General features: G+C 46.8%; 2 protein-coding genes across 4 annotated transcripts; one reads left to right on the forward strand and one right to left on the reverse strand.

Moving 5' to 3' along the window:
• The first annotated feature begins 9,837 nt into the window (after positions 1–9,837).
• LOC125095290 (sterol 26-hydroxylase, mitochondrial) lies at positions 9,838–46,708 on the forward strand. Its single transcript, XM_047721548.1, has 10 exons — positions 9,838–10,021; positions 10,171–10,608; positions 40,325–40,515; positions 43,819–44,018; positions 44,135–44,332; positions 44,716–44,888; positions 45,462–45,628; positions 45,785–45,866; positions 45,947–46,159; positions 46,313–46,708. The coding sequence occupies exons 2-10, from the start codon at positions 10,345–10,347 to the stop codon at positions 46,430–46,432; spliced, it is 1,608 nt and encodes a 535-aa protein (XP_047577504.1). The 5' UTR covers positions 9,838–10,021; positions 10,171–10,344; the 3' UTR covers positions 46,433–46,708.
• Positions 46,709–49,305: 2,597 nt separating this feature from the next.
• PRKAG3 (protein kinase AMP-activated non-catalytic subunit gamma 3) lies at positions 49,306–58,073 on the reverse strand. Of its 3 annotated transcripts, none has more exons than XM_047722659.1 (14): positions 58,021–58,073; positions 57,628–57,667; positions 57,018–57,173; positions 56,305–56,717; positions 55,113–55,194; positions 54,550–54,608; positions 54,384–54,429; positions 54,100–54,154; positions 53,795–53,921; positions 53,495–53,660; positions 53,175–53,212; positions 52,859–53,005; positions 52,274–52,507; positions 49,309–51,702 (listed from the first exon to the last, which is right to left on the reverse strand). In XM_047722659.1, exons 1-13 carry the CDS (start codon positions 58,039–58,041, stop codon positions 52,391–52,393), a joined length of 1,467 nt encoding a protein of 488 aa, XP_047578615.1. In that variant the 5' UTR covers positions 58,042–58,073; the 3' UTR covers positions 49,309–51,702; positions 52,274–52,390. The 3 variants fall into 3 exon arrangements, with proteins under 3 accessions (XP_047578617.1, XP_047578615.1, XP_047578616.1); XM_047722660.1 differs by having other exon boundaries at positions 49,404–51,702; positions 57,018–57,192; positions 58,021–58,069; XM_047722661.1 differs by lacking the exons at positions 54,550–54,608; positions 55,113–55,194 and having other exon boundaries at positions 49,306–51,702.
• Between the last annotated feature and the right edge of the window lie 12,367 nt (positions 58,074–70,440).

Here is a 70,440-nt window from a genome sequence, read left to right on the forward strand (position 1 = left end):
TGCCCACTTGTGATCTCTCTCTGTCAAATAAATAAAATCTTTAAAAAAAAAAAAAAGAAAGAAAGAAAAGACCTGTATCAGCTTCCTGGAAGAGAAGCCCCCGAGATTCCCTCATGCCCCCTGAGATATGTAGGCAGGGGGCCTGAGACAACCTCAAGGTTCTCCTGGCCCTGAGTTCAGGAAGAGCCAGATGCTCCCAGGAGACCATGAAGGACGTGGAAGTAGGAGAGAGGTGTGTGTGTGTGTGTGTGTGTGCATGCACATGTGTGTTGGGTGGGGAAAGAGCGAGTGGGAGCCACATCTAGGAGCCCTTTGGTCAGGAATAGGGGCCAGGTTTGTGGCCAGGCAGAAATGAGAGTATTTTAGGAAATGGCAGCAGGAGCCAAGAGCAGCTGAAGACCAAGTCGGGATCCTCACAGGCACTGGGCACAATGTCATTCCTTAAAATTAGACCCAGCCGCAGGGTACATACTGCAATTCTGACATGAACTCCTGACGTTAACCCAGACTGTACAGGTTAAGGTACTCATCCCCAGTGAGACAGTCCTCACTTCTGATGCCACCTGTTAGTTTGGGGGTCCCCAAGCCACCTATGCTTCTGACCAATGGGCTACCATTCAGGGGTTCCCACAACTTTATGAGGTCTGATAATTCACCAGGATGATTCACAGAACTTGGGAAAGATCAATACATAAAATTAGAGTTTTACTGGGGGACCTGGGTGGCCGACTCTTGATTTTGGTTCAAGTCACAATCTCAGGGTCCTGGAATTGACCACCGGGTTGGGCTCCACGCTCAACAGGGAATCTGCTTGAGGATTCTCTCTTTCCCTCTCCTTCTGTCCCTCCCTCCCCTCAACCACAACTCTCTCCCCAGGGGTCCCACCTTCTTACTGACCATTACCCAGCCTCTGATTATCAGTGTAATAGTGGGACCCTCTCTACTTCCCATTTCTGCAGTAGAAATGTTCGTACAACTTAGTCCTTCTCCTCTTATTGCAAACCTGGCGGAAAGAACATGAAGTTCCGTGCCTGAGTTCCGGGGTTTGTTCCAAGTCTGTAGTTACCTCTCTGAACTTTAAGTGTAATGACCTCTAACTATTCCAGGCGGCTGTGGTATTCACATAAGTTGTTGTGAGGCAGCAGGGCACCTGGCTGGTTCAGATGGTTAAGCGGTTGCCTTCGACTCAGGTCATGATCCCAGGGTCCTGGGATCGAGTCCTGCATCTGGCTCCCTGCTCAGTGGGAAGTCTGCTTCTCCCTCTCCCACTCCCCCTGCATGTATTCCCTCTTTCACTCTCTCTCTCTCTCTCTCTGTGTGTCAAATAAATAAATATAATCTAAAAAAAAAAATGCGGTTTAGACCACACCGTCTCTAAGGGGAAGAAAAGTAATTTGTCTCAGGTGAGATGCTCCCTCTTAGAGGTCAGACAGTAGAGAAACCATCCCAGCAGCGCTGTGCCATGCTCACGGGCAGGAATATTTGAGTAAGACAGGAACTGGAGGTTCTTCCTTCACCCTCCCCCAGGAGCTGGGTGCCCACCCCCCTGTGCCTGTGCGGCCACTGGCTGCAACTCAGAGTTGAATGAAACCACCAAACCAGGACTCAGAACTTTATCCGAAGAAAAGAATCCAGGCTCCTTGGGAAAGAAGGGGGGTTTTCCTAAGGGAGGGAAGTAGAGTTTCCCTACTTTGAGACTTGAAGAAGAGAACACAAGCAGGACAAGGAACAAACCCAGTTCTGGAGAAGCCAGTTAGAAAGTTGTTCGAGGGCACCTGGGTGGCTCAGTGGGTTAAGCCTCTGTCTTCGGCTCAGGTCATGACCTCAAGCTCCTGGGCCCAGCATCAGGCTCTCTGTTCAGCGGGGAGCCTGCCTCCCCACCTCTCTCTGCCTGCCTCTCTGCCTATTTGTGATCTCTGTCTGTCAAATAAATAAATAAATAATCAAAAAAAAAAAAAAAAAGAAAGAAAGAAAGAAAAGAAAAGAAAGAAAGCTGTTCGAGAAGCATCTGAGTCACAGGGTCCTGAATGTCTAGGCTACCAGCTGCCCACCCTTGGGCAACTTGAGGGAGAACGTTTGATTCTCCTATGTAGCAGTTCCCTTCTGGAAATGTCCTTTTGCTCAAAGAACATAGACTGTCCGCTCTGTTGGGCTTGTGAACGCTGAAGAGACAGAGTGGCACAACGTGGAAGAGTGTGTCCCTTCCCACCTCCTCCTGGCCTCCAGTGAAGATGACGGGTCACCGCTAGGCAAACTGTAACCCTGAGCTGCAGGTGGTCATTGCAATCTCAGAGGAAGACCTGGGGACAGCGTCTGAGAGCTACAAGGCACCAAAGCCATGTTCTGCTGTGAAATGGAAGATCAAATCTGCTGAGTCTTATGAGTTAAAGGCTCCTGCTGCCAGATGCGAGATGGGGGCACTCAGCAGACTCCCGAGCTATTGTATAAAAAAAGATGTTGGAATAATTAGATGTTATTTAATTTAATGATGCTGGAATAATTAGATATGTTAACACCTTAGTTCACACCACAAATGAAAACTAATTCCAGATGGATTGGATTGCTCATTGTGAGAAAAAAATATGGCATATAGAAAACAAAACTATCAAATATAGGGTAAAATATATGAACTTTTTTTCTGCTAACACTCTTGGGGTAGTCCCAAGCAAGATATGAAACCAAGAGGTCATAAAAGGAAAAAAATGCCAGGCTGGACCACACAGAAATGAACAAAAAAGATACCTTACATGCAACCAAGACAGAAGGAACAGATGACCAGGAGAAAACACTTGTAATATATAACAGAAAAAGGTTAATCTCCCTAAATAGGAAAAGAACACCAAGACACTAATAAGAAAGACAAAGAAACAAAGAACAAAAACAAAACAAAACAAAACAAAAACCCAACAGGAAAAAGATCAAAGGATATAATTAAGGACTTCATAGAAAAATAGAAATGGTCAATAAGAATATATATTTTAGAAACCCTGAGCCCTTATAATATTTAAAAGGGTTCACATTAAAGAATCAGTATGACTCTTTTCACCTATAGGTGAAAAAGATTTGTAAATCCAGAATAAGGTCTAGAAGAATATGTGCTAAACCCTGAGCAGTGCTTCATTCTGAGGGAATGTAATTGACCAAGCAGGGCAGGGATCTTTTATTTTGTTACTTTCTATTCACTGTTCATGTGGTGAGATTATGGGTGATTTTTACCGGGGGGATGTTTTGCTGTACAATTTAATTCCTTTGCAAGCTGTGCAAACATAAATATACTACTTTCAGGGTTTTGGAAAGTTTCTGTTTATTTTAGTTTTCAAAATCACAAAAAAAAAGCATGAGCGAATTAGAAGAATCAGGCCAGTTTTTACCTACTCTCACATCTCATGGTATTTTTTAGTGGGGGAGGGGCAAGAGGAGAGGGAGAGAGAATCTTAAGCAGACTCCAAGACCTTGAGTTCATGACCTGAGCTGAAATGAGGAGTCGGACCTGAGCCTCCCAGGTACCCCTCAGACCAATTTTTTTTTTTAAAGATTTTATTTACTTATTTGACAGACAGAGATCACAAGTGGGCAGAGAGGCAGGCAGAGAGAGAGGGAGGAAGCAGGCTCCCTGCTAAGCAGAGAGCCCGATGTGGGGCTCGATCCCAGGACCCTGAGATTATGACCTGAGCCAAAGGCAGAGGCTTTAACCCACTGAGTCACCCAGGCGCCCCGCCCCTCAAACCAATTTTTATTCACTCTTTGTCCTTGTACTTAATTCATGGATATCTTTAATTATACATTTTCCCCAACATACTTCTTTCTAGATATCCCCCCTTGCAACTGAAAATAGAAAAAAAAAAAAAAAAACAAGGAAGAAAGGAAAGAAAGAAAAAAGATGGCACCATGTACATACGGATTTAATTATTTTAATACATTATCATTGCTTTCAGTAAAGTTTTGGCATGTTGAGGACCAAAGTCACCAAGATAATAGATAGCCAGACATCACTTTGGGAAACAAGTTTTCAGAAAGGTCAAAAAGAAATGTCCTTGCTATGTAACTTTTGAATAAGCCACTTGAAAAGAAGTCAGTATTACATGTACATATTACATAACTTAAAGAATCCGAAAGAGCACGCTGGAAAGTTGTGTCCCTGACACCTTTGCTCCTAAGGCATGTACTATTACAAATAGTGGTATCTTGTATATCCTTCCAGAGATGGTCTACCCACGGGCAAATGTTGGCATAATTATAGGGTAGCCTACCGTAACACGGGTTTGCCTCTTGCTCATTTTACTTGAAAAAATATATCTTAGAAATTGTTGTATATCAGTATCTATAAAGCTGTATCATTGTTTTCAGTGATATGTAAATGCAAATGATTTCAGTCTGTGGATTAACCATAATTTAGCTCATCATTCCCCTACTGATAGGTGTTTATGTTGTTTTTAATATTTTATCAGTTCAAGCAATGTTGTAATAAATATCCTTCTGTATTTAATTTTGCAAATATACATGTATATTTGTAGAAGAAATCTCTGCCAGTAGGGTTACGGCTTCATAAGGTAGATGTGTTTTAAATTTTGACTGCTCTGTAGTAATTTCTATTCCTTTGAGTCACAATTAAGAGTCTGTTTCCCTAATACAAATCAAAACTACAATGAGATATCACCTCACACCAGTCAGAATGGCTAAAATGATCAAGTCAGGAAATGACAGATGCTGGCGAGGATGCAGAGAAAGGGGAACCCTCCTACACTGTTGGTGGGAATGCAAGCTGGTGCAACCACTCTGGAAAACAGCATGGAGGTTCCTCAAAATGTTGAAAATAGAACTACCCTATGACCCAGCAATTGCACTACTGGGTATTTACCCTAAAGATACAAACATAGTGATCCAAAGGGGCACGTGCACCCGAATGTTTATAGCAGCAATGTCTACAATAGCCAAACTATGGAAAGAACCTAGATGTCCATCAACAGATGAATGGATAAAGAATATGTGGTATATATACACAATGGAATACTATGCAGCCATCAAAAGAAATGAAATCTTGCCATTTGCGACAACATGGATGGAACTAGAGGCTATCATGCTTAGCGAAATAAATCAATCGGAGAAAGACAACTATCCTATGATCTCCCTGATATGAGGGAGAGGAGATGCAACATGGGGGGTTAAGGGGGTAGGAGAAGAATAAATGAAACAAGATGGGATTGGGAGGGAGACAAACCATAAGTGACTCTTAATTTCACAAAACAAACTGAGGGTTGATGGGAGGAGGGGGGTTGGGAGGGGGGGTGGGGTTATGGACACTGGGGAGGGTGTGTGCTATGGTGAGTGCTGTGAAGTGTGTAAACCTGGCGATTCACAGACCTGTACCCCTGGGGATAAAAATATATGTTTATAAAAAAAATTTAAAAAAAGAGTCTGTTTCCCTGTATCTTCAGCTACATAGTGATAGAAAGCTTTTGACTTTTGCCAAGCTTATAGGTGAAAAGTGGTCTCTTAGGTAGTTTTGATTTGTCTCTCTTTCATTGCAAGTGAAGTTGAACATTTTTGTATATGTTTAAGGCCATTTATATTTCCTCTCTTCTGAATTGTCCATTTATTATGTCTTAATTTTATTCAATTTCATTTATTTCATTTTTATAAAAATAATTTTTGCTATTTAAAGATTCTCTTGCTGGGTAAGGAAAAAAACCCAGCTACATGGTATTTATGAGAGATACTTCTAAATCAAAATAACTTAGAGTAACTGAAAATAGAGGGATGAATAAAGATATATTGAACACCTGGATAAAAAAATGAAGTAGGAATAACAATATTAAAACCAAACAAACTGGGGCGCCTGGGTGGCTCAGTGGGTTAAGCCGCTGCCTTCGGCTCAGGTCATGATCCCAGGTCCTGGGTTCGAGCCCCGCATCGGGCTCTCTGCTCAGCAGGGAGCCTGCTTCCTCCTCTCTCTCTGCCTGCCTCTCTGCTTACTTGTGATTTCTCTCTGTCAAATAAATAAATAAAATCTTAAAAAAAAAAAAACCAAACAAACTAAATCCAAAGCAATTTAATATTTCAGATTTATGAGAGGTGCTATGTATCAAGAATATATAATAATCATGAATATTTCATGAATCTAACAACAGATTTCAAAATATAAAACAAAAACGGTCAGAAATAGAAGAAAATTTGATGAACTCACAAATACATACTATTTTGAGGATACTTAAATGTACCTCTCTCAGAAGTTAACAAATCAAGTAGACAAAAGTAAATAAGGTTATAGAAGATCTAAATAATAAAATTTAAGTTAATAAACAGAGAATATATCTTTAAAAAAAAACATGAAATGTTCAGAAAAAGAAACAATTATGAGACTATAAAAGCATTTAGATAATTCAAAAAAGCAGAACATATACACTCTGACCACAATGTAATAACTATAAATCAATAATAAGAGAATGGGAACTTTCAAAACAGAAAACAGAACTGCAACTATTTACAAGAAAATAAAATCATCTTTCTGTATGACTCTTCAATTAAAAAGAAAATCTAAACGGAAATTACAAACATGAATGACAATGAGAGAATGTGTACTGAATCTTAATGGAATGGCCTGCACAGTAACGTGAAAAAGTACAGCATTAAAGGTATTTATCGGAATATCAGAAAATTTTACTAAGTAGTCAGTTTTTTAAAAAGTTTAAAAAAATACAAAATATCAAGAAAATTAATTCAGGGGGGAAAGAATAAAGATAAAAGTATACATCAGATTTCTACTTTTTTTTAGATTTTATTTATTTATTTTTAGAAGATTTTTATTTATTTATTTGACAGACAGATCACAAATAGGCAGAGAGGCAGGCAGAGAGAGACAGTGGAGGAAGCAGGCTCCCTGCTGAGCAGAGAGCTCAATACAGGGCTTGGCTCGATCCCAGGACCCTGAGGTCATGACCTGAGCCGAAGACAGAGGCTTAATCCACTGAGCCACCCAGGCACCCTCTACTTCTGTTAATACTAGACTCTCCTTCTAAGGAGAGCCAGAAAAGCTGTATGACGACAAATACATCAAGCATCTACTTGAAGCATAAGCATCCACGAACACACAAGGTAATAGACAATAGAACCAGAAGACCCAGAGGCAAGTTAGGCATTAGGTACCGCATTCCTATTAGTGGTATTTCCCATTTTCTTTTCTTCTTCTTCTTTTTTTTTTTTTTTTTTAAATTTTGTGGGGTTTTTGGTTTGTTTTTCTTTTAAAGATTTTATTTACTTACAGTAAGAGAGAGAGAGAGAAATCATGAGGACAGGGGGTGGAGGAGCAGGCTCTCCACTGAGCAGGGAGCCTGATGCGGGACTCGATCCCAGTACCCTGGCATCACAACCTGAGCCAAAGGCAGACTCTTAACCACCTGAGCCATCCAGGTGCCCTCCCGGTTTTGCTAGAGGAAGCTGAGTGGTTTAGCCTCACAGAGCTGAGTGAAGAAACTCTGGCATCCATCATCTCTTAACCCAACTCTGGGTTGGGATGCCAAAGGCTTAAGAACTGGACTAGACTCTCTTTCTTTCTTTCTTTCTTTCTTTCTTTCTTTCTTTCTTTCTTTCTTTCTTTCTTTCTTTCTTTTCTTTCTTTCTTTCTTTCTTTCTTTCTTTCTTTCTTTCTTTCTTTCTTTTTTATTTTTTGATGGAGAAAGAGAGATTACAAGTAGGCAGAGAGAGAGGAAGGGAAACAGGCTCTCCAGTGAGCAGGGAGCCTGATGCGGGGGCTCAATTCCAGGACCCCGAGACCATGACCTGAGCTGAAGGCAGAGGCTTTAACCCCTTGAGCCACCCAGGGGCCCCTAGACTTGCTTTCTAAAGGATTGCAGCTTGACTTCAAAGACTCCCACTCCTGAAATTGAATTGGGCTGATCCTAGGTTGCTTGTGCCTTCAGGCAACTATCAGAAACAAAAGTAAATCTTGCCTGAGGTAAATGAAATCATCCTACACCTTAAATGAGCTCCAGCAGAAACTTAAAGAATGAGTTTTTCTGGCACACAATCAAAAGCAACCAGTCCTGGGAAAAAAACCCAGCAACCCGGCCAAAACCCACTAGAAATAATAGACAATAGAAATCATTTCATGTAGAACCCAGATATTGGAGTTATTAGCTATAATTCTTAAAACAACTATGTTTATAAAATGTAAGGGGATAATTAAAGATGAAATTAAGAATTCTGACATAAAATAAGAAATATAAAAAAGGACATAGATCTGAAAAAAACTAATCAAAATTAAAAACTGAAAAATACAATTGCTAAAATTAAGAATTCAGTGGACAGATTTAATAGAGTTAGACACAACTGAATGGAGAATTAACGAGCTAGAAAAGACAAGAGGACTTTAAAAAATGCAGAAGAGAGGGTAAGAGACAGGAAGGATCTCTCGGAAGGTCTAACACATGTATAATCTGAAGTCTAAGAAGGGAGGTGGAGAAAGAAGGATGGTATAGAAGAAATGTTTGAACGGGTAATGTCTGAAGAACTCCCAAACTGATGAAAGATTTCCAGTCACAGATTTAAGAAACCCCATGGCCCCAAATGGGGTAAATAAAAACATAAATTCACACCTAGCCTTGTTAACTGACCCTCTCATTGTTGCCTCTTCGAACCTAATACCCTGTGTCTCCCTCTGGCTCCTTATAATTAACCGATTCTTCCAATGTTCTTAGAACAAGATTCATAATCTGTTGTACCCGAGTTTTCGGGTCCAAGAAACCACCAAGGAGCCAACACCGATGCAATGACACGAGGGTTTATTTGACAAGCTTAAGCTTGGGCCCAAGTATACCCGACACAGCAGAGTAGGGACTTGGACCCCAAGCTTAGTTAAGTCAGGGGTATTTATGGGTTCCTGTTACTAAAGCAGGGTGGGGGTTTCTGGAACCAAAGCAGGGTGGGGCTTACTAAAGCAAGGTAGGGGTCTTTAGAACTAAAGTAGGGTGGGGCTTCCTGAAACTAAAGTAGGGGAAAGTTCAGCCCTTGGGCACAGGGGTCTGAGATGGCTGTACTTATGCTAAGGCTAAACCTGAGGGGGGATGGCCTTAATTTTTCTTGGCCTCCACACCATCCTGCTTTTAGCTTTCTGAAATAGAAATAAATTTTTAATATACTTTGAATATATAGGAGGCAAAGGATTCATGAAACGCTACTCTTTCTTCTTGGCAGTATTTTCTGGACCATTTTACTCTTTTCCATCTTTTTTTTTTTTTTAAAGATTTTTATTTATTTGACACAGAGGGAGATCACAAGTAGGCAGAGAGGCAGGCAGAGAGAGAGAGAGGGGAGGAAACAGGCTTCCCGCGAGCAGAGAGCCCGTCGCGGGGCTGGATCCCAGGACCCTGGGATCATGACCTGAGCCGAAGGCAGAGGCTTTAACCCACTGAGCCACCCAGGCGCCCCAACTCTTTTCCATCTTATTAAAAAATAATTCTGGTCACAGTCCCTAAATCCGGGCTCAACCTACAGCTGGAAAAACCCTGCCTTAGCTGATTTAGGAATGTGGAGGGAACAGAATTGCATTAACAGACACCTAATACTTAAATTTGTTTGCGTGTCTTTCACCGGCCAGGAATCAGATGACCTTGGACAAGGGGCGGTTTTTCTTTGCTGTGCTCTGCTTTGTTTTCCTTTTTTTTTTTTTTTTTTTTTTTTTTTTTTTTTTTTTCTTTTCTTTTCTCTCCTTGCTGGGAGCTCCGACTCCTGGATCAACTCCGGGGGCTTGGGGCGGGATTGGCGGGGTGGGGGGGGGGATGCGCATTAGGAAAAGCCAGCGGCCAGTTAAATCCCAGCAGCGGGTTCCTGCTCTCTGGGAAGTGAGGAGCACCGGGGCGAGGGTGCTGTGCGGTGGCGAACCTGTAGGTCAGGCAAGGGCCGGGCTCGCTGGCTGGGGCTTCCTGGCCTTGGAAGCGCCCCGGGTTTCCAGAACTTTGCTGGACTGCGAATCAAAGTACAGACCAAAGAACTTCACATTCTTGCCGCGAGTTCGCGGAAATGCAAGGTGGGGAGTCGCGGCGGCGGCGGGCGCCATCGGCGCTCTGGGGGCGTCTGGGTTAATCCCGGGGCGCATCCTCTGCAGTGGAGTTGGCCGGCGCCTCCCCCGGGCCGCAGGCCTACCGCTGGAGAAGGTGGCCTATGTGTGTTCGTTAGGTCCCGTAGGAGAAACCGACGACCGCCAGGCAAAGTGAGCAGTGAGGGGCCTGGCCGGCTTTCGCCCGGCCCACTCCCGACCTCTGGCGCCCTTGAACCCGCCCCTCCGGGTAGATCTCTGAGCCGGCTCCAGGCGCTCTTCACTTGCGGTCCAAAGGCGCGGCGGCGCGGGCCATGGATCGCGTGGCTGCGCTGCGGGGCGCGAGACTGCGGTGGGCGCTGCTGGGGCCGCGGGTGGCCTTCCCGGGCCTCTGCCCACACGGGGCCAGAGCCAAGGCCGCCATCCCCGCCGCGGTCCCGGTTACCGCCGAGACTCCTGGAAACGGGCCTGGCGACCAGAGGCTGCGGACCCTGGAGGAGCTTCCTGGGCCCCGACCGCTGAGGTTCCTCTTCCAGCTGTTAGTGCAAGGCTACGTTCTGCGGTTACACAAGCTCCAGGTAACCGAGCCGGCCTCGCGACCGGGGAAGGGGGGAATGGGAGGAGTGAGCACCAGGACGGAGGAGCAGGAGTTGGAGAGATGTTGGACAAAAAAGTGAAGGACACGAAAATTTAGCTCAGGACCGACTGGAGCTATGGTCCTAGGCTGGACGTCGGTAGGGATCACGTGTAAAGGGTAGACAGAACTCTTTGAGCTGAAATGAGTAGGTCCAGAGCGGTAGGCACCGGGAGGAGGTGGCTTGGGAAGCCAAGCACAGAGGTTGAGAGAGGCGGGAACTGTCTTGGTAACAATGGCAGGTCCCAGTGTCTACCCTGTCAGATGTGGTAGAACCACTATTTAATTCTGGGGTGGTGTTGGCTACCACAGACTTCTTCCAAAGGAAATGGCTTTGGGGAGGATTATGGACATCTAGCAACTTGCAAGATAAGTTTTCCCATAGGGAGAAAAATGTCACTTCTGGGGATTGAAAGCAAAATCATAGACGTTCAGGAAAAGGTGCATTTTGTTGCTGTTGTTATTATTAAGGAATCAATGTCCAGTAAGGAGAGTTTATTCAGGGGAACACTGAGGCAGGGATGGATGGATATCCCACTGCGAATGGACAGAGACTGGAAAACCAATGTGGGTTAAGGTGGAGAGGTTTTAGGAGATGAACTGAAGAGATTCAGCTGGAATCTGTCTTCCCAATGACTCTTACAAAGTACAAATGCACCGACTCTGCCCCAGGCATTTTTTCAAAGGGCTGGGATTCACTGGGAGGTGGGCAGTGTCTTCATGGTTTATATGCCCCCTTGCGGGAGAAGGAGGACAAGGGTCTGAATGAGTCAATTAACTGCTAATTTCAGAAAGGAAACTTGGGTGCAGTAGGATGGACTAGACGGGAGGGGTAGAGAGGACCTCAGGGGATGAAGGCTGGGGAGTGGCCTGTCTGAGCCGCCCTCCAGACACAGCTGGACCAGGATTGTGGATGAAGGCAAAAATGACTCTGGGGTCTAACCGGACTAATTTCAGAGCCTCTGCTCCCTCTGGGCTGCTATCCTCTCCTGGGGCCTTCTCTGTTAGCTCCTGTTCCTGAAACTGGGTGGGCAGCTCCCAAGGTACTCAGAGATGGTTAAAAAAGCATTCCTTCCAGGCTCAGCGTCAAGAAACCAAGTAAGCCAAGAAAACAGAATCCTGTAAACTTTTCCTATGTGATTTAACCTCTGGAAATGTGAGAAGCCCAGTGAATGCCCCAGGGGTGGGGACGAAGGATTTCTCATCACTTCTTAGGGAGAGTTAACTGCAAGGTTTTGCTTAGGATTTTCTCTGGAGCAGTAACTACCAAAGAAATTCTAGACCATCCGAGGAGGTGTAGGAGGAAGCAGGAGAAAGCTGGGAATGCATAGCCTTTTATTTTTTTTTTACTTTATTTAAAATTTATTTATTTATTTGAGAGAGAGAGAACGCCAAGGGAGAGGCAGAGGGAGAGGGAGAGAGAGAATCTCAGGCAGACTCCACTCCGAGCTTGGAGCCCTGAGATTATCTTGTCAACTGAAATTAAGAGTCGTCTGCTTAACCGACTGTGCCACCCAAGAGCCCCAGACATGTGTAGCTTTTTAAAGGAGTGGCCAGGGCTAGGATCCAGGAGAGCACCCTGGCCTCCAGCCCCTAGATCCCAGAGATCTGGAGTCACATGAACCTTCCCAGGGCATCGATGGAAAATATATTAGCCCTTCTCACGACCTGCAGCTGGTGTGAATTCATAAAGAGTGGAGGGCTGCACATCTATGAAACCCAGTTAGTACTCCTACTGAGAAGGAGGATACATTTCAGGGACCCACACTGTATCAGTTCAAATTTATTTGGTTGCCACTCCCACTGGCTTCAAGTACGCTTATTGGCTCCTATAACCAAAAAGTGTAATAGTTGGGTCCCCTTAGCTATGTAATTTGCTCTGGACATTCATGAGATGATCAAAGCTATAGTTTTTGGTTTTTGGTATGTGCCTTGGCTCCTCTGTCTTGCAGAAGTTAGATGACTGACCTGGGCTAACTGCACGTCTCTGAACCCATCACAGTGGCCAGAGACATACTCTAGTTAACTTAGACATGTGCAGACTCACCCCTAAAGCTGGGATTGGGGTCCCTCCCACCTAAACCAGGTGAGTACTGCACAAGGCATACGAGTGGAATTGCTCTAAGGGCAGCTGACCATAATATCCCCTGTACCCTCAGTTGTTAAAAACCGTGTATCACATGCAAAAATCATAAAATCAGCTCAGGGAAGCATCGTAGGACTCAAGGGATAGAGTGGGGATTGGAACAAGTGAAAATCGTGCTAGCCCATAAATGCCGTTCCCTTCTCTAGCTTAACTAAAATAATACCAAGTGCTGGAAAAATGAAATGTGAACGTATGTTAAAATTATATGTAGATTTAAATTAATTTCTTTCAAAGATGTCAGCTGAGAGAATGATGAGACCGGTTACATATTCCATTGCTCTAATTGGGGACTGTCTCAGCTGGGGACCCCTTGTGTGCCCCACAGTGCCCTGTGCACATAATTGTCATTTCATATGCATGTTTCTCTCTCTCTCTCTCTCTTTTAACAGTTACACATTTTTTTTCTTATGGTGCAAACTCTAAGATCTACTCTCTTAGAAACATTCAAATGTGTCATAAGTATTAATAATTATAGTCACCAGGCTGAGCATTAAAGCCCCAGAATGTAATTTATGTTGTATTTATTTTGTATCTGGAAATTTGTATCTTTTGACCCCCTTCACCCATTCCGCCCCCTCCCACCTGTGGCTTCTGGCAGCCACCAGTCTGTTCTGTGTATCTGTGAATTTAGTTTTGTTTGCTTTGTTTTTAGATCCCGCATGGAAGAGAGATCAGTCAATATTTGTCTTTCTCTGACTTATTTCACTTAGCATGATGCCCTCAAAGTCCATCCATTTGTCATAAATGTTGAGATGATCTTCTCTTGTGTGGCCAAATAATATTTCATTGTATGTATACCGTAACTTCTCTAACAATTCATCCCTTAACGGACACTTAGATTGCTTCCAGGTCTTGGCTCTTGTAAATAATGCAGCCATGAGAACGGGGTGCCTAGATCTTTTTGGTTAGTATTTTTGTTTTCTTTAGATAAATACCCAGAGTGGAATTGCTGGATTACAGGGTAGTTCTATTTTTGACTTTTTGAAGAACCTCCCTAGGGACTGTACCAGTTTGCCTCCCCAATGAGAGGACGCGAGAGTTCTCTTTTCTCCACGTCCTTACCAACACTTATAATCTTTCGTCCTTTGGAGGTTCATGCTTCTTTTTTTAAAAATAATTTTTAAAATAGATTTTATTTATCTATTTAAGAGAGAGTGAGTGAGAGCTTGAGCAGGGGTGGAGGGAGGAAATGCAGAGGGAGAGGAGAAGCAAACTCTGCACCGAGCAGGGAGCCCAATGTGGGGCTTGATCCCAGGACCCTGGGATCGTGACCCGAGCCGAAGGCAGATGCTTAACCAACTGACTCCTCCAAGTGCCCCTTTTTGAGGTTCATTCTAACAGGCGTGAGATGCTATCTCACTGTGATTTTGATTTGCATTTCTCTGATGATGAGTGATGTTGAGCGTCTTTTCCTGTCCCCGTTGGCAATCTGTATGTCTTCTTGGGAAAAATGTTTACTTGGATCTTCTGCTCATTTATGAGGCTGATGATATTTTCTATTGTCTTTTTAGTCTCTATTTTATTTCTTTTCATCCTGATCTTTGTTGTTTTCTTCCATAAACTAACTTTGAGATTAGTTGCTGTTCTTTTTCTAGTTCTTCAAAGTGTAAAGTTAGGTTGTTTATTTGAGATCTTTCTTATTTCTTTCTTTTCTTTTTTTTTTTAAGATTTTATTTATTTGGGGCGCCTGGGTGGCTCAGTGGGTTAAGCCGCTGCCTTCGGTTCAGGTCATGATCCCAGGTCCTGGGTTCAAGCCCCATATCGGGCTTTCTGCTCAGCAGGGAGCCTGCTTCCTCCTCTCTCTCTGCCTGCCTCTCTGCCTACTTGTGATTTCTCTCTGTCAAATAAATAAATAAAATCTTAAAAAAAAAAAGATTTTATTTATTTATTTGAGAATAAGAGAGAGAGCATGAGAGGGGGAAGGTCAGAGGGGGAAGCAGACTCCCCACTGAGCAGGGAACCCCATGTGGGACTCAATCCCAGGACTCTAGGATTGTGACCTGAGCATAAGGGAGTCGCTCAACAAGCTGAGCCACCCAGACGCCCATGAGATTGTTCTTGTGTATATATATATTTTTAAGATTTTAAATTTTTTTTTTTTTATTTGACAGAGAGATCAGAGTAGGCAGAGTGGGGGGCGGGGGGGCGGGAAGCAGGGTCCCCGATGAGCAGAGAGCCCTATGCGGGGCTCGATCCCAGGACTCTGGGATCATGACCCAAGCCAAAGGCAGAGGCTTAACCCACTGAGCCACCCAGGTGCCCCTCGTTCTTGTTTCTTGATGTGGCATCTATCACCGTGAACTTCTCTCTTAGGATCGCTTTTGCTGTATCCCATAAATTCTGGCTTTTACCACTCTTTCCATCCTTTCCTTAAGCCTGCATTCCCATTCTCCACTGGACATGAGCATAAAAGGCCAGATGATCTGGGACCTTCCGAACCTAATGGGCCTCGTTCTGCCCAATGCAGAGGGTGTCATGTCCAGCTCCACAGCCCCAGTGCCAGGTCAGCCTCCTTGCTTGGCCGCCCGGAGCAACCTCCTGGGGACTGTGGGAAGGAACGGGACCTGGGCGCCCCCTCCTGCTCGGTCTCCCTTGCTGCGCACTCTGCCCCGGTAATTTACGTAAGCACCACGGCTCTGTCTGTGTCCCTAAAAGCATGTTTGATTTCCCAGCCCAGGAATCTCCACAGGGCCTGGGAATCAGCTTTTAACTTTTCACAGAGACATTTGAGGCCCTGACCTCCTTTTTCCAGGTGCCCCCTTCCTCTTTTAAGGTTTAGGATGCTCTATTTCCATTTTCATTTGTCTTTAGGTATTTTCTGATTTTTCTCTTTTAGGTTTCTTCTCTGTTATTCAGTAGTCTGTTGTTTAATCTCCACATTTTTATGAATTTTCCAGGTTTTTGTTTTTGTTTTTTTGTAATCAGTTTCTAGTTTCATACCCTTGTGGGGACAAAAGATGCTTGATGAGATTTTAATCTTCTTAAATTTGTTAAGACTTGTGTTGTGGCCTGTCATGTGATCTCTCCTGGAGAATGTTCCATGTGCGCTTGGAGAAGAATGCGTCTTCTGTCGTGTTTGGATGGAATGTTCTGGAATGTTCTGGAATGTTCGGTGTGAGTCTACTAAGCCCCTCTGGTCTGCTGTGTCATTTGAGGCCAGTGTTTCCTTATTGATTTTCTGTCTCGATGATCTGTCCAGGGGGATATCAAATTCCCCTACTATTATTGTATCGCTGCTATTTCTCCCTGTAAGTCTATTAGTATTTGTTTGACATACTCAGGTGCCCATGTTTTATACCATTGCCTGTTTATGGCTTAGAGGCTGATAAGTTCTGACAGCTGGGCCTGTGTCCTTCCCACCTCTGTATCCCCCAGTGCCAGACACAGTCCCAGGTAGGGGAAGGTTCTCAGTAATGTTTAATAAAAAAACAAATTTCAGGGGCACCTGGCTCAGTTAAGCGTCCAAATCTTGACTTCAGCTGAGGTCATGATCACAGGGTGGTGAGATGGAGACCCGTGTTGGGCTCCGTGCTGGGCGTGGAGCCTGCTTGAGATTCTTTCCCTCTGTCCCTCCCTGCTCTCTCTAAAAGGAGAAAAAATATAAAAAAATATAAAAACCAATAAATTTCATGTAGCAGTCACAGGACTGTGATGGATACTGAGCAGTGGCTCCCTCTGGTGGCAAACTTTGTGAGATTCTCGTCAGCTCTGTGGTCTGGCTTGTGTGACATTAGCTGGAGTGAAGAAGAGACAGCGAGGGTGGTGGACAGAACGAGTAAGCCTGACCCTTGAGGTCTCAGCTTTTCAAGTTCAGAAACTAAATCGGCAAATTCAGCACGGGAAGACTATTAGGGACTGACCAACGTTGGCCAAACCCACAGAAACAAATTGTGGATCGGGGTGGCCGTGTATTTATTTACTAAGGATGCCGGTCCTCTGGGGGATCCTAATACTGAATCACATAGAAACCCAGTTATCTATTGCTGTGTAACAACATAATGGCTTAAACCAACGTTTTGTTACACTCCTGATTTTGTGGGTCAGGAATTTGAGCAGCGCACATCAGAACGGACTTACCTCAGCTTCACAGTGTAGTGGGGCTTCGATTTGAATGGCTGGCGATGGCTGGGATGGCTCAAGTGGGGCTGTATTTCTGGGCCTTGTGCCTGGCTTTTGGCTGGCTTCCTCAGTTTTTCCCCATGTCAGGACTCCTGGGCCTGGAATTTCCAAGATAGTTTCTTCAGTTGCATGTTCGGTGCCTGCGCTAGTTTGGCCACATCAGCTGAGTTCCTCTCTCTCTCTCTCTCTCTCTTTCCGTGTGGTTAGCCTGGGCTTCTGCACATCATGGTGGTCTCTGGATAGTCAGAGTTCTTGCAAGGTACTGGCTTCCCCCAAAGTGAGTTTCCAAGAGCTGGAAGGTGGACGTGGCCAGTTTCTTCAGACCTGGGCCTGAAAACCGGCACATTGTCATTTCGCCTGTATTCTACCCATCAAAGCAGTTACAGAGCCCCCCAGATTCCAGAGGAGAAGACGTAGACCTCGCCTCTTGATGGGAAGGGTGTCAACGAATCCGTGGCCATCTTTAATCCACCACATCCTCTTCTAGGATCCAATTACCTAGGGAGAGAAAATAATCATTACATTAGTGGTGCTTGGTGTCCGGAGGCCCCAGAATGAAAGGAGCAGAACTGCACGGAAGGAAATTTCATCTAGGCTTTGGAGAAACCTGGTTGAATGGGACTCTCTGGTGCCTGTCCGTTAGATTAAGTATCTCTCTCTTGAGAGATGAATGTGCCGAATTCTTGCTGCTTGGCTCCCCTCTTCTGGGTTCTGTAATGGCCACTCTCATTCTGTTAACACATTCTTTCTTGGGTTTGGCTAATACCATTGATTAGATGGATTTTCTGCTCCAGGACTCCTGTTACCATCCAGCCTGTCAGAAATTATCTTCTAGTTACCTTTAGTTGGCTCTCAGATGCATCTGGCAGACACGAGAGGTTGTCCTTGAGACTATGGCCAAACTGGGTGGATGGCTTTTAAGCCACAGGGATGGGAAATTCAAAACCAGGTATTAAGGTCGAAGGTGTGAATCATACCAACTTAGCAATGGCTGTTAGAATTTTTATCTTACAGATGAAGTTCTGTGGTCAAAAGAATACCGAATAGTCAAGGTAGTGATATTTCCGATTGGGCGAGCGTAGGATGACGTACGTGTCCTGGTAAGGGACTAATTAATTATAGTATCTTCATATGATGGAATTTTATGCAACCGTTAAAACAGACCTCAGCTCTGTATATTAATATGAATTGCCTGCTAAGAGATGGGAAGAAAATAAGGCACAAAACTAAATATATGCATGTATATGTTTAGTAGGTGCATAAAATCTCTCCAGGAGGATGCGTAAGAACTTGGTAATGAATGGTTGCCTCTGTGTGGGGGTCTTGGCATTGGAGAGGGGAGTTAGGAGGAGGTCTTATCTTTTATTGTGGGACTGCTCTGGACCTCCACCAGGTTTTCTCTATTACAAGGAGAGGACCTATTACCATAAAAACAACAAGAGCCTGGGGCGCCTGGGTGGCTCAGTGGGTTAAAGCCTCTCTGCCTTCAGCTCAGGTCATGATCCCAGGGTCCTGGGATTGAGCCCTGCATCAGGCTCTCTGCTTAGCAGGGAGCCTGCTTCCTCCTCTCTCTCTCTCTCTCTCTCTCTCTCTCTCTCTCTCTCTGCTTGCCTCTCTGCCTACTTGTGATCTCTGTCTGTCATATAAATAAATAAAATCTTTTAAAAAAAAATAAAACAGCCAAAGAACAGAAAGCAGGAGATAAGTGCATGGCTGACTGCGTGCTTCCTAGTGTAACATAGTATTTTGAGGTCCTCTGATGGCCCTTCCCCTCGCACCCTTGTTTGGCTCTGGGTCCTTTCGATTTCCACCTCCGTGCTACACCCTCTTTCCACTTCTGCGTCCGCTGCTGATGGCACGTTCCTTGTTCTTGGGGTACTCTCACTGTTCCACCAATGACCAGCTCTGCATGTAGGCAAAGTGCGCTCAGCTCAGCACACCATGGATTTGCTTCGGGGTGGGTGAAGGCTGCAGGTTTGGGGGGGGGGGTTGAGCGGTGCTTCTGTCTCCACCCCACAGCCCCTCTGAGGGCGCCCCAGGTGCCTTGTCTTGAATCACCCACTCCCCTCAGCCCGTCGTTTGTCTAGAGTGCTAAGTCCCAGGGAAATTCTTTTTTTTTTTAATGTTTTTCTTTTTGTAACATCTTAATTTTATTTTTTCAGTGTTCCAAGATTCATTGTTTATGCACCATACCCAGTGCTCCATGCAGTACATGCCCTCCTTAATACCCACCACCAGGCTCACCCAATCCCCCCCCCACCCCCGTCCAAAATCCTCAGTTTCTCGGAGTCCACAGTCTCTCATGGTTTGTCTCCCTCTCCGATTTCCCCAATTCATCATCACTAGCCGTCAGGGAAATTCAAATCAAAACCACATTGAGATACCACCTTACACCAGTTAGAAGGGCCAAAATCAACAGGACAGTCCCAGGGAAATTCTTACTGGCCTACGGTGCGTATCTTTATAACTTACAACACTTCTGTTCTTGCATAAAAACAGACATTTTTATGATTATTGAAGTAATGGATACACATGTGCACCACATTTTTTTTTTGCAACCTTGTTTGTAAAGTAATAAAAAAATCAGAACCATGTTAAATGCCCATGAGCAGGATAAAGAAATTGTGATATAGTCCTACAATGGAACAATATAGGACAGTCATAATGAATGCACAAGCTTTTAATGTACCCATATATAACTCAAAACAAGGTTGACTATAGAATGATAGGTACAATACAATACTATTTCTGTAAATTAAAAACTGCACAAAAGTACCATAGGCTGTTGCTGGACACATATATATGTAGTAAAATTATTTAAACATTGATGGAAAGAATACATTTCAAATTCAGAATAGTGGTTGTTCTGGGAAGGGAAGGCAAAGGGAATGATAAGGAGACTTGGAAATGTTTTCTTTTTTTTTTTTAATATTTTCATTTTTTAAAAAGATTTGAGGGGGCGCCTGGGTGGGTCAGTGGGTTAAGCCTCTGCCTTCAGCTCAGGTCATGGTCTCAGGGTCCTTGGAGAGCCCCACATCTGTCTCTCTGCTCAGTGGGGAGCCTGCTTCCCCCCCTCCCCCCGCCGCCGCCTGCCTCTCTGCCTACTTGTGATCTCTGTCTGTCAAATAAATAAAAAAAAAAAATCTTTAAAAAAAAAGGTTTGAAACAAATATGACACATAATAATGGTTCTTAATTTTGGTGGGTGGGTGCGTGTGTATTTATAATGTTATTTTCTTTATCCAGTAAAATACCCAGTAAATATTCATAATAAAAAATACAAGCAGTCCCGCTCATCCACATGGAGCCACTGGCGTGGTCTGATCTCAGAGACCATTCAAGGCCAGGTTGAAAGCAAGGAGGACCAGGGAATGCTGTTAATTATTTAGCACCTTCTGTCTCTTGGAAATGTGAATTCCGCTTGTGGGAGGGGGTTGGGGCTAAATTCCTGACGACACTTTGACAGTCCTGAGACAGGACTATCCCAGTGGGGCTCCTCTTCACCTCTGACCCCGAGTGGGCCTTCTTTTGGCCACACCTGTCAGTGGAAGCAGAGTGGCTTGTGCTGACCGTTCCCTCTCTCCTTCTGTCTATCCAGCTGATGGCTGCCAACTTTTAGGGGCAAGTTTGTTGCTACCGGCAAAATAGTACGTGGAGTTTGTGAGTCTACTTTTGTAAAGTAAAAGCTATTTCCTTGCTGTTTTCATGTTTTTTGTTTTGTTTTTTTTTTTTGCTGTACCGAGAGCCTTCCTGAGGAGTCCACTAGTCAGTACACGGAACAGGCCCTTAAGTAGGAAAACAGAACATTGCCATGTGGTATCAATTTTTCCTAGTGGAGATTTTAGATGATTTTAATGTTATTTTTTTTTTCCTCTTGTGACAGCTTTATGGAGGTAGAATCACGCGCCCTATCATCTATCCCACTGAACAGTTACGAGGCTTTTCGGAGATTCCCAGACTTACGTCACCATCACCACATTAATTTTAGAATATTTTCATTGCCCTGGAAAGAAACCCGGGGCTTTCTAGCATCACCCGGGCTCCATTCCTTCATCAGTCCTGGCAACCACTAATCCATTTTCCCTCTCTGTGGATTTGCCTATTCTGGGTATTTCATATACCCGGGCTCACTGGCTATGTGGTCGATTGTGAAAGGCGCCTTTGACTTAGCGAGCTGTTTTCCAGGTTCATCCTCACTGGGGCCTCTATCAGTCCTTTGTTCCTTTTTATGGCTGAGTAATATTCCCTCATGGGCTATGCCCCAGTGTGTTCTTTTACCCGCCTGTTGATGGAGGTTCGTGGGGTTTCCACTTTGGGGTTTGGTATTATATTTTGAGTTTTCAAGGTACACATAACTGTCAAAGAGAAGCGCAGGAGACATTCGTGAAAGTGGTGAAAACAGATTTTCCTCAGTGATGCGTGACAGGAGGGGAAAGAGATAAATTCCCTCTGCTTTGTGAGGCGGTGAGGGGTATGCCTGGGCTTTTTTTTTTTTTTTTTTTTAAAGATTTTATTTATTTATTTGACAGAGATCACAAATAGGCAGAGAGGCAGGCAGAGAGAGAGAGGAGGAAGCAGGCTCCCTGCTGAGCAGAGAGCCCGATGTGGGGCTCGATCCCAGGACCCTGGGATCATGACCTGAGCTGAAAGCAGAGGCTTTAACCCACTGAGCCACCCAGGCGCCCCTGCCTGGGCGTTTTAAGAGGAGAGTGAGGGAGGGGGGAGCGGGATGGTGGGGGCCTGAGCAGAGTCAGGGAAATGAAAAATCACAAAAAGCAGGAAACGGGATGTTTGGTCCATGTGAGACTCATCTGGTTTGTTAGCCGGGGCTTATCAGAGTTAGACGTCTACATGTCCTCAGGGACTGGACACAGGGGCTTTATTTTTAGGTGTCGGCTGGAGCAAACGGGAAATTCTTTTGGCAGCCTTGGGTTTTCTTAGGCAGGCCTTTCTCCGAGGGATGAAGGTCATCCTAGGGATGCTACTCTGAGCTGTTAGAAAGTATGTTGGTGTGCTCCAGTCTTTCTCGGCCACAGCTGAGGCCTAGCTGAGAAGAGGGCTGGGCACAGCCTGACCAGAATCCGGTTAAGGAGCAAATCTCTATCCCAACCCAAAGCTGAGTTTCCTAACTCTGTTTGGGTCCCCGACCTAACAAGATTAAAAATCTGAAAGCTATGGCCCTTTACAACAGCAAAAAATGAGTCTGTATACAACATACTACATAGAATTTCAGCTTTCCCTCCCCACCCCCAGCCTGTTTGCACACCCCAGGTAACCATCCCCTGCCTAGAGACGGATTAGTACATTCTAGGCACCATGCCTAAAATGTGCGCAATGGCCATTATGACCTGCCTTGAGTTATTGACCTTAACATATGGCTAGCCACAGTGTACCTTGGGGATCAACTAATAGTATAGTTCTCTTACTTATTTAACTGATGAAATGTCAAGAAGAAAAAGCAAAGCTAAGACCTGACTGATTTAATCAATAAAGATACAACAAGCCACTTTCAGGTTTAGACATTTGATGGCTTACATAGTGAAAGGAAAAAGAGGCAAAGGTCCCAGCTCCCCGTGAACCCTGTCCCACACATTCAAAAGGACGACACTGAAACTTTGCCCACCAGATGAGAGCAACGTGAGTTACAGGGTATCCCGTTGCTGATGCGTTCCTTCTAGACGGCAGCCAGGGGCATTTCTACTCTGTGGTTCTTGTCGGGGTTGGGGTGAACCAAAAGCCAGCACTTCCATCAGAACCTGGGAGGTGAAGAGAAACTGTTTCATGACAACCTACCAAGGGAGATTAGGAAGGCGAGTGGGAGATCCCTTATAGCCGCTCCTTATGGAACATTCTCTCATATTCCAGGAAGATGGCAAAGTGTTCTGCCAAAACTCCTAAGCTATGGCTCGAGTCATCAAGGGTGTGGGTGTGTTCGGGGCTGCTCCGTGATTCTCCCCTGACCTTTACATATCCAGATATGAGAGAGAATTCTCGGGGCTGGGACCACCCCACCAGATAAACAGTCCAGTTCTATTGATAGGAGCTCATCCCAAATTTCTCCCTTATTTACCAACTACCATTCTAGAACCTTCCTGAACCCCAACCGCAGGACCCTGAGGAGTCGTCACCTCACAGTCATAACCGTTATCGGCAACATCTGTTAATGCCCAAGAGTGGCAAACATAGCTGAAGGCAATGGAAGCACCAGGTTAGAGTCGTTCACCCCGACTCTCCTTGCTGTGTCCATATTCCAGTAGGCTTGGTTTTCCAAGAGGCAGGGTGTGGGAAGAAAAATGGTAGAATGAGAAGAGTTAATTATGTGGATCCCCTACAGCTTATCCAGGCCTCTTGAGAGGATGGAAGGGGACCTGTACAGGCTGTGTGCCAGGCCAGGCCAGCACTGGTACCCCTCGCTCTGTGCCCCCACATTTCCTTTACCGCTGGATTGTCTAGCGGGGAGTCCAGACATATTTGCCAGGCTTCTTTGGCTTTGCGTGCCAGAGTCACTAGGCCTTGTTGGGGGCCCAGTCTTGAATGGTAGATGGATTACTGTGCCCTGGTGCAATGGTGTACCCAGGTGTCTATAGGGTCCCTTCAGGGGCATCACAGGTCCCCTCTGCTTGCTGATTCCACCGATGTTCATCCAAGGAAACCTTTGCCACGGGCATCCACTTGGTCTCGGACAGAGGCTATGGGTCTTGTGTGATCTTCCGCCATATTGTTCCTTCCCAGAGAGCCTGAGACGTGTTCATTCAGGCATTCCACTGCTAAGCATCAGCCCGTACTGTCAGGAATCAAGGGAAAATGTAGCAAGGTGCATTTGGGGAAGGCTTTTCCAGAATAAGTAGCACAGCTCACAGCTCTGCATGTTGAACAGTGAGGGTTCTCTTTTCCATGCATGGTTGTAAGCAGTTTTCTTTGGGGCCACATAGCAGCAGCAGCAGCCCAGTATCCCCCATGGCTCTCAACTTAGCTCATCTGTCTGTGAACCAGGCCCAGTCTTTGTCAAGGAACTCAGTGTGGTGAGGCCCCCAGGAAGTCTTAGGGGCTGGCCTAGACCCTGAATCAACACATCTGGAGGACAACTGACCACTGAATGGCTGGTGGATGATTTCCCCAGATGAACTACTGCCATCTATTAGGGGATGCTTGTTAGGCCATGCCCACCTTGTTGGGGTTCTCATTTCCGACCCATCTCACGAGAGGGACACCAGATCGAGCCACACTTTGCTGTGTGGAACTCTGTGTGCACTAGCTCTTGGCAACAAGCCAGTGACAGTCTCTCACGTGGGGTATTCGTGGAGCTGATGTCGGGCGAGGGCCATGTTCCAAACCCTAGAGAACCAGCTTCCCATGGCCACATCATTTTGCTGCAGAACTCAGTAGTCACTGACCTGTGTGACTTGAATGGCGCATCAGGGTTGACCCAAGTAGAGCAGTAGTCTGTACTGTTGCACTCTTTGTGTTTTAAAAAATCAATCAATTAATTAATTTTAATGACCTCTACATCCAATGCAGGGCTCAAACCCATAACCCTGAGATCAAGTGTCACAGGCTCTTCCCACTGAGCCAGCCAGGCACCCCCGGATCGTTTTCTTTTTTTTTTTTTTAAAGATTTTATTTATTTATTTGACAGACAGAGATCACAAGTAGGCAGAGAGGCAGACAGAGAGAGAGGGGGGAAGCAGGCTCCCTGCAGAGCACAGAGCCCGATGTGGGGCTCGATCCCAGGACACTGGGACCATGACCTGAGCCGAAGGCAGAGGCTTTAACCCACTGAGCCACCCAGGTGCCCCCCCGGATTGTTTTCTTAAGCATCATGTTTGTCTGTACCAGTTCTTTGATCGAGACAGTGATCTTTCCTTCTACCCCTTCCTATTCCCTGGAATCCTGTACTACTTTATTGATAACACACGACTGAGCTGAGAGAACAAGGTAGACCCCCGGTGGTCCACTCAACCCACTAACACTGTTCTGATCATGGTGCTTCCCCATTGGGAACATCCATTACAGTGCAGAGAAGTGTTAAATGTCCTGAACACATCTATTCCCATGACACATTCAGTAGTATCCATGACAACCACTGGAGTGTGTATTGGCTCAAAAAAGGCTCACCCACAATGATTGTTGATTTTCTGTGTCATCTTGGCTAGTTTATGAGATTTGGTGAGACTAGTCTAGGTATTTCCATGAAGGTGATTACCATTTAAATCAGTACCCCTTGAGTAGAGCAGTTACCCTCTATAATGTGGGTTGGTGGGCCTCATCAAATCAGTGGATGGCCTTAAGTAAAAAGACTTAATGTCCCTAGAAGAAGGAAATCTGCCTCCAGGCTGCCTTCAGACTCAAGACTACAACATCAACTCCTGCTGGAATTTCCAGGCTTCTGGCCTGCCCTATAAATTTGAGACTTGCTACCCACCACAACTGCACGAGCCAATTCCTTAAAATAAATCTCCCTCTAGATATACGTATACCCCTGTGGTTTTGTTTCTCTAAAAAGGTCTGATTAACATACCCACAAAATTACATCAGTCCGTCGTCCCATCTGAGAGTCACTTCCAAATCCAGCTGAAGTCATTTTTCAGCCTTGCCCTTGGGTATTTCTCAGCATCCTAATGACTTGTGACCAGAGGCCAAAAACGCTGAAAAATTCTGACAACCTTGGTTGCCATCAAGTCCCAAACACATTTTAGCCAGTGAGTGCATAAGGACCCTGGTCCTCCTCAGGGAAGGAGGGACTTGGGCCTCTGCCCTAGTTGTGTTTGTTCTTGAAGGGGCTAAGGTCTGGGGAGAGGGGCGGAGTGGAAGCCCCAGTCTGCACCGCTCCAAACCACACAGACCTCAGCAAAGGTGCCTTGGTCCTCTTGACCCTCCTTTTGTTGGTCCACAGTCAGTGCCGATGGTGACTGGCGATTCTCCTCTCCTACAACCTGGGTCTTTCAGTTCTGGTAGTGAGAGAGAATTTCCTTCATGGGCAAACTCTCAGTCTCCAGTTTGGTGACGTAGTGAACCAGGTCCAGATGGTCCTACATCCTGGATGCCTGTATTCCTATGTTGTCCCCATGTGTTCATTGTGCGAGGGTCGCCATAACAGAGGACAACAAGCCGAGCAGCTTAACCAACAGAGATGTACTGTCTCATGGTTCTGGAGGCCAGAAGCCCTGAACCAAGGTATTGGCAGGTTAGGTTCCTTCTGAGGGCTGTGCAGGGAAGATCTTTTCCAGAGCTTTTTTCTTGCCTGGTAGAGTGCCTGTCTTCATGTTCGCTTGCCCGTCTCCCTATATGCATGTGCATCTGCATCCAAATATCCTTTTCTTAGAACATCACCTATATTCGATTTGGGCCCACCCTACTGTTCGCTGGATTACTTCTTTATTCTATTTTAAAATAAGGTCACATTCTGAGGTACTGGGTGTTGGGACCTCAACATATGAATTTGTAGGGAGGGCACATTTCAATTCATAACACGCCCCTCTCCCTGCTTAGCCTGAGGGCCATTGACCTTACTCTCTGTCTAGGCTTCCATTCTGGGAAGTTGGTTGCCCAGAGACGAATAGTTTTCCAGCATCTGTCTTTGGGGTGCAGGAGCAGATTTAACTGTCCCCTAAAGCCTGATGGTGCCCATTGAACAAACAGTTCGATCTCAGCATAAGTGACTAGCTCTGATCATCTGGGCACTTATGTTTTCCACTATAAATCCAGCTGTGGTTACAACGTCCCTATGGGAAGTTATGACTTCCTCCCTTGTCATCCCTGGGTGCTTATCAGATGATGGTTTCCTTACGAATGGAAGGACCCAGTGCAACAAGCCATGATCCGTCTTTGTCTGTCTTTCCTTCAACAGCTGAGGCGTTCGTGCTTGTGGCCGGAGTGTCTAAGGAGCATGGGGTCCATCATTAAGTGACATGTTGATTTCCATTCCTTCTCATCTGGTGGAACCAGTGTGGTTTTCTTTTCTTTTTTTTTTTTAAAGATCTTATTTATTTGTCAGAGAGAGGACAAGCAGCAGGAGCAGCAGGCAGAGGGAGAAGTAGTCTCCCTGCTGAGCAAGGAGCCCGATGTGGGACTCTATTCCAGGATGCTGGGATCATGATTATGACCTGAGCCAAAGGCAGATGCTTAACTGACAGAGCCACCCAGGTGTCCCTGGTGTGGTTTTCTCGTCTACTGCCTGGAGTGACCAAACTTCCAGAGTCTCATTAGGCTTTTGACCAAATCTTTCCAGAATTTTCCTTTCCTGTTCATTGTAAGAGGGGACTTCAGTGTATCTCTGAGCAACTGAGTGCCCTTGATAACAAGGCATATTTTACCTGTTAGCCACAGCCAGCTGTCCGATGGAAACAGTGTTGCTTTCCTTGGTGATCCAGAAGAGTAAGGAACAACTGTGGAGTGCTTTTTAACCATTTTTTGAGGCCCTTTCCCCTTTTGCTCTAAAAACCAACACAACTCACCAGGGCTCTCAGGGACCATGGTCAAAGACCCTTGTCACCTTGTCACTAAACAAGTCCACTGGGTCTGTGACTGTCTACCAGGATCCTATTACAGACTTCGCTAGCTGGCCTGTGGGATCTCACTGTCTTTCTCCTAAAAGGATGCTGTGACCTCATCAGCTTTGACGAGGAGGGTTTAAAAACCCCACGTAAGTCAACCTGTCAGAAGCAATGGGCTGACCCCCCCCCCACCAGTTCTATGTGGTTCTTTTTATAGGGGCAACTTTTTTTTTTTTTTAAAGATTTTAATTTATTTATTTGACACAGAGAGAGAGAGAAAGCACAAGCAGGGGGGCGGCAGGTGGAGGGAGAGAGAGAAGCAGGCTCCCTGCTGAGCAAGGATCGCAGGTTCCTGGCCTGAGCCTAAGGCAGATGCTTAACCAACTGAGCCACCTAGGCGTCGTGCAGGTGCAACTTTTCTATCAGGAATATACTGCTTTTTAGTTGGCAAAAGACAGCCATTTTTCTCTGGCTGCCAGAGAGATTCCATGCTACCCTACCAACATTGTTTCCAAAAGTACTTGGCAAATGGACTCTGAATCTTACCGGTCGTTCCTTCTGAGACCTTCAGCTTGCCAACCAACAAGATGTCATTATACAATGAGAAGTTGAGACATCAGAGGAAGGTTCCTGACACTTTAGGAACACTGTCAGGGAGACGTCTCAATACCGGCCGCTCATTTTGCAACAGTTTATAGGAGGAGTTGACTCATGGACCTCTCCCGGAATCACTTTCCCTTTTGTTCTTGTTTGGCTGCCATTCGTGTTCCAAACCATCAGTCACTTTGTTTTTGGTTTCGTTTTTTTTTTCTTTTTTTTTTTAAGATTATTTATTTATTTATTTGACAGACAGAGATCACAAGTAGGCAGAGAGGCGGGGGATGGGTTGTGGGGAGCAGGCTCTCTGCTGACCAGAGAGCCCAACGTGGGGCTCGATCCCAGGACCCTGGGATCATGATCTGAGCCAAAGCAGAGGCTTAACCCACTGAGCCACCCAGCCCCGCCCCGAATCAGTCGCTTTTTACAGATATTCAGACCAAAGGGTTTAACTCAGGTGCTTCAGGAAGTGGGCAGGGGCTGGAAGGTCAGGGGAAAAGGAGCAGTGCAGGGGGACAGCTCCAACGGAAGGACAGCTTTGCAGTTAATTTCAATTTTCAGTGGCCTTTTTATTTATTTATTTATTTATTTATTTATTTATTTGCGAGAGTGCGAGAATGAGCGAGAACGAGTTGGAGGGGGGTGCGAAGGGAGACAGAGGTAGAGAACTCAAGCAGACTCGCTGTTGAGCCCGGACCCCGCCCTGGGGCTCCATCTCATGACCCGTGAGATCATGACCTGAGCCGCAAGGTCAGCTGAGCCACCACAGCACCTTTTCAGTGGCCTTTTATTAACAGGATGGAGAGGATGGTGGGAAGACCCATGCTCCTCTGCCTTCTCTCTCCTGTTCTGGCCCATGCCGTCCGCCGGTGGGAGGACACTTCCCCGCCCACTCCCCAAATGCACTTATGTTCCTAGATCTTGGGTTCTGCTTTATCCCCATACCTGACCTCATGGTCCCCATTTTCTAAAAGGGTATTCTAACTTTACCAGCCCTATATTGGGCACCAGCTGTGTCCAGTTCACACATTAGACTAGGCAAGGCCAAGACGTAACCAATTTTTCCGGTAAAGATTTTGACAGTTCATTACTTACAGTAGGAGTGAAAAGAATAAGCCAAAGGTGGCAGCTCCCCAACGTCGTTGTCCCACGCACGCAAAAGGACGGCCCAGAAACAAAAGGGATGGATGACGGAGTGTGAATTGCAGCATACCCCATGGTGGGGGGGCCCCTTCTCCATTGCAGCTTGGGGGGTTTATACTCTGTAGCTCATTCCTGAGGGGTACGGGGCAGAAAACACACAGCTCAGCAGAGCCCAGAGGAGAAGCTGTCTGTCTCCTGACAGCCTTCCAGGGGACATGGTAGGGCAGTTGCTGTGTGGCCTCGTGGTGGCTCCTGGTTGGCCTCCTGTCCTCCGGTGTCCCGGGAGGGTCACAGCTTGTTCAGCCCCGAAGACCCAGAGAAAGCTGACTTCTAGCCTTTGTGTGTACACGCAAGGTCAGGAGGGTGCCACAGTGAAGCTGTCATCCGACAAAGTGACAAAGCCTGTTAGTGTTGGGGCTGGAACTGGAACAAAGTCTCCCGCCAGGCGGTCCCTGATTCCAGCACTGATCTTGCCGGCTGTGGATGAGGGAAAAACACATGACAGCAACAGGCACTTTTTTGCTGTAAAAATTACTCTTGTTTTTTGGGGGGAAAAATCACATGAATGTGAGTTGTGTGCTAATTATTTATGAGTGCATACCACCTGTAGGAGAAAATGTCATTTCGATGTGGCTGATGTAATATGCAGACTATTCAACAATATTCTGCACACATACATATGTGTTTATTGTAGAGAAATCAGAAGATATAAAGACACAGAAAGAAGAAAATCCTAAGCGTCCATGATCCCCAAACCCTGCACAGGTCACAGTGCCTTGTACACGTAGGTGCTGGATAAACATTTGTGAAATGAACACATGAATACACACCTGATCTTAGTGATAAGTAAGCATTATCACCGTTTGCTTATCCTTGGTGAATAGATTTCCACACCTTCCCCAATGTGTCATCAAATATATATATATACATACGTATGTATATATATATATATACATATTTAAAGATTTTATTTATTTATTTGACAGAGAGAGATTACAAGTAGACAGAGAGGCAGGCGGAGAGAGAGGGGGGAAGCAGGCTTCCTGCTGAGCAGAGAGCCTGATGTGGGGCTGGATCCCAGGACCCTGAGATCATGACCTGAGCAGAAGGCAGAGGCTTAACCCACTGAGCCACCCAGGTGCCCCTATATATTTTTTTTTTAAAATGAAAGCTTATCATATATTGTTTTTTGCAACCTGCCCTTTATTAAAAATAAATATGGGGGCTCCTGGGTGGCTCAGTTGGTTAAGCGACTGTGTTCAGCTCAGGTCATGATCTCAGGGTCTTGGGATCGAGCCCTGTGTGGTCGGGCTTCCGGCTCAGTGAGGGGTCTGCTTCTCTCTCTCCCTCTGCTCCTCCTCCATGCTCATGCTGTCTCTCTCTCTCAAATAAGTTTTTTTAATCTAAAAATAAATAAATATGCATACCTTTCTATATCAACAAACACTTCTACAACAATTTTTAATGGCTGAATAGTGTTCTGTTGTATGGCTTCAGAATTTGCCGAACCTTACTGTTATATATTTAGATTTTTTTTTATGTGTAAAGCTTTCACAAATATATCTATCACTAAATATCATGCCTGTCCTGATTTCATTCTGCAGAATAAAGCCCTAAAATGGAATGGTTGTGCAAAAGATTTTGTTCAGAGGTTTGATATGTATGGCCTGCCAAATTATCACTTAGGAAAGTTGCAAACACAGGAGTTTTGCACAACAGAGGGCCCTCTCAGAGACTCTGCTGCTGTGTTCTTTCTGGAACAAACCAACCAACAAATACCCGTCAAAGCTTAATCCTTTGTCCTGGGTTAGGAGCTGACAGCAGAAAGGAAGGTTGGTCTGGTTCTCTTTCCTCCTTGATCTACAAGAGAGAAAACCTTAGACCCAAAGAAGAACCAACTCAAGCGAACATTTCTTAGCCTCTTCTCTGTTCTCTCTTTTCTGAGGGGCTACTCTTTTTAAAAGATTTTTTTTTAATTTATTTGACAGAGAGACAGTGAGAGAGGGAACACAAGCAGGGGGAGTGAGAGAGGGAGAAGCAGGCTGTGCACCAAGTAGAGAGCCCGATGTGGGGCTCGATCCCAGGACCCTGAGATCATGACCCAAGCTGAAGGCAGAGCTTAACAACTTGAGCCACACAGGCACCCTGTCAGGGGCTGTTTTTTTGTTCACAACAAGTTCTTGCTGAGGCTCTGGAAGCGTTGGGCAACCTGGGGTCTGAGTTCATGACGCTGAGCTCAAGACCGGAGCTGAAATCAAGGCAGTCACTTCACCTGCTGAGCCACCCAGGTGCCCTTGGAGGTTTTATTTATTTATTTATTTTTTAAATCTTTTTTTTTTTTTTTTTAATTTACTTATTTGACAGAGATCACAAGTAGGCAGAGAGGCAGGCAGAGAGAGAGAGGAGGAGGCAGGTTCCCTGATGAGCAGAGAGCCCGATGTGGGGCTCGATCCCAGGACACTGGGACCATGACCTCAGCCAAAGACAGAGGCTTTAACCCACTGAGCCACCCAGGCGCCCCGCCCTTGGAGGTTTTAAATACCACCAACTTCTAGGCTTTTTGTTTTGTTTTGTTTTAAGGGACATTCACATAATACAATTAGTCATCTGAGAGTGTCTATTAAGTGGCATTTAGTGTATTCTCAATGTTATGAAACCACTACCTTGCCCTAATGTCAAAACTTTTTCAGTTCCCCTGAAAAACACCCGTCCCCAGTTGATCTCGCCTCATTCCTCTCTCCTACTACCCCCTTGATAATCATTAATCTGCTTTCTGTCTCTATGGATTTGCTTATCCAGATAAGTCATATAAAAAGGATCATAGAGGGGCGACTGCGTGGCTCCGTTAGTTAAGTGTCTGACTCTTGATCTCAGCTCAGGTCTTGGTTGATCACAGGGTCATGACTTCAAGCCCTGCCCTGGGCTACATGCCGGTGTGACACCTACTTGAAAAAAAAAAAAAAGATCATACAGTAAATGGCCGATTGTGTCTTCTTCCATTTAACACGTTTTTAAGATTCACCCAAGTTGTGGCATGTATCCTACTTTATTCCTTTTATGTGACATAATATTCCATTGTATGTGTGGACCACAGTTTGCTTATCCACTCATCAACTGATGACATTCGGGTTGTTTCCACCTTTCAACTATTATGAATAATGCCGCTATAAACATTCATGTCCAAGTCTTTGTGTAGCATGTTTTCATCTCTCTTGGGCATATACTGAACAGTGGAATTGCTGGATCATATGGTAATTCAATGTTTAACTTTTTGGAGACCTGCCAAATGATTTTCCATAGCATCTGCACCATTTTTACAATTCCAGTGTACAAGGGTTTCACTTGCTCCACATCCTCACCAAAAGCTCGTTTTTTTTTTTGTTGTTGTTGTTGTTTGTTTGTTTGTTTGTTTTGGATTAAGGCCATCCTAGTGAGTGTGAAGTGGTATCTTATTGTGGCATTGATTGGTATTTCCTTTTTTTTTTTTAAGATTTTTTATTTATTTATTTGACAGAGAGAGAGATCACAAGTAGACGGAGAGGCAGGCAGAGAGGGAGAGAGAGGGAAGCAGGCTTCCTGCTGAGCAGAGAGCCCGATGCGGGACTCGATCCCAGGACCCTGAGATCATGACCTGAGCCGAAGGCAGCGGCTTAACCCACTGAGCCACCCAGGCGCCCTGATTGGTATTTCCTTAATGACCAATGGTGCTGAATGTCTTTTCATGTGCTTTTTGGCCCTTTGTATGTCTTCTTTGGAGAAATGTCAAGTCCTTTGATCATTTTAAAATCACCGTCTTCTTACTGTTGAGTTTTTTAAGACTTCTTTGTATATTCTGGATATCAAATTCTCATCATATGATCTGCAAATATTTTCTCCCATTCTGTTTATTTTCTTTTCACATTCTTGATAATATCTGTTGATGTGCAAATATTTTGAATTTTTATGAAGTCCTATTCACCTTTTTCTTCCCTTTTGTTGCTCATGCTTTTATTTTTTTTTTATTTTTTTTTTTAAGATTTTATTTATTTATCTATTTGACAGACAGAGATCATAAGCAGGCAGAGAGGCAGGCAGAGAGAGAGGAGGAAGCAGGCTCCCTGCTGAGCAGAGAGCCCGATGCGGGGCTCGATCCCAGGACCCTGAGATCATGACCTGAGCCGAAGGCAGCGGCTTAACCCACTGAGCCACCCAGGCGCCCCTAGTTGCTCATGCTTTTAGTGTCAAATTAAATAATCCATCGCCAAATCCAAGGTCATGAAGATTTGCCTCTATGTTTTGTTCTAAGACTTTTATAATTTTAGCTCTTATATTTAGGTTGTTGACCCATTTTAAGTTAATTTCTGTATAGGAAGTGAAATAGGAGTCCCACTTCATTTTTTAGGACTTGGTTTTCTAGTTGTTCCAGCATCATTTGTTGAGGAAACTTTTTTTCTCTCTACCGAATGGTTTTGGCAAGCTTTACAAAAATCCATTCACCATAGATGTGGACTGTCAGTTCTTGTCCATTGGTGTATATTTGTATTCTTTTTTTTTAAAAAATTTTATTTATTTATTTTTTTTATATGTGTATTCTTGTGCTACTACCCACACTGTTTTGATTATTGTAGCTTTGTAGTAAGTTTTAAAATTAGGAAGTGTAAATCTTCCAACTTTGTTTTTCTTCCTCAGTATTTTATTGGCTAGTCAGTGCCTTTTGCGGTTCCATGTGAATTTTAGGATTGATTTTTTTTAAAGATTTTATTTATTTATTTGTCAGAGACAGAGAGAGAGCACAACTGGAGGGGGGAGCAGCAGGCAGAGGGAGAGGCAAGCTGAGGGAGAATCAGGCTCCCTGCTGACCAAGATGTGGGACTGGATCCCAGGACTCTGGGATCATGACCAGAGCCGAAGGCAGATGCTTAACCGACTGAGCCACTCAGGTGACCCAGGATTGATTTTTCCATTTCTACAGAGAGGGTCATTGGCATTTTGGTGAGGATTGAATTGCATCTGTAGACTTTGGGGAGTACGCCATCTTAACAATATTAAGTCTCCCTATCCATGAACATGGGCTATCTTTCCATTTTATTTAGTTCTTTAATTTCTTCCAGCAATGTTTTGTAGTTTTCAGTGTACAAGTGTTTCATCTCCTTGGCTAAATTTATTCCTACATATTTTATTCTTTTGGATGCTCTGTATTAGTCTTCTCTGGCTGCTATAACAAAATATGACAGATAATAATAAGACACCAAAACGTGAGTGTCTTAAACAATATAAATTTATTTTCTCACAGTTCTGGAGGCTAGAAGTCTGAGATCAGGGTGCCAGCATCATTGGTTTCTGGTGACAGCTCTCTTTCTGGCTTGTAGACAGCCACCTTTTCCCTGTGTCCTCACATGGCCTTTCTTGGTGTCTACGTGCAGAGAGAGAGAGAGAGAGAGAGAGAATGCTCTCTGACCTCTCTTCTTATGATGTCTCTTCTAATCCTATTGGATCAGGGACTCACTCTTATTTAATCTTAATTACTTATTTAATCTTACTTCCTTAGAGGCCCCATCTCTAAATTCAGCCACACTGGGGGGTGGGAGCTAGGTCTTCACCATATAAACTCCCCCAAACATAAATGTTCAGTCCAGAACAGACCCAATTCTAAAGGGAATCATTTTCTTAATTTCCTTTTCAGATTACTCTTCCAGGCTTTTACACCTAGTGACCACTCCTTTGGAGCCACTGTTATCAGTTTCCTGTGAATCTCCTTCCCCACCTCCTTTCTGTCTGTCTTTGTTTCTGTCTGCAGCCTGCATTGTCTGCAACTTTTCTCCACCTGATTCACTGACAACTATTAAATATTGTGTCTAAAATGTGTCTAGTGATATGTCAGACAGTACGGGAAGCAATAACAAAGTATGACATGGTTCCTACCCTTGAAGATTTTCAATCTAGTTGAGGAGACAAGATGTAACTAGGGAGCAGTTTATAAGCAACTCCAGTGTGTGGCTCATGCAGTAAGATGTAAACTCTCTAAGGGGAGATGGCCTGCTGTGCTCACAGTTGTATCCTCAGCGCCGAGATCAGTATAGGAGGAACAGGATATGAGGTCAGTAAATGAATGTTGAGTGAATTCATCACTCTCCCCCTTCAGAATCTCACTTGGTGGAAGCTACCCCTCCCATTCATCCTGGAAGATGATCCCTAGGGGACTGTGTTCTGCAAAGTGGCACTTGGACAGGATCTATCTGAGAACCTTGGGGCTTTATAACTGGCTCAGGTTACAGCCTAATGGTAGGTTCACAGATAGCGCACACTCTTTGAGCAAGTATTCTGGTGTCTTTCTAAAATAAGTTCTTACAGAAATAGATCCTAGTTAAGTTCCACTGAGTAAACTGAGAAGAGGAATACGAAGGAAGAGGGAAGAAAGCATAGCCTGTGGAAAGGGGAGATGTCTCAGAAATCTGCAAACTCAAAGCCAGGAAGAGGTGCTGGAGGCTTTGGATTCCAGACAAGAAGCCAGTCCCCAAGTAAATGGTTATAGCTCTAATCTTTTAAAACATGACCCCCTCCATTCCAAGATCATGGTAGAAAATCTGAAAAACAAATTACAGTATAAAGAAGGAAGTAACCTATCTATAAACCATGACTCAGAGATAACCACTATTTGCATTTTATACAACTGTTGCATGGGATTGAATTTGAACTTACCGCAAGGAAAAGAAACTGAACTCCAGATAAGTATTTTTTTTTCAAAATGAGGTTTTGTTTCTTAAAAAGAGTCCTCTAAAATTAAAGAATTAGAAATTAAGGGGCGCCTGGGTGGCTCAGTGGGTTAAGCCACTGCCTTCAGCTCAGGTCATGATCCCAGGTCCTGGGTTCAAGCCCCACATCGGGCTTTCTGCTCAGCAGGGAGCCTGCTTCCTCCTCTCTCTCTGCCTGCCTCTCTGCCTACTTGTGATTTCTCTCTGTCAAATAAATAAATAAAATCTTTAAAAAAAAAAGAATTAGAAATTAAAAATTTAAAAAAATTAAAGTTTTAAATGTAAAATTAAAATTTAAAAATTTTAAGAATTAAAAATAAAAATAAAAGGTTGGGGTTACAAAACACAACAACAAATAAACAAACCAACAACAACAATGATAAAAAGTTGGGGGTTATTGTGGAGGTTCTCAACCTGCATGATTTTGCCTCTCTGGGGACATTTTGGCCATGTCTGGAAATGTTTTTGATTGTCACAACTTGGAGAGCAGAGAGATGCTCATGGGTAAAGGCCAAGGATACTGCTAAACATCGCACAATACATAGGACAATCCTAACTCAACCAAGAATCATTCAGCCCCAAATGTCAGTAGTTCAGTGAGGACCCCTGATTTATTGTGTAGTTATGTTGGTTTTATTTATTTATTTATTTAATTTTTAAAGATTTTATTTATTTATTTGACAGAGAGATAACAAGCAGGCAGAGAGGCAGGCAGAGAGAGAGGAGGAAGCAGGCTCCCTGCTGAGCAGAGAGCCCGATGCGGGGGGTCGATCCCAGGACTCTGAGATCATGACCTGAGCTGAAGGCAGCGGCTTAACCCACTGAGCCACCCAGGCGCCCCAGTTATGTTGGTTTTAAATTGTACCTATTTTTCAAGGCTCTAAGTTTGTTTCTGGTTAGTAAGTCACAGTTACTTTTCTCAGGGGTCAGTTTTCTCAAGTGGTGGAGAGCATGACCTCCATCTAGGTGGTCTGAGTTTGAATTCTGACTCTTCTACTTCCCAGTAATGTGACCTTGGGCAACCTCCTTGGGCCTAAGTTCCCTCATCTACAAAACTGTGGTAATGTTACACCCCTCTCTTACAGCTGTAGTGAAGACGGAATTTTTTTTTAAGATTTTGTTTATTTATTTGACAGAGAGATACACAGAGGGAACACAAGCAGGGGGAGGGGGAGAGGAAGAGGCAAGCTTCCCGCTGAGCAGGGAGCCCGATGCAGGGATCTATCCCAGGATCCTATGATCAATACCTGAGTCTAAGGCAGATGCTTAACGACTGAGCCACCCAGGTGCCCAGGACTGAATTTCTAAAATAAGTCAAGTGCTTGGAACAGTGTCTGGTTTATGTAAGCTCCATGGAAATATTTATTATGATTATCATTATTATTATGTCATTAGTATCTTAAATAAACCAACTGGAAATGAATTAAAATTTACATTTAGGATAATTCTCCTAAGGAATTCAGTACAGAAAAACAGACATATAAGGACTTACAACTTTTCTTCTCATTTTTAGAGACAGAGAGAGGGGTGAGTGTGCAGAGGGAGAAAAGAGAAAGAATCCTAAGCAGGATCCACGCCCATTGCAGAGCCCAGCTTGGGCCTCGATCCCACAACCCTGAGATTATGACCTGAGCTGAAATCAAGAGTTGGAACTTAACCAACTGGGCCACCCAGGTGCCCCCATAAAAGTACCACTTAAAAAAAATGGAACCTTTATAAGAAATAAACCAAGTGAACAAAGCTAGGGCCCACTTATAAATCTAAGGAGTATATACATGAATCGAGAGGTTTAGCAAACTTTTCCTGCTTTCTGGAATTACCTGATGAACAGCAGGTGACTCATTATTTCACAAAACACTTTCTTTTTTCCCCTTTAGATTAAAAAAAATTTTGAATTCATTCTCGTAGTTCAAAACCCAAAACAATATGACAAGATATACTTCGTGTAGTCTTGCCTCCCACTGCCGTCCCCTCCACCAACCCATAGCTAATCACTTTCATTAGTTTCTTTATAAAAGCGAATGTAAATGCTGTGTATTCTTATTTGGCTCGCCTTTCTTAGAGAGAAGATAACATACTTTTCCATTTAACAGCCTGGGTTATCTATCAGTCTTCCCACATTATAGTCCATCTTTCCTTATTACTGCACAAGGAGCTGCTCATCCTCTTTTAAGGTGATATAGTATTCCGTTATGTAGACATCCCATACTTTGTTTATAAATGTATTTGTAATTTTTATAAATATTAGCGTATTGTCCTCAATGTAGATTTGTGTCATTTTAGACTCCCACCAGCAATGTATGGATATGCCTGTTTTTCTCCAAGAATCACTGTAGTTTCCAGACAGCCATCTGTTCCAAACCAGACCAGCAGGCATTACTGGGACGTAGAAGTGGGAAACAAAACTAAAAAGGTGTTGGGGGTTTGTCAAGGTTGTTTTCCTAGGAACTGACAGAATCAGCTGTTAGTTCAGGGTGGATTCTGGGTAACTGAGTAATATATTGAAGGCAATCGAGTCACATGGGTCCTGGGAGAATCTGGTCTTCAATGTCAATAGTAGAACCCAGGAGGATGGCTATTTTTCTGGACCACGAGTTGGGTGAAGTTTCCTTCTATGATTTGAATGAAAGATCACCTCTCTATAATTTTAACACATCTTTTACAGAAATGCTTTGGTCTAATTTTTGTACTGAGGAGATTCTGATCCCCTTACCATCTTTTCAGTAAGAGATTATGAAAGATGAAGTACCTGGGAAAACACTATGTTTCATATTCAAGTCTGTAAGTGTAACTTTGCCAGTAAATTTAGCCTCAGTATTTGTGGATTCTTCTTAAGTTTTACCCCCTAAACCCAAAATATATTTATTTCCCCCCTCATTTTCAGCGACTATAAAAACATTATACTCATGTCAATTTCATAGGCGCTATGAGTATCAATTGTCAAGTGCTTTAGAAATTCTAAGATAAAATATTTGAAAATTGTGTTACTTAACACAGCTAATAATTTTTTTTATTTAAAAAAAATTCCGGGATGCCTGGGTGGCTCAGTTGGTTAAGCAGCTGCCCTCAGCTCGGGTCCTGGGAGGAGTCCCACATCAGGCTCCTTGCTTGGCAGGGAGCCTGCTTCTCCCTCTGCCTCTGCCTGCCACTCTGTCTGCCTGTGCTCGCTCTAGCTCCTCTCTCTCAGACAAATAAATAAAATCTTAAAAAAAAAAAAAAATTCATGGGGTGCCTGGGTGGCTCAGTCATTGAGTGTCTGCCTTCAGCTCAGGTCATGATTCCAGGGTCCTTTTATCTTTGGGCTCTCTGCTTGGCAGGAAACCTGCTTCTCCCTCTCTCACTCCCCTTATTTGTGTTCCCTCTCTCACTGTGTCTCTCTCTGTCAATAAATAAATAAAAATAAAAATCTCTTTAAAATTTTTTAAAAACAAAAAGAAAGAAAGAAAAATAAAAACAATTCATACCAGAGTGCCTGGGTGGCATAGTTGGCTAAGCATCTGAATCTTGGTTTTGGCTCAGGTCATGATCTCGGGGTGCTGGGATCGAGCCCCCTCATCGAGCTCTGAGCCCAGCATGGAGTCTGCCTGAGATTCTCTCTCTCTCACTCTCTCCATCGGCCCCTCCCACTTGTATTGTCTCTCTCTTTCTCTAAATAAATAAATAAATACTTTTTTTTTTAAATTTTATTTATTTGTTTGACAGAGAGAGAGAGATCACAAGTAGGTAGAGAGGCAGGCAGAGAGAGAGGAGGAAGCAGGCTCCCTGCTGAGCAGAGAGCCTGATGTGGGGCTCGATCTCAGGATCCTGAGATCATGACCTGAGCCGAAGGCAGAGGCTTAACCCACTGAGCCACCCAGGCGCCCCATAAATAAATACTTTAAAAATAAATAAAAATAAATTTAAAAATTCATACTACATAGTGTACTTCCTATTTGAATCTTGGTTTTCTCATTCAGCTTCTTGTTTTTCCTGGAGTTTCTATTGTATTTTTTTTTCTTACTGATTATATGAGATATTTATCTTTATCTCATTGACAGCAAGCTGCATTCTATTTAAAGGCTTAGGCATTCTACTATACCTCACTAAAGGGTTCAATTTTTCTAAAACCTCAGACCCCAAATATCTGTACCTCAAAACAGACCCCAGTTTGCCATATATCCCATTTTTCTAAAATTTCATTTCTCCAAGGACTTCGACTGCCCCAGTTCTGCCAGCTACTCATTGCTCTCAGTATTCTAACTCCTGTGTACCCATGTTTTTCAGTGTTCTTTGAGAACCACAGGCCATCCTAGTGTCTGCCTCCTATACAATGCGCTTTTGCCCAGCCCACTTACCCTGGTGTGACTATCAGATGCTCCCTGATCCCATCTCCTCTCTAGTAAATGCCTGCCTGGATAGGCCATGGTTATTCAGCTTTGGTTGAACCCCACAGGTGCTGAACAAGGCCAAGTATGGTCCAATGTGGGTAACCCGCGTAGGGCCTCAGACCCATGTGAACCTGGCCAGTGCCCCCCTCCTGGAGCGAGTGATGCGGCAAGAGGGCAAGTACCCAGTACGGAACGACATGGAACTATGGAAGGAGCACCGAGAACAGCAGGGCCTGGCCTATGGGCCCTTCACCACGTGAGCTGGGGCCTGAAGGGACTGGTACAAGGCCTCAGAGGGCCAGGCCCAAGGACAGTGGTATTGGGAAGCCAGTGGATAACGGGCAGAGTGGGCTCTCCCTGCATCCTCTGAGCCTGATACTCAGTCTAAAAAGTTGTGGTTGGGATGGCTGAAGCCCAGGGACCGACCATTCATTATCTTTTCCACTAGTATATTGTATAACTTTGGACAAAGGAATAATTTCACCTTTCTTGGCCTTATGTTTCTCTTATGTAAAATGGGAAGTTTGGAGTGGAATATCTCCAAGCTATCTCTAGGACATTTCAAGCTCCGTTATTCCACATTATGATTGAAAATATACCAACTTCAATCATAATAGGACATATCTGTGTATAGTTGAAAAAAACACCATCACCATACTAGTTAGGAAGGCTGAATTTAACTTTAAAAATATTTCCCAAATTATGTACTATAGGTTTGTTGTTGGATATAACTTTCACAGATGCTCTCCATACACAGAGACAGATGTAAGTTTCGGCCTTGAAGTTACACCCAGAAGAGTTAAGGTTATTTTGGCAGTGACAAATTCAAGGATGGGCTAAATATGCCATATACGCATATGCCAATTGAGATAAAGCATTGAAAATCATTGGTGATGAACCCTTCCCAGGGCTACAGGTTGTAACTGGGTATTTACAGGGCTTTTTACAAATTGTTTTTTATTTTAAGTCCAGTATAGTTAACGTCCAGGGTTCTATTCGTTTCAGATGTACCCTATAATGACTGAACAATTCTGATTCTACTCAGTGCTCATCAGCCTACGTGTACTCTTTAATCCCCATCACTTCTTTCGCCCTAGTACAGGTTTCTTTTTGCTGTAATATGTAAACAGAGCTTCAGAAATAATGAAAGACTTTTATTTTCCCTAGTTGCTTGACATCTCATGCTTTCGTCATTTCTTAAGGGATTAAAGTCGGTCCTGGCCGTGGTTGCAGTAGCCATACCAGCGATAATAGCTAAGCAGGTGTTTAGAACATGCCTGGCATCAGGCTAGTTTCTTTACATGTATTATTTCGTTTTATTCTCACCAGCCCAAGATAGTGTGATTATCTCCACTTACAGATGGAGAAACTGAAGCCTAAAGAGGTTTTTGCATCACTTGCCACTAGTGAGCGGTGGAATCGATCTCTCTGATTCTGGAATTTAAGAACTTAATGCCTTGATACTTTTGGAAAGGAAGCAAACCAGTTGGTGGGTGCATTTCATCTGTCTTTGATGCCTGGATGTTCATTCTTCCACCGCATGTTTGTTTCTTTTTTGCGGTTCCTTCACAGGTGGACAGTTTCAGAACTGCAACCATTCACGAGCCCTTTATTCAAAGTTATGGAAAGAGAATCGAATGTCTGTCCTTCCAGAGCTCTTTAACTTGATGTCTGGCCTTGAGGGAAGGACTTGGGTCTTAGGTTTTCACCAGGTCAAGTCTTCACTAGAGTTGATGGCTCAGGATTTAGAATTGGAGCTGGACATTATGCATACCCCTATTTATCTATTTATAGTGTTTCACTCTATAGCCAGTTTCCTAATTATATTATACCATTTATATGTATTTTAAAGTTATTTTGCTAACCAATGAGAAGTTCTTTTTATTTTAAAAAATGTATATATGTGTGTGTGTATATGCGTATAGATAGGTAGATAGATAAACATTTTTGAAATTGAATGAAATGAAATAAAATTTCATTTTATGAAACATTGTTCTCCCAGGAAATATTTTAACAACCACTGAAATGTTCTCATTTAAATTCTGCAAATCTGATTGCTACTATTGGGAGAATTATTTTACTCTTGGAGAAGCACCCACACCCTGAAGTTCCAGTAAATGAGTCTATTCTGGTTTTCATTTCTTTTTCAGCAGCATTTCAGTTGACCTTTCTGCAGCTTTTCCCAACATAATAAAGAAAGCTCCTGGGGTTTGAGGTTCATTTAAATAAATAGTTTTCCAAATTAGAAAAAACCCACAATTCTTGCTGTAAGCCTTTTTTAATATCTTTCTTTTCTTTTTTTAAAGATTCTATTTATTTATTCGACAGAAAGAAAGAGAGAGAGAGAGAGCAGAAGCAGGGGGAACAGCAGGCAGAGGAGAAGGAGGCTCCCCGCTGAGCAGAGAGCCCGATGTGGGGCTCGAACCCAGGACACTGGGATCATGACCTGAGCTGAAGGCAGATGCTTAACCCACTGAGCCACCCAGGCGCCCCTAATATCTCTCTTTTTGAAATACCTTATTGGTTTTTTACAATTCAAAAGTAGTGCTTAGTGTAAAAAGTCCAATAATAAAACATTGTCTTCTTACTGCCCACTCCCATTCCATCCTTCTAAGTAATCCTGACAGTTTGGTGGGTATTCTCCCCTACTTTATGTGGAAACATGTGAATATACATATGGATCTATAGGGTTTCTTTTCTTCCTCCTGAAATTGGGCCATATTGTACTTACCACTCTGCATCGAGCTTTTAAAAAATTGACCCATGTCCAGCTTGCTTAGGAAAGGTAGTAGGTTTGGGGGACAGCTGTGGGTGGGGACAGCCCCTAGACCTGAATCCCCCCTGTGGGAGGCAGGTTCCCACCCTGATGAGCATCCCTTTCTAATCCGGGTGGGGACCCAACCCCCTCCTGGATGACTGTAGCAAGAAGACCTGGGACATCTCCTAGGTGGGTCTCTCTGTCCCTTTGGCTCACTGAGCCAAGCAGAGCATGAAGGTCTAGAATCTGAGCTTCCCAAAACCCTAATTTGCTCCTCCTTTATTCCTCATCCTCCATGCAGAAGGACTGGAACCATTGCACTTTTTCCTTAATTTCACATACAGAAGATTCTGGAATTATATCATCCTAAGATAATCACAGTCAACATTCATTAAGCATTCACCATTTGCCAGGCTCTGATCGAAGCCCTGTAATTGTCCGAACAATCCTACTAAGATAGGCACGTTTATTATTCCCATTTTACTGAAGGGGAAACTGAGGCACAGAAGTCACCTGCCTAAGGTCACTCAGCCAGTAGTCATCAGACCTGTAATCATCATTTGGCCCTGGGTAGTCTGACTCCAGATGCCCACCTTGACTACTTCCTCAATGCTGTAGTGAGATTCCGAAGTTTTGTGATTTGAAGATTCTGGTTTTTGTAGTTCAGTGATTCTATAATTCTAAATCGAGGAGCCAGAGGTTTTCCCAGACTCTGTTGGGGTCACAGGGCAGGGGGGAGACGCCCCTGAATCCAGCCTCCATCAGCTACTCACAAGTGTGCGCTTCCTCCATTCCCCACAGGGAAGGGCAGCACTGGTACCAGCTGCGCCAGGCTCTGAACCAGCGGATGCTGAAGCCCAGTGAGGCTGCACTCTACGCTGGTGTCGTGAATGAGGTGATCGACAACTTCATGGCCCACCTGAACCGGCTGTTGGCAGAGAGCGCCTCGGGTGACCAGGTGTCTGACATGGCTCACCATTTCTACTACTTTGCTTTGGAAGGTACCCATGTTGGGAGAGGGTCCTTGGGAGGAGGAGGAGGCGGGGGTCAGGGGCAGGGCCACTGGCTAGTGGGCGCCATGACACCGCCTCCCTTCACATCCTTTGTGCACCACCAGCTATTTGCTACATCCTGTTTGAGAAACGTATTGGCTGCCTGGAGCGCCCCATCCCCCAGGACACGGTGGCCTTCGTCAGATCTGTTGGGCTCATGTTCCAGAACTCAGTCTATGTCACCTTTCTCCCCAAGTGGACCCGTTCCCTGCTCCCTTTCTGGAAGCGCTATCTGGATGGCTGGAACACCATCTTCTCTTTTGGTAAGGAGGCCTGGGAAGGAAGTGGCAGGTGTAGGGGTGAGGGGGAGGGGAGTGGGTTCCAAGGTCTGTGCCAGGACGTTCTGCCTCCCACTATCAGCTGTCAGAGTGGCCCTTGGTCCTTGGAGATCATGACTTTTTTTTTTTTTAAAGTTTTTATTTATTTATTTGACAGAGAGCGAAATCACAAGTAGGCAGAGAGAGGCAGGCAGACAGAGGGGGGAAGCAGGCTCCCCGCCAAGTGGAGAGCCCGATGCGGGGCTCGATCCCAGGACTCTGAGATCATGACCTGAGCCGAAGGCAGAGGCCCAACCCACTGAGCCACCCAGGCGCCCCAGATCATGACTTTTGACCTTGATCGCCTTTGTTCTCCATTGTCCCTGCAGGGAAGAAGCTGATTGATGAGAAACTCAAGGAGATAGAGACCCAGCTGCAGACAAGGGGGCCAGATGAGGTCCAGATATCTGGCTACCTGCACTTCCTGCTGACCAGAGGACAGCTCAGTACTCATGACGCCATGGGCAGCCTGCCTGAGCTGCTCCTGGCTGGCGTAGACACGGTGCGTGAGGGGGGCCAGCGAGGAGACTAGGGGCTTCCAGCTCCTATCCTGAACCAATTCCCCATTACCCTCACCTGAGCCTGACCTTCGTCCCTCCAGGTACCTGCTTCTCTTTCTGTATGCTAGATGTAGAGCTAGATGGAAAACAGTGGGGAGGTCATTCAACCTGGCGGAGGTGGGCAGGGAACGGTCCTTTTGTAAGAGGGACCCCATCGCCTCCTGGAGCCTCTCTTGGCCACCTAGCAATTTCGTCTCACATCTATTTAAGGTGTAACTTAAGTGGAGAGCTCAACCACAAGCATCTTCTTAGTTGGTCTCTGCTTTCCTTTTGTCGCATGGGGTCGCTGTCTGTTCCAAACTCCTTGTTAGAGCTCGATTCTCCATCTCATGGGTCCTCGCGTGCTATGGAGTCACGCTCCGCAGGGAGCGTCCTCATGAGCCCCTGTGTCTATTTCCACCTTGCTTCTGGCAAATTCATTTTACGGTGCATGCCCATTCAGCCTCCTACTACCCTCCTCTCTAGCCTTTTGCCTAGAAATCCCTCCTCACTTCCTCTCTCCCTCTGCCTTCCAGACATCCAACACGATGACATGGGCCCTGTACCATCTTTCAAAGAACCCAGAGATCCAGGCCGCACTGCATAAAGAAGTGGTGGGCGTGGTACCAGCCGGACAGGTGCCCCAGCCCAAGGACTTTGCCCACATGCCCCTGCTCAAAGCTGTGCTTAAGGAGACCCTGCGGTAGGCGGTGGTTCCTGGGAGTGCAGGGTCTGCGCGAAGGAGGACTCAGGGACAGGAGTCGGGAGCGGGGGCTGGGGGTTGGAACTAGGGCCAGGGGCGAGGTGAAAAGAAGGACTTGGGGGACCAGAGGCAAACGTGCACCTTTTTTCCCTGCAGCCTCTACCCTGTGGTCCCCATGAACTCCCGGGTCATCACAGAAAAGGAAATTGAAGTCAATGGCTTCCTCTTCCCCAAGAATGTGAGTGGAGCTGAAGAGCTGGGATTCCCAGGGCCGCCCTGGAGCCCTAAGCTGACGTGCTGCCCCTTCTTGCCCTGCAGACCCAGTTTGTGTTCTGTCACTACGTGGTGTCCCGGGACCCTGACATCTTCCCTGAGCCGGAGAGCTTCCAGCCTTACCGCTGGCTGAGGAAGAACCAGCCTGCTGCACTTGGAGTCCAACATCCATTTGGCTCTGTGCCCTTTGGCTATGGGGTCCGGGCCTGCCTGGGCCGCAGGATTGCAGAGCTGGAGATGCAGCTGCTGCTGTCAAGGGTGAGTGGGGAGAGGCTGGAAGGCCATGTGGGGCCAGGGAGGGCTGGTGGAGACCAGGGCGGGGAGTGGAAGGTTGGCACAGGGAGGGAGCAGGGGAGGGAGGGGAGCAGCTGGAGATCGCAGATTCTAATGCCCAGGCGTGTTCCCTCCCAGCTGATCCAGAAGTATGAGGTGGTCCTGGCCCCCGAGACAGGGGAGGTGAGGAGCATGGCGCGCATTGTCCTGGTTCCCAATAAGAAGGTGAGCCTGCGCTTCCGGCAGAGACAGTGCTGAGCTGGGCCCGTGCCTCCTGGGAGCAGTCCCCTTCTCGCTCCCTGGCGCACTTATTCCTAGCCACGGCTGTGTCTCAGACCAGAAGGTGGAGAAGGTGGAGAAGGCGGCTGCCAGGCACCCGAGGTCGAAGGAACTCAGTGTACTTTCTATAGGACCCTGAGCTTTTGCCACTTTTATCATTCTGAATGTCTGTCTCTCCAATAAAGAGTCACCCCTGTGTCACATTGATCTCCTTGGAGAAAATATAGAATAAAGGGACTTTTATTGGTAATTGGAGACCTTTGTCATTCTTTTTGATGACCCAGTGTCTGAGCCCCTTGCTGTGTTGGGGGAACAGCCTCTCCCCACTTAGGGATCTTGCGGGAGGCAGACAGTGAGAACACCGGTGCTTTCCTGGACCTCGTGGAGAGGGCTTTGCTTCACCTGGTGCTGGCTGAAGCCCAGCCTGAGCAGGACTTGCAGAGCGGTCCTCCGGGCCCCAAGAGGGGCACCCTCTTTTGAATAGAAAGTGCTTGGACATAGGCATCGAAGTGCTGCAGGAATGGATGGAAGCATTCTGGGCTGGGTCTCCAGGGATGGCTCCCCAGGGGGCTCCGATCGGCCTGGGAAGCACCCGGTTGGCCTCCCTCAGGAGCATGAGTGTGGGGACGCTCTCGCCACAGCTGCTGGTCCCAGCACATCTCCATATCTCTGGGCAGTGCTGCCTGTGGGGGAGAAAACGTCCTCCCTGCCCCCACTCCTGGCCTGTGACTCCCCTCCCCAACGGCAATGGCGACAGCGACAGAGGGAGGAACAGGAGCAGCAGAAGCATGGCCTCTGTCCTGCGCCCACCTTCCAAACATCTCCCATGCAACCAAGAGCTGAAAGCCGGGGGCCCGCCTTGGAACCTGAACTGCAAGGCAGTATGGGGATTGTAGTTTTTAGCTCTCCAACCTCTTCAATACAGGAAGCCGACCAGAAGGAAAGTGGGCTGGTGCAGACAGAGTGTACCCCAGGTTTGAGGAGGGCAAGGAGTCCCGGCCTCACAGAGTCCTAGCCCCAGGGGTAAATTTCTTCTGGGTCATAGAAAACTAAAGTCGAATTTCTTATGTTGGTGAGATTAAAAATTGCGCATGCATATATATATATATATATAAACTTATGTTATTGTCCTTATTAAAATCCTTCAGTGGCTTCTCTCAGCCCTGAAGCAAAGTCCTAAGTCCTTACTCTGGCTCAGAAAACTCTTAACACCCTGCTCTCCACCCCTACACCCTGCCCAGACACCCCATCCACAGCCTAACCCCAATTCCTTGTATTGCCCTGAGCACATCCCACTCTTTCTGGCCTCAATACTTGGTTCTTCATGTCCCCTCTCCTTGGAACACTCTCTTCATCGGTGATGCCATCCCAGAGAACGGGCTCTTCCTTAGGGCTCAAATGTCACTGCCTTTGAATAAGCCTCCCCTGACCTCGCTGGGGGAGCAAAAGCACTTCCTTTGTGCTCCCCGCCTCCCCATGCAAATGTTACAGAACAGAGCACTTAGCCTGTTCACCTTGTCGGCAACCCAACTGTCTCCCCAGCCACCTGTGTACCCCCCTGGAGGGCACAAAGCACACTCCTTTTGGTTTGGATCCCAGTGGCCAACTCTGTGTCTGGCACCTGGGAGACAGTTAATCAACGTTTGTCGGATGAAAAGAGCCTGGAAGAGTAGGCAGGGGAAGGAAGAAGAGGGGACGATGCAGAGCTTTTCCTACTGATTATGGGGAAGAAATCATGAGAGAATTGGGAGGAATTCCTGATGATAAGGGCATAGCTCTTGAGCCCCCTACCTGTGCCGGGATTCAGCTGGGAGAGCGCCTTATACATGCAGAGCGTGGGGGCCGGGCTCAGAGCGGGGCAGGGATTTCTACCAACCAGAGCCACTTCTGCCTTTCCGGTGTGCTGTTCCTTCAGATCACCGGACCACCAGGGGTCTGCTGTCTCAGGGAGTGCCCACCTAAGTCACAGACTCAGGTCATGATCCCAGGATCCTGGGATGGAGCCCTGCATCATGCTCCCTGCTCAGCAGGGAGCTTCTCCCCTGCCTGCTGCTCCCTCTACTTGTACTTGCCCTCTACCTCTCTGTGTGTGTCAAAGAAATAACTAAAATCTTAAAAAAAAAAAGAAAAGAAAAAAAAAGAAAAGAAATCAGCTTTTCCCTTTGAAAAACATTTAGGCAGCACTCCCAGGAGTAAAAATAAATCGAGTACCTGATGTTTTCTGGCTGTCTACCTGCTCCTGATCTTAGATGTTTTAGCTCTGGATGCGGTTTGACTTGTTAATACTAGTTTGGTTCCAACTCCTTATTTCTGATTCCAGTTTTAGGATGCATGTCAAATAAAAATTCTGACAACTGCCATCACAGGATGGGTATACAGGACATCGTACTGAATTCTTCTGTATTTGTGGATGTTTGGAAGGCCAGCAAGATTGCCAGCAAATTGTGTCTCTCCTACACTGTGTTCCTGCCCTTAGCCAGCTCTTCTTGTAGATTTTAGTCCTGACAAATAATACAGATGCAATAACGTGATGAATGATTTTCCTAATTATGGAAACGAGGCATCCTTATCTCTCGGCAAGCCATCATGCTCATCACGTGTTATGCATCATAAATCTCTACTGTCTACAGAAAATAAATACTGTTGCCCAGGTCCCACCCCCAAGTCAGGATATTAGCATCTCTAGGCATAGGCCCTGGAATTTCCATCTTATAAAGCTCCCCCACCCACCCCTGCTCTGGGGTGGGGGTGGGGGGATCCTGGTACACTGCCAAGGTTGACATGGCAGTAGAGATGGTGTGAGAGAAGAGAGGGAGTGGGCTGAGAACCCAAGGGGAGTCCAGGCTGGAGGCCCCGGAAACTTGAAGGCGCTTTGGAGGTTGGGGCAGGAGTCAGGGGGATGGAGCCAGTGATGCCTGAAGAGTGTAGCCAGCCCCAGGCTCAGAGGTATGAACAGAAGGTCAAGCAGGGTGGGTTTTACACTTTTATTCAGGAGTAGTCCCTATGGCAACCCTTAGACTCTGTTCTAGAAGCCATGGTGCTGGAGACTATTGGGAACTGAGGGCTGACTGTCATCCGAGAAGGAGGGCTGAAGCAGGGGGCTGGCGGGGATGGTGGGGCCCCTCACAGAAGGGCCCAGGGGGGAATGGCTGGGTCCTCAGCATGGTGGAGGCTGGAGACCTATCTGCTCTCAGGGGGAGCAAGAAGGGGAAGGAGTGACTTCCTCAGGATGCCCTTTCTGTCAGTGCCATGACTCCTGAAGGTCTGCTAATGGGGCGCCATCTTGGGCAACCGCTCAGAGACTGACCCACTATACTTAGCCTCCAGTCAGCTGCAGCTGGAGGCGGCCTGCCCCAGGCTCTCTGAGGACACTGTCCCTTGACACAGGCCCAGAGAAGCACCCCCATCCCATCATCCCACTTGAGCCCAAGGCCCGGGCCTTCCCAGGGAGGGCCAGAGCAGAGCTGGCACTGAACCGTGGGTTATGGAAAAATTGGAAACAGAGGCTGGGCGTCTATGAAAAAAGGCCTTCATTTGCTGTCCAACTCATCAGGTACAAATGTCTCCACTCTGTTGCTCTGTGAGGGGAATGAGGTGGGATCGTATTTTAGGAATATAAGCCTATCCTCTCCCCACTGGAAGGCAGACCTACAGTGTCCATTGCCACAGGGGAGGGATGAAACCACAGAAACCGGGTCTTGGTTTTGGAATTTGACCCTCAAGAAAGGTGGCAAGAAACGCAAGACACGTACAGTGGGTTTGGAAGAAAGCATAGTGGGTTAGAGAAAAGGCCCCACTCATAAAGATTCCCCAGGTTGATGAGGGTTGGGGAAACGAAGAGAATGTGGAGATCTCTGAGGTCCACATTTCAGGGGCCCCTGAGAAGAGGGCCCCGAGAAGGGAGCTGTATCTGAAGGGAAGGGGGGAGTGTGACAAATACCCCCAGAGAGATCTGTAGATGACAAGAGTAGAAGAGCCCTGTGCCCTATGTTTCAGGGTAGAGGCTGAAGTAAAGCAAAATGTAGAATAAAGCAGACCACTTGCTGTCGGTCTGAGCCGATGGGTTTGGAACTGCTCTGCAGAGCTTCCAGAAGCCCAGATGAGTGCAGGTCTGGGAACTAGAACGTCCTCACACCCCAGGAGCAGGCAGGCCCAGGGAGGCTTCGTGACAGGGACTGAGAGAGCACCTAGCAGGTGCCAGGTCCACCCATGACCAACCCAGTGACAACAAGATGGGAACAGGATTGTTTTAGCTGGTTTGGCCATGCGCGAATGATGATGACGGAGGAACAAAGTCTCACACTACTTAAAGCCTTTCCCTCCCCTCCCCACCAGATTCAGCCCAGGAAAAGGCGGGGGGGATGAGCCCCAAACTGACTGAGACTCATTTCTCCCACCTGGTGAAGTGGGGTTCATCACAGAAACTCCATTCAGTGTTAGAAAAATAAAGTTATGTTTCCTGCAGATGAGTTTGTAGACTGAGTTGTATTTACTGCATAATTAGCTAATTCGGATCTTCTTCATTGTTTTGTTATAAATAAAAGATGAAAAAAGGAATTTCAGTGGGCTAACACCCTATGCGCCAAAGAAATGCCAGTCGTGGTGTCCATCACAGACCTTCCCTAGTGTCTTTGAATTCAGAAAGCACAGAGGTCAGGCCATAGGTTCGGGTCAAATGACTGGCATTCTCTGAGGGAAACTTCCACAATTCAAGTTCATGGGCTGTTCTTTTTCCATTTATGCTTCCTCAAGGGTTCATCCTCAGTGATCCAAACACAGGGGCCTGAGAACAGCACTTGCTGGTGCTCAGGATGAGGACGAGGGAGGACCCCCCACCCCACCCCGGGCTGCCGTTCCATGGCGACCACCAACAGCCCTGAAATGACAATTCTGGGAGGAGCTGGGGGGCAGGGGCACAGCGGTGGGGAACCACGTTAGTGGTTGTAGGAGAACAGCTGGGACTCCCAGGCAATCCAGAAACTGAGGAAGCCAGAGCCCCGCAGTGAACCCCAACAGCTAAGGGCTTGCTGCCCCGCTGGGTCTGGTCACACCCCAGGTCGGGGGGAAAGTGACACGGATGGCCCCAGGACAGCTGGCCCTGGGGTAATCCCAGTGCTTCTGGCTCATGGATCTCGAGGCTTGACTCAGCCGTTCTCCTTCATTTCATCATCCCATGGTGCACTGGGCATTCGTGAGGGCTTCTGGGAGCATAGGCAGGGCAGGGGCAATTACGGTAAGGCTGGAGAAGCCTGTGGGGAAAAGAGAAGGGAACACAGTGAATACACAGTGGGAGGGGAGGTCACCTTTCCAATAGGGGAACCTTGTGTCGCCATCCATGGCCAAGCACGTGGAGTCTGTTTGAGTCCCTAGCAAGCATGCTACCAGCCAAGAGTCTGAGAGGATTTACTGAGATGAGTACTTAGAGAGAAGCGCCCTCCTGTCAGCATAGTTCCTACTGAGCATGGAAATTCCACTCAACAAAGATTTATTGACTTGCTTCCTTGCAGTGGAATTCCAAACAGGTGAAAATTGAGTTGGGATAGGGCGAGTCAGTCTCCCAAGAGCATCTGAAATCACAGCACTGTCCTTGCCTTTACCCCAGGCTTTGCCCATCCCTCTTAGGAGGACCTCTGTGACTTCAGCTGAGATGGGGACAAAGTGGGGTCCCCATGGGGAGTCCCGACCCGTGGAGTTTTCACGGGGCTCCTCAGCCATGAGCTGAGCCACTCCCATCCTTGAGGTGCCCCGGTCTGAGATCTGAGAACGCCCCGAAAAATCGATGGACAGGTGCTGAGGCCATTGGCCCAGAGTAGAGCCTACCTGAACCAGGGCCAAACCAGCAAACAGGGGTGGGGGAAGACGGGGGCCGGGTCCCCTGGCTCCCTTCGTCATCTTCGGCGTGTGAGAGGTGGCCTGGGAGGAAGGACTCAGATGCTCTCAGGCCCCGAGGGCGTCGATACCAGCAGGACTGAGCACCAGTGCCTGAAGGATGTCGGAGAGTGACACGATGCCCAGGAGATGCTGGCTCTCGTCCACTAGCACCAGCCGGTGCACCTGTGGGTGCACAGAGGGTCAGTGAGGGCTCGGGCATTGTCGTGTGGTGACAGCAGGCAGCAAGGTTGGCACCAAGAATCAGGGGCATGAATGCAACGTAATGGGGAGGAAAAGCATGTCTCCTAGAAATCAGTTAGGGGTGGCTCTGACCACTCAGGGCAATGCAAAGTGTCCCTTTTACATGGGGGCCCCAGGAGCAAGAGCAGTGGCAGACCAGTGTGGACACCGAGAGCTTGGAATGGCCATGAAATGGGAGGACAGGGCAGGTGCCTGGTGTGTAGGGACAGCTGGAGCTGCTCATGAGGACTGGGCCATATGTCTTGGGGGAGCGTAGGCAGAGGCGTGGGGTACCTGCTCCCGGACGATGCGGTCGATGACTTCCCCCAAGCTCTCGTGGGGCTGGCAGGAAAGGACCCCCTCCAGACACAGTGTCCTCTGCTTCAATGCTTCTCTCACACTAATGTCTAGGTGGTTGTAGGTTTGCTGGGCGGCCAAGTGCTGGGGCAAGGAGGGAAGTGCCATGGGAGTCAGCCCCTCAGCCAGACCCCAGACCCCAGATGCTGCCCCCTCTACACCCGTAAAAGTCCACAGACATCCCTCCACCAATCCTCGCACCCACAGCCTCTCCCCATGGCACCCTCAGTTCCCCATCCCTACACACACTTACAATCACATCAAAGCGGGAGTAGAGGCCCACAACCTGTCCTGCAGGGGTGAGGGTGGGGAGAGAAAGAGAAGAGGTTCACATCAGGCCCAGGATACCGTGCAAAGGCCAGGGGCGGGCTTTCAGAAGGAATTACTGGACACCCCCTCCAGGCTACTGGCTTCAAAATGACGCCTGAGACACAGAGAGGCTAAGTCATGGGTCCAAGACTCAAAGCAGGCAGACCTATAGCCCCAGATCCACCCTGGGTCCTGAGCCGATGCCAGACCCCTGCCTGCCGCCGCCACCCCAGCCCAGCCAGCTCCACTCCCAGGTTCAGGTACCAGCTTCATTGATCACCGGCAGCGCAGACACACGCCGGTCCACAAAGATGTCCAGTGCTGTCAGGATGGGTGCTGTGTCCAGCACCACGGCCAAGTCCCGGAATGTCCCGATGCCCAGATCTTGGATGGTGCGGGAGAGGAAGGAGGGCTGGGGCAGCAGGGCACCCTGGTGGGTCAGGGACAGGTGGGGGTCGGTGGGGGGCAGGTCCCTGAGGGCTCCCAGTGGCCCCCTTCCCAGTCCGTTGGGCCAAGGACTGTGTGACCCCCTGGGGGACCCCCTGAGGCTGTGCTCCAGCTCACAAAGATATGCAGGAACTTGAGCAGCCGCTTGTGTGTGAGGATGTGGAGCACGGCGCCCGAGACTGGGTCCAGGACCGGCAGACGGTGGATCCGGTTCTTAATGAGGATGTAGACAGCTTCAAACAGGCTGCAGAGGTGGGAGCAGTGGGTCTCGGGGAGAGACACCCTCCACCCCAGCCCATGCAAAAGGAAGAAAGGGTGTGCAGGCTGCCTCGTCCCAGGCAGGATGAGCCCATGAGTTCGGACTCGTGGAGCTGGGGAAGGGGACTGTGGGGAGGTGCAGGTGGGTGGCTGAGGATCCTTACCTGCTGTTGGGAGAAATGGAGACCAGAGGCTTGAAGCAGCCTTGAAGGTAGATTTCTGTAGGCAAAGCCAGAGTCAGGCCCAGGGAGCTGACTGTCTTGCCCGTCACCAGTTGACTCCCAGACGGTCTTCTGCCCTCCGGTCCCCTGGGCTTCCTCTCACCCCTCCCTTGCTCCCTCCAGGAAATCCCCACTGCCCAGCCTCGACCTCGGGTGCTTGGCCCCACCCTCACCCACACACCCTCAGTCCCTTCCAGGTCCCCCCACCAAGCCCCCCATCAGCTCACCTCTCCAGGTCTCAATCTTGTGTTCTTCAATCTCATGGATCTGGACCTAGAGACATTGACAGACTCCAGAAGTCAGAACATGGGCCCCTCAGGACGCCAGGCTCCCTGAGCCAACCTCTGCCCCAGCCCAAATGGGAGCCCCCGGGACCCCCAGCCCACTCCTCACCAGCGGGGACCTATAATAGCGGTGCAGCACCAAGATGAAATCCGTGATGGTCAGCATCCCTGCGGGGTTGGGGGGCGGGGGTCAGCCTGGGGCCTTGTGGTGAGAGGCAGGCTGAAGGGTCAGACCCCCTTCCCTGCTCTGCCAGAGGCCGAGGACTGAGACAGCTGTGGGAGTTGTGGAAAGAGGGAAGCAGGCCAGCCCCCTCCCATGCCTGAGAAATGAGGTTGTCCCTTTTATGCTTCCCCTGTCATCTCTCTCCTCCCCTCACCTCCTATGCTCCTAATTTCTCCCTCTTCCTCTCCTCTCTTCCTATCTAGCACCTGTAACGTGGGACCATGGGGGGAGTAGAGCTGGACCGGTCAGCCAGTCACACCTACTCCACATGTAGGGTCTCCGGCCTAGAGGCCACAAGACCGGGACCTGATGTCCCCCGTGCCAACCCCCAGCTAGGCTCCACCCGAGGGTCTGCTCAAGCCTGCGGCGCGTCAGAGCTCAGCCCAAGAATCACCGCAAAGGATCTTTTTTCCCTTCCCCACCACCTCTGCCTCCCTGCCCCTCCTCACCCACAAAGCTTTGCTTCTTGCTGTCCCACAGAGGTGCCGCCCGGATGCCGTTGGCCACAAGGGCAAAGAAGGCCTTCTTGATCTGAGGTCCAGAGAGAACAGTGAGGGGTGAGGCTCTCCTTGCCCCTCAGTGGTACTCTGTCTCAACCAGGGGCCTTCCCTGGGGCCTTCAGCAGGAATCTCCAGTACATGAGCTCTACTGCCTTTCCTATGCTACGGCGCCCCCTAGACATGGTCCTCGGCAGGTACACTTGCTTAGAGATGAGGCTGCTGGTGGCCAGAGGCCATGATCCCTTCCACTGGCTCCCCTAAGCCAGCGTTTCCACTCAGAAGCCATGTGTGGGCAGTCACACACCGTCTAGTTTTTCCTAATCTAAGCACTGGAGATATACTTAATTACATAATACTTACAGAATACCCTTCTCTAAATAAATCTGATTTTGATTCATGTGGCCTCATCTGAACTAATACCATCTACACTGGTGGCATTTATTCTGGGTGTATTTTTCTAACGCATATCAAAATAAATACAAAGCTACTAAAATAAACAAATTTGCTCGTCTACCACTAGACTCAGGGCTCTGTGAGTGGTTCTCAGGCCATGCTTCTGGAGACATCGGCCCGTGCTCTGTGACGGTGAGAATGGAGTCAGGCATTCGGGAGCTTATCCTAGTGGAAGAGAAGGGACTGGAGCGCATCTTAATTTTCTATTACCAAGATTTCTCTGCTGTTTTTCCTAGACCATCCTGCTGTGTCTTCCATATACTCTGGGGTTTGCAAGTGCTCCTGTTTATCCTGGGTTGTCTCAGGAGTCCTCTGAAGCTTGTAGGGCAAAGCAGGCATTCCTGTCCCCATTTTGTTTTATTATTTATTTATTACTATTATTATTTTTAGTACTCTCTCCTCCCAACGTGGGGCTCGAACTCATGATGCCAAGATCGAGAGCGGCATGCCCTTCTGATCAATCCCTATTTTAGAGACGAGAGAGGTAAATTGACTGACCCAAGACCCTATGGATACTAAATGGCGGATGGCAGTTAGGTTAGGGAAGCCCTCCCCAGCCCTGGCCTCCGGGGTGCTCTGAAGACATCCGGGAGGGCAATCTCAGGGGCTGCCTGGCAGAGTGTCCTGGCGGCTGTGAGCAGGGACTGTGGCCCCAGCGGAGGGCAGCGGGGCAGAGCCACGGCCTCACCTCCAGCGTGGTGTCGAAGATGACCAGCTTGGAGCTGGTTGCCATGGCATCGTAGCAGGTGTGCTCCTGCATGAAACGCATGTAGACCTGTGCCCCCGGCTTCTGCAGCTCATCGTCCCAGCCCGGCTTGGGTAGGAGGGCCCGCGGGGAGGGGCACAAGGCAGGCCTCTCTTCCACCATGCCCAGCTCGTACCCCCAGGCCCCAGTGGCCGGGAACTCTAGGTCTAGCTCCAGACCATCTGTGCTGGAGCCTGCGGTTGAGGCTACGTCGTCGGAGGGGAAGATGTCCCACTCTGTGGGTGCGGAGCCCAACCGGGCCAAGGGAGCAGCTTGGGACAAATGCGTCGCCTCGGGGAATGTGGCCTCCAGCCCGGCGTACTCAGCAGGTGGCCTGGCCTGGGAATCGGTTGGATCTGTTGGAGGGGCAGAGGACAGTAAGCCTGTCTTGTGGAGCACTTTCGTATGTGCTGGCTCAGGTCAACTTCACAGCAGCCTTGGAAAGCCTGGCAGCTGCGGTCCCATTTTGAAGGTGAGAAAGCGGAGTCTCAGAGTCACACAGGACAGTGGGTCTGTCCTGAGTTGGCTGTGCCAGGCCCCTGGGTCTGCAATGCAGTTGACCTTTCCCATCTGGAAAGACTGAGGCTACGAGATGAGGCTCTGGCACAGCCCATTGCCCCCCACTCCCGACCCCCCACAACTGGCCTTGGCCTCACCTTCCCCCAGACCCAGCAGCTCCCTTTCCTCCACAGCCTCCTGCCTTGTCCATCGTGAGGCCTTGGTGCCCTGTTTCCCATGGCTTCTCTCTGAGCCAGTGCTCATGGCCGGTGATGGCCATGAAGTGTTCTCTCCTTGTTCTAGGAAGCTCATCTCTGGAACGGGGAATGAGGCCTGTTTGGTTAATAGGGAGTAACACAACAAAATCAATTAAAATGTTATCAATAATAATATTTAATATTTGCAAGCTCCCCTAGGGTTTTTCTCCTACGTATTTGTCACTCAAACCTCACAGCAATCTTATAAAGGAGGTATTAATGATCATCCTTATTTTACTAAAGAGGGACCTGAGATCAGAGAGGTTAAGCAACTTGCCACAATTCACACAGCTAGTAAGTGATAAAGTCAGAACCAGGGTCAGTCTTCAGATTCTAGATCTGTCCCCCTTCTTCTTCTGAGAGATGAAGGAGGAGGTGAGGTACAAAGGGAAAAGAGACAGGATAAAGCAGGAAAAGGAGAGAGAGACAAAAGCCGGGCTATGAGAGCAGAGGAGATTGGGGGCCCACAAAGGTGGGAGACAAAGGAAGTGGGAGAAGAGGCTCCACTTACCTTGATGCTCTGGTCCCCCAAGGTGGCTCCAGGATGGGTTCTGTGGGGAGAAGAAGGCCTGAAGGGGTGGGAACATGTCCCACATTCCCAAACAACAAAAGAGCTTTTTTTCCCAACACGTGTTTGTGTGCACACCCACACACACATGTACACCCCCCACAGTGTGCGCGCACGCGCACACACACACGCACACACACTTCTACACATCCAGAAAACCACACACTCAACCATTCCCAGATACACACAGAACCACAGATGTCCCTTACACGAAGAATAACCATACAGACAGATGCACACATGCACACACACGCACACATGCGCACACACACACAGCGGTCTGCTCGCCGTCTCCTGGCCTCTGCTGCCCCAGCACCCGTTCCCCGGGACCCCTACCCGGCACAGCGTGTGCTCCATGCGGCCAACCCCGACCAAGTGAGGAGCGAGTGCGCAACACCCAGCGCACAGCACTATTCTGGGCCCCGCCGCTGGCTCCTTGCCCTCCCTGGATCAGTTTCACTCTGATTGGGTGTCAGGCAGCAGGAGGGAGGACCCCACAGGCTCCCCGGCTCCTGCCTGGAGCCTGTGGCGGGGTGGGGAGGGCAGGGGCGCACCTGGAATCTTGAGGCTTCGGTCCTAGGCTCCCTCCTGGGTCTTCAAGGACAAGCTTGAAGGACGTTGCTATGGGGGGAGGTGGCTTGGATCCCTGGGTGGGGAGTAGGGGTGGGGGCACCGGTAGGAGGAGGTGGGCTCTGGGAGTCCTGGGTTCCTTCTCATCTTTGTCAGGTGGCAAAGGAGGGAAAAATGGAGGCAAGTTGAGCTCAACCGTTGTTACTCCTACAAACTTCAGTCGTGGGTGATGCTGGAGTTAAAAAGGGCAAGTTGGAGTTGGCTGGGAGGCTGGGGCCAAGGGGTTTGTGGGCGGTCCCAGGAAAGGGCCATTGTGTGTCCAGATGTCCCCATTGGAGTCCCAGGAGCCTGTCCCTTCCCCTGCTGGAAGAGTTGGGGTGGGATGGCCGGGAAGGTGGGAAACTAGGAGAAGTCATGAAGCTATGCAGTGGCCCTGAGGGCCCAGGGTGGGAGACATCTGTTTCTACCGGTGGTTTGGTGGTGGGTCCCAACGTCCCTCTGTGCGTGCTGTCCCTACACCTTCTTGTGCCAAGGGATCCCAGCCTGGCTCTGGTGGCTGCCCACCCGCCCTTCCTGGGCATTCCTGGGGCCTGAGTCAGCGTCCAAATCGGGAATGCTGTTGCAGCTGCTCTAGCTCCCCTCTCTCTGCCTGCCCCTCCTCTCCCCCTTCCAGGCTCTTCCATCCCAGTCTCGGGCCCTGGAGTGGACACTGAGTAATGGATTACTGGATTTCTTGCTGAGTGTACCAAACACACTTCTCATCACCCCTGAAAGCCCCTGTCCTGCCTCCAGGGAGGGTGGAGAACAGATAAGGGAGGGACTTTGCCTTTCTGTGTGTGTCTTGGGTAGTACCAGGGCTGAGTGCAGCTCTCATTCTGCGGGATCCCTGTAGCCTGTTCCCGGCTTGTCCCAGATGGTGGAATGTCTAAGGCACCGCTAAGGGGACGCCTCAACTGGTGGAAGGATCAAGTGTACCATCCTTGGAGAGATGTGATGAATTGGACCTGAAAGCTTCTACCTACCCCCCTACTCTTAAGCTCTAGGACACCTTCACTATCAAACCAGATACAGAACAGGTGCAGATCATACCACTGCCTTCTCCAGTGGTGATCCATCCCCCTTGTACCTCAGGCCTGTTCCCTCTACAGGGCCAGTAGGAGGGTTCTTCTTTAGGACGGTCTTGCCTGATGGCATCACTCTCACTCCACTGGTCTTCCTATAGCGCAGGTTCCATGTGCCTATCTCAGGGTACACAGAGCTGACATTTACATAACTATCCATGTGCAAAGGTTCTGTATCTTCAAGTAAACAGTGGGCACCTTGATGACCAAAATATGTTGGCTGGATGTGATGGAAAACCTGTTTTACGGTCAGATGGACCTGATTAAAATTCATGTTCTGCTGTTTGTTTGCCATATGACCTTAAAAAGCATTGCTTGTTTGCTCTGAGCCTGTTTCTACCCATGAAAAATAAGGATAAAACATTCTGTGGCAGACTGCCAGTTGCCTCACACTATCTATTTTTCTCTTCTTCTTTTAGTAGTAGAACTGCTTGAATGTTAGCTGGAGAGTGAGTGGCTGCCTGTAATAAAGACTCAGATTCCCAATCTTCCTTGCAGCTAAATGAGACCTTGTGACTAATCTTGGCCAAAGTGATGTGAATAGAAGGGATGTGAGCAAGTTCCAGATCAGTCCTTAAAAGAAAGAGGTGTAGGTTCCTTCTCTTCCTTTACCCCTTCTGCTGGCTGGACGGTTGCTGTGATGGCAGGATCTAGGGCAGCTATTTTGTACCCAAAATGGAAGATGCTTGTTAAAGGCTTCAAAGTCACCCTACCAGCTTTAGACTGTCTGTGGACTATTTTATATGAGGGAGAAATACATTTTCTTGTTTAAATCATTCTTAAATTGGGTCTTTGGTACAGCAACCAAACGTGCATCCTAATGAATACAGAATTAATATCTGTAAGTGGCACTGCTCTAAAAAGCCCAAAACAAGTGACATTGGTTTAGAGATTGGGCAGCAGATAGCCAAGAAAAGTACTGTCCGCTGGTAAGGTGGTGACCCTTGTTATATTACAGCGAGACATTTGGTGTGACCCTTATCTGTAATGCCATAATAGAGCCTGTAAGTCACAGAAACTGGATGGAAACACTCAGACTGTTAGTGTGCATTGGCCGTTGCTTGTAACTACTAGCAAAGACCTACAGGAGAGATGCTCTCAGGCTGGATATAAAAGGTGGTTTAGAAGAGGCAGCCTTAGCCGGGGTTGTACCAGTAGTTCCAAACCTTTCTCAAGCACACTGTGTTCAGCAGCCATGGGAGCTGGCCCAGTGGGCAGAATAAGGGAGGCTCCCTTCACAGCCAAGCATATTTTTTCATTTGGCCTCAAGACAGCCACCAGCAGTTTGAGAGAGAATAGAAGGTACACCACGTCCAGAGTATCAGGCACAGAAATCATGGCTCTGTGAGACCATTGGCTGTGGTTACTCAAATATGGAACCAGTCAGTAGCCTTTTAGGGTTTGGAGGGTGATGATGCCTGCATGGCTCAGTCCGTTAAGTGTCTGCCTTCAGCTCAGGTCATGATCTCAGGGTCCTGGAAAGGAGCCCCCCTGTTGGGCTCCTTGCTCAGTGGGGAGTCTGCTCATCTCTCTCCCTCTCCCAGCTCATACTCTCTGTCCCTCTCTTAAATAAATAAGTAAAATCTTTTTAAAAGATTTTGAGGGTGTTGTATCAGCAAAGAAATGACAAACATGGTCACCAAAAGCTGATTCGATCGGCCTCCCAGATGTGCGCTGGCAGGAAGAGGTCTATAGAAGCTACATGGTCTGCAAGGACATGGTCTCTGGTACAGCTGTAGAGGATCTTGAGTAAGGGATCACTTCCCAGGAGGCAACACCAGATGCCACATAGGCTAATAGAAAGGGGAGGTCCTTCCAGAGGGCAGAACCAGTGGCTGCCAGAGGCATCACCCAAGAACTTACCCCTCTGTGGGGGAGCAGGTCTGCAATGCCTCCCCAGCTGGATTTGGTAACTGACAAGACCCGGTGACTGCTGGGTGTTTGCCTTTCTTTCTTGTTCCAAGAAAGAAATTTTTATTTAAAAAAATTTTTTTAAATCGTGTGTGTGAATTCAATTTAGTTAACATACACTGTATTGTTAATTGCAGTGGCGGAATTTAGTGATTCATCAGTTGCGTACAGCACCTGGTGATCATTACATCAGGTGCCCTCCCTAATGCCCATCAGGGGTGGATGCATAAAGCCAGCAGCAGACCTGTCCACAGAGACCTGGCAGGCCAGAAAGGACTGGCATGATGTCATTCAACATGCTAAATGGGAAAAGGTGTAGCCAAGAATACTTTATCCAGCAAGGCTGTCATTCAGAATGAGATAAAGTTTCCAGACAAACAAAAACTAAATGAATTTGTGAACACTAAACAAGCCCCATAAGAAATATTAAAGGGAACCCTTTGAGCAGAGAGAGAGAGAGAGAGAGAGAGAGAGCCCAAAAGTAACAGAGACCAGAAAGGAACAGAGACAATCTACAGAAACAGTGACTCTACAGATAATAATGCAATGGCACTAAATTAATATCTTTCAATAATTACTCTGAATGTAAATGGACTAAATGCTCCAATCAAAACAAATGGTATCAGAATGGATTAAAAAAACAAGACCCATCGGGCGCCTGGGTGGCTCAGTGGGTTAAAGCCTCTGCCTTTGGCTCAGGTCATGGTTCCAGGGTCCTGGGATCGAGCCCCGAATCGGGCTCTCTGCTCAGCGGGGAGCCTGCTTCCTCCTCTCTCTCTCTCTGCCTGCCTCTCTGGCTGCTTGTGACCTCTGTCTGCCGAATAAATAAAAAACAAGACCCATCGATACGCTGCTTACAAGAGACTCATTTGAGACTCAAAGACACTTCCAGATTGAAAGTGAGGAAGTAGAGAACCACTGACCGTGCTAACGGACACCAAGAGGAAGCTGGAGTAGCCATTCTCATATCAGACAACCAAGATTTTAGACCACAGACTATAGTAAGAAATGAAGAGGAACACTATGACATAATAAAAGGGTCTATCCAAGTAGGTGTTTTCACTGAGTTTATCCTGTTCCTCCTCCACTGTCTATGCAGAGTAGGAGGAGTGGATTATCTGCCTTTTATTTATTATCTGTCACTAGACTGTAGGATACCATCCACACCTCGTCCTTCGGAGATCCTGGGCTCCGAGCTGGTGCGGGCCCGGATGCCTCCCTTCCAGAGCTGCTGACTGTGTCCTTCGCTTGTGGGCTCTGGCACAGCAGTATCTACTCTCTCCTTCTTCACCCTCTATGAGTAATCCCCACAACTTTAGCTTAAGTGCAAGATTCTATTTCCCAGCTTCCTCTGCAGATGGTATGGCCGTGTGACTCAGCTTGGCTCCTGGAATCTGAGCATCAGCGTTATATGCAGACTCCAAGAATGACCCAGAAGGAAGTGGCAGATTGTCTCCTTTCTATTGACTGGAATTATAATGCAATTATGGAGCACCCTTTGAACTGATGAGGGAAGATGTGGGTTGGAAATGACAGAAACACTCCCTCCTCCTTGATGGACTGCCTACCTCTGAGCTGTCATATTATAAAGAGAAATAAATTCCCATCTTGCTTAAACCACTGACAGATTGCTACAGAAACCAAGCCCCTGTCTAGCTAATGCATTTATGCTATAGGATCGGGGTAGGGTTAGAAATGACAAGTGTATATAATGATCCTTCAACTTTTTTTTAAAGATTTTATTTATTTATTTGACAGGGAGAGAGAGAGATCACAAGTAGGCAGAGAGGCAGCCAGAGAGACGGGGGAAGTGGGCTCCCCGCTGAGCAGAAAGCCTAATGCAGGGATCGATCCCAGGATCATGACCTGAGCCGAAGGCAGAGGCTTAACCCACTGAGCCACACAGGTACCCCTCCTTCAACGTAGCACTTAAAACCTACCAGAAACTGCAAAACATGTGTGCATCTTTTGTAATCCCTCCCCACCCTGGGTGGTAAATATGATTATATGTTTGTTATTTAGGCTTGAAATATTTAATATGTATTAATATTATTATATACATATGGCTAAAATTTTACAGATGAGAAAATCGAGGCATAAAGAGATTAACTTGATCAGAACCTCAAAGCAAGTGAGATGGAGAGCTCAGAGTCAAAACCAGTATTTCTGGACACCGGCACCACACTCTTAAGCCCAAAGCTTACTGTAAATAAAGCACAGGCCCGTCATGTAAGAGGTGCTCGGTAAGTGGTTACTATAATTATGGCCTCGCCACCTGCTTTCCGTCCCCGTAGACCTCCAGCTACAAGGCTCCGAAGGCGGGCAGATGCAAAGCGTGCTGACCGTCACCACGAGATAGTGGTATCGAGGATGGGGATGGAGGAGGGCTTCAGCTGGGGCAGACACCAGCCCTGCTCAACACTACGCCCATAGTGATTTTCCAGTTGTTAAATAAATAAATAAATAAATAAATTAATAAATAAATAAGGAGCTCTCTGCCCTGCCCCTGCCCTTTGCCTCTCAGATCTCCCACACCTGCTCTCACTGCCAGAGGAGCCTGACCCATTATCTCTGGCAGGACGAATCAACAGAAGGTATTGGCTTTGGCTGGGAAATAAATACTCCTTGGGTGTTTGCTTTTCGTCTCTGGTCATGGTATCATATTTCTTGAAATCCTATTTCTTGGCTCGCTCTCAAAACTGGGTGTAATAAGGACCTGCACCCTGACCCTAGGGAGAATCTGGCTGCCATCTCTAGATAGCTGATTTGCTTGGGACATGGGGTTAGGATCCTGTTTAAGCGTTATTTTTATATCAGAGGGAGAAAAACAGCTCGACAAGGCCAAGGGGAGTAGCCTGATAAATTACAAATGGGCTCCCACTGTGCCAGGGTGGTTGGGAGGCCGTGAGAGCAGCCCTCAGGTCAGTCACCCAAACACTCCAGCTCTCGTCCTTTCTGCGTGTGCTGAAATCTATGTTAGTGTCCCAAAGACCTGGAAAGAACCAGCACCTCGTTAAGGCAATTTATTCTGCCCCAAGGGCCCCATTCCTGAGTTTTTTTTTTTTTCTGTGAGCTGTTGGAGACTGAAGAGGACAGATGGTGTTTGTGTCTGCCCAGTATGCACTTACCCTTCTTTTGGCAAGCCCCCAGGTTTTCCTTCAGGAAACCACAATTCCTCCAATCTCAAAATTCACGGGTTTCAGAGGGGCTTAACTGTGGGTTCCGGGAAATATACCTCCGATTCAGACTTCATTAATCAGCACCTCACATTCCCCTAGCTATGGGGAAAGGGACATTGACCGAATTAGTCCAATAGGGGTGAATCTTGGAACTTTTGTTGGAGTGAACAGGAGCATTTTCCCACTGGATTTGGAGCTAAGCATTTGAGTGTGGAGGTCCTGCTACCATGCAGAGTGGAACTGCCTGAAAATGAAGGAAAAATAAAGGGCAAAAGAACCATGAGATGATGAGCAAGACCAGGTCCTCCTGATATATACTAAACCCCTGGATCAAACTGTACCTGAAGACCTACCACTGGTTTTTCAGTTACATTAACGAATATAATTTTTTTTTTTAAGAGAGAGAGAGAGAGGACATTTGGGTGCCTCAGTGGATTGAGTGTCACCTTTGGCTCAGGTCATGATCCCAGAATCCTGGGATTGAGCCCCACATGGGGCTCCCTGCTCAGTGGGGAATCTGCTTCTCCCTCTCCCTCTGGCTGCCACTCCCCCTGCCTGTGTGCTCTCTCTCTCTCTGTCAAATAAATAAATAAAATCTTTAAAAAGAGAAAGAGTGCAAATGGGGAGGGGAGCAGGGAGGGGGGAAGCGAGAGAGAGAATCAACACAAGCAGGTTCCACACACATCTAGGAGCCAATGCAGGACTTGATCTCATGACCCTGAGATCATGACGTGAGCCAAAATCAGGAGTCAGATGCTCAACTGACTGAGACACCCAGGAGCCCCGAATCTTTTTTTCTTTTTTAATGCAGTTTGAATTGAGTCATCTGTCACCTGTAACCGAAAGAGTTCTGATATCAGTTAATAAAGAAACAAGATCTCGACACCTTCAAAGGCTTCTGGGAATGATGTTCAGTCACCGCGCTTTCCCAAGAAAAAGTGCATGTTTGAAAAAGCAATTAGAGTAAATCAACAGGCTGAAAGACACTTGGAGAGAGTACAATAAAGGAAGAATTGGAATGGGACGAGATTAATGAAGGAAATTTTCCTAAAGAAGGCGAGTTTGGATATTGAGATAATAATGATGACAGGAGCAACTCTACTGAACCCTAACTGTGTGCTTGGCACCAGGCTCAGCCATTTAGACGTGTGACAGAAAAATATGTTGAAATAATAGCTAAACTGAAGGGTGCTTTCTTCTGCTTGACAGACCTTTTCTCACTCAGGCTTGGTGTGTCCTTGTTTATTGCCTCAGGGAATAAATGATTCAGTGCAACGAAAAACATCCTCTGACTTTTCAGTTTCGAGTGAGGTCTTCTGGGAAGAAAGGGAATACCTTTGGCTGAAACAAAAGATTTAGGAATTTTGACAGGCAAGGTGATTCAGAAAACATATCCCACCAAAAACAACCCAAAATGCTGGATAAAATATAAGCAGCAGGTTCTTAAAAGCTCTGAAAAGACAAGATAGTAAAGAACTTGCTGGGTCCCACTGAAAGGAAAATGAGGGTACATGGCGAAGTTAGTGAAAAGAGAAGGGGCTCCATTCTAGGGCATCTGCCAATTTTAGCAAGAGCTATGTGTGACGATGGGGGCCCAGGACCCCCACAAGCTGGGAGGATGAGAGGAGATCCTGTCTATAAAAAACTTAAGATGTTGAAGGACCAAACTCTCAAGAGGAAATGTAATCCAGAAGCAAATTGGCTCTTACTTAGATTTACAGACAAGGTTTTCCTCAACTGAGTGGTTCAGAGAGTGTCAAACCTTGAACTTGGCTTAAGGTGTTACTGAATCAGTAATGGCCCAGATGCCCGGCGGGAGCAAACACAGATGTTCTCTGGAGAACGCTCCTTCAAAGTGATGGATTATTCCAATAATATCCAGCACATAGTTGAAAATAATGAGATACACCAAGAATTGTAAGAACCAGCAGAAAAGGGACGCCTGGGTGGCTCAGTTGGTTAAGCAGCTGCCTTCGGCTCAGGTCATGATCCCAGCGTCCTGGGATCGAGTCCCACATCGGGCTCCTTGCTTGGCGGGGAGCCTGCTTCTCCCTCTGCCTCTGCCTGCCATTCTGTCTGCCTGTGCTCGCTCTCTCTCCCTCTCTCTCTGACAAAATAAATAAAATCTTAAAAAAAAAAAAAAAAAGAACCAGCAGAAGAGACAGAGAGGGGGAATAAATCCATAAAAACTTCAGAAACCTGGGGCATCTGGCTGGCTCAGTCGTTGAGCCTAATCCAGGGTCCTGGAATTGAGCCCTGCATCCGGCTCCCTGCTCAACAAGAAGCCTGCTTCTCCCTCTTCCACTCCCCATGCTTGTGTTCCCTCTCTTGTTGTGTTTCTCTCTGTCAAATAAATAAAATCTAAAAACAAACAAACAAACAAACAAAAAACCCACAAAAAAACAAAAACAAAAACAAAAAACTTCAGAAACCAGAATTATCAGACACTTTACATGCAACAATATGCTCATTTTGTTTAATGAAACATGAGCAGTTTGAAAAAGTTGGAGCAAATGGAAAACTAAGGAAAGCAGCATAACAGATTCTCTTAAAAAGCAGACAGAACTTCTAGGGGCGCCTGGGTGGTGCAGTCGCTGAAGTGGCTGACTCTTGATTTCAGCTCGAGTCATAATTTCGGGGTCATGGGATCCAGCTCTGAGCTCCACACTCAGCATGGAGTCTGCTTGGGACTCTCTCTCCCTGCCCCTCCCTGCACTCAAATAAATAAATGAAAATTTTTTTTAAAAAGCAGACAGAACTGGAGTGCCTGTGTGGCTCAGTCCTTAAGCAGCTGCCTTCGGCTCAGGTCATGATCTCAGGATCCTGGGATCGAGCCCCTCATCAGGTTCCCTGCTCAGCAGGAAGCCTGCTTCTCCCTCTCCCACTCCCCCTGCTTGTGTTCTCTCTCTCACTGTGTCTCTCTCTGTCAAATAAATAAATAACATCTTAAAAAAAAAAAAGCAGACCGAACTTCTAGAAATGAAAGACACATAAGTGAAAATAAAAACTTAATAAATGTTACTTCACAACAGATTAAGTGCAGCTGAAGAGAAAACTGAATGTCAGGTCAGAAGAAGTTCCCTATGATACGTATAAGGCAGAAAGTTTAAAAATATGTAAAGTAGATATGGAAGAGAATAAAAGACATAGAGCTTAAAGCAGAAACGTCTAAAGCATATTTATTTATTTCAAAGATTTTCTTTATTCACTTGACAGAGATCACAAGTAGGCAGAGAGGCAGGCAGAGAGAGAAGGGGAAGGAGGCTCCTCACTGAGCAGAGAGCCCGATGCTGGGCTGGATCCCAGGACCCTGAGATCATGACCTGAGCCGAAGGCAGAGCTTAACCCACTGAGCCACTCAGGCGCCCTCTAAAGCATATTTAAATAGAGTCTCAGAGGAAGAGTGCAGAGAGAATGGGGTAGAAGTGCTATTTGAAGAGATTGCTTGATATTTTCTGGAAATGATCAACAAATACCAATCCCCAGATTCAAGAAGACTATGAGTCCCCAGTAGGACAAATGAAAGAAACTCACATACAGGAACATTATAGTAAAAATTGCAGAAAACCAAAAACAGAGAGAAAAAAAATGGAAAGCAACAGAGGGAAAAAAAGATCACAGTTACCCTTGAAAAACACCAGAGTGAGGGGCACTGACTTCCTCTGCAGTTGAAAATCCGATAGTAACTTGTGACTCCCCAAAACTTTACTAATAGCCTACTGTTGACTAGAAACCTTACTCACAATATAAACAGTCAACTAACACATATTTTATATGTCATATTTATATATACTCTATCCTTACAATAATACCTAACTTTTCCTGATTTTTTTCAATATTTCTAGGCTATGTGGCTTGTCTGTGAGGTTTTTTCAAATTGTCATAAATCTCCAAAAAGTTGTCCAATATATGTATTGAAAAAATGCACAAGTAATCGAACTTACACAGTTCAAACCCATCTTGTTCAAGGGTCAACTATGCTTTCAAGGAAATGATGGTCTAACAGCTGACTTCTCAATAGAAAAGGAGAAACCCAGAGGATAGTAGAATATCCTTAGTGTGCTGAAAGAAAGCAACTTCCAACTTATAATATTACACAAAAAGAAAATTTACCGAGCAAGAAGACGAGAACTGTGTTTTGTGACAAACAAAAACAGGTGGCTCATCACCTCAGTAAAGGAAATTTCTAGAAAACATGCTTCAGAAAGAAAGTGATCCTACATAGCAGATCTGAGACTTAAGAAGGTATAAACAACAAGGAATGTGGTAAAAATGTAGATAAATGTAAGTTAATTATAAATGCAAAAAAAGAGAGAGAATGATTATAATGTCCTGTGGGGTTAAAATGAAAATACTACCAACCATGACATAAATCAAAGGTGGTGGAAAATGGAGTGTTTGAAGCATTTGAAAATCCTTGTATTATCTGGGAAGAAGGAAATATTTTAGGTCTTGATTAGCTATAGATTTTGATATATTAATCATGAATGCTATAATGTCTAGAAAAAGCACTAAAGGAAAACAAACAGGGTTAATAAATAAAAAAGGGAGAAATTGAGAGAAAAAAGAAACCATAGAACAGGCAGGACAAATAGCACAAAACGGTTAGGAGAATAAATAGGAGTTAGATTAAGACTTCCTTGGCCCCAAGAGGAGACAGAGATCTCTTGGTTTGGCAGGCAGACAAGAGTCAGATGGGAAGCAAGTGTGGGCACATGTGGGTTCTTAAGGAAGGAGGGCTCTGCCCTCTGTCCCTTCCCCCTGGCTGGTCTGTGGGATCTGAGAGCAGAGGGTGGTCTGGGACCCCTGATAGAATCCAGAGTAGAAAGGGTTACGTGGTGTATGTGGGGAGAGAGGACCTTACAGTCCTCCCCCAAACCCAGCACAGTAAGAGAGCAGCAGAATGATCTTAGCACTCAAGAGCAATGCAGGAGGAAACCAAGCTTTTGAAAATCATTTAAGGTTTCCTGTGACCCAGCATGGCATCCACATGGTGAGAATGTTTATAGTGCGCCCAAAAGTGGGACAGAAGTGTAGAGGGAGCGAGAGCTGATGGGAATGACCTGTACAGTCCATTGACTAAAGACCAGATGGTTTGATGGGGGCTTCAGTGGATGCTAGGTGGAAAGATGACATCTGAAGACCAAATACCTATTCTCACCCCCCACTGCTCAGCCTTACATGGGGATTTAGACACAGCCCCGGGGGTGCTGAAGAGACTCTGATTAATGGAGATTAAATTTCTCAGAGGGCAGGCTGTATTAGTCAGGATGATTTCAGACACAAGTAATAGAAAACTCAATTCAAATTGGCTTAAGCAAGGGAGCCTGGGTGGCTCAGTGGGTTAAGCGTCTGCCCTCAGCTCAGCTCATAATCCCAGGGTCCTTGGATCGAGCCCTGCTTTGGGTTTCCTGCTCAGCTCGGAGCCTGCTTCTCTGTCACCTTCTGCTGCCCACCCCCGCTTGTCCTCTCTCTGTCTCTATCTGTTAAATAAATAAAATCTTCAAACAAACAAACACCAAAGTAGTTTAAACAAGATGGAGGTTTACTGATTTGCTTAACCAGTGAATTGATTCTGGCTGATCTAATCCGGTGGCGTTGATACATTTTCCCCTTGATTCTCTTCCCTCTACTCTCCTCCAGGGTCAGCTTCATGTGCTAGGGAAGCAACAGCCGTTCTGGGTCCCTTATCCATGTCTGACAACACCCAGAAGAAAAGACACCATTTCCCCCCCTGTACTTTCTCCTAGGAGGTGGAAACATCTCCCAAACGCCCTTGGCTGAGGTCAACTCTCCCAGTTGCGGGGTCATCACAAAATAAGGAGGAACAGAATGGCTATTCTAGAACAACCGCAACTGCCGTTCTCCCCGTTAGCTGCGCAGTCACCATAGGCAGGCTCCGTGCTATGTCAGACACAACTTCAGGAACGCCTGTGTCTGAATGCAATGCCCTCCTGCCCTTCACCCACACTTCA

The sequence above is a fragment of the Lutra lutra genome, chromosome 3, assembly GCF_902655055.1.
Source record: "Lutra lutra chromosome 3, mLutLut1.2, whole genome shotgun sequence".
Lineage (NCBI taxonomy): Eukaryota > Metazoa > Chordata > Mammalia > Carnivora > Mustelidae > Lutra > Lutra lutra.

Bases quoted from the DNA above. Each gene is read 5' to 3' on its own strand.
- LOC125095290 (XM_047721548.1), top strand. From the start codon at position 10,345: ATGGATCGCGTGGCTGCGCTGCGGGGCGCGAGACTGCGGTGGGCGCTG. The intron at 44,019-44,134 runs GTACCCATGTTG...GTGCACCACCAG, and splicing joins CTACTACTTTGCTTTGGAAG to CTATTTGCTACATCCTGTTT. The intron at 46,160-46,312 runs GTGAGTGGGGAG...GTTCCCTCCCAG, and splicing joins TGCAGCTGCTGCTGTCAAGG to CTGATCCAGAAGTATGAGGT.
- PRKAG3 (XM_047722659.1), bottom strand. From the start codon at position 58,041: ATGGAGCACACGCTGTGCCGG. The intron at 57,668-58,020 runs GTAGGGGTCCCG...TTCTCCCCACAG, and splicing joins TGGAGCACACGCTGTGCCGG to AACCCATCCTGGAGCCACCT. The intron at 53,006-53,174 runs GTAAGTGTGTGT...TCCTTGCCCCAG, and splicing joins ACTCCCGCTTTGATGTGATT to CACTTGGCCGCCCAGCAAAC.